The following is a 72,089-nucleotide window of genomic DNA, read 5'->3' on the forward strand; positions in this document are numbered from 1 at the left end:
ACAAGTTTGTAGTCAATATTATTTGAAAATCAGCGTATGGTTATTTGGCAAATAACTTTCAAATATTGGGTTTATTTTATTTCGGTATCCAATATGAACTACCAAACCGAAGAGGATTACTGTACAAAAAGTAAGCTGCATGGCAGATAGAGCTATGTATCTAACTGTGAGGATAGTAGGCATTCTAAAAGGAGAAAACAGAACAGAATGACACCAAAACAAATCTGTCTAAAGCCTATTTGCCTGATCCATAAGACAAAATTGAGTCTTTAAAATAGAAGGGTATATTACATCAAGGTTAGTATGAACAAGAATAATATTTATAGATCACTTGTTAAAATTCCTATAATCAATGAATAAATGAAAAATTATGCAAGATTTCTAGTTATAAAAAACACATTGCTTAGAGAGTATGAAAGAGCTTACCAAACCAATAACTCCTCTCAAGATTAATATATTAAATATGCTATCACACTTTTTTTTTTCTTAGAGATATTCCTTTACAGCAACCCATTTGCCTCCTCTTATCAGGATTTATTTGCCAAGTTGATTGCACAGGTATAATTTGGAGTTTTCCTTTTCCATGATTCTAAGCATACATTTTGCCTTCTGCGTTAAATCACACAGTTCACGAGGTCTCTTTCTTGTTTTCTTTTATTTTGTTAGAAGTCCCAGTACCTCTCTGACAATAATAACCAATAGAAAGCAATATATTTTAAAGTTTAATTGTGTTATATTCAAAAATAAAATACTTTCATGTTACTGCAAGTAGGGCTAAGGGGAAAATACTGCAAATAAAACCAACCAGAAGGTCCTTGATGACTTTCCCATGAACAGTATTTGTCTCTTACAATTCCAGCTAAGAAGAATCCCTTATAATTTATTGGTTTTTTTTGCATTTATTTTATTTTGTTTTGTAACTCTTGAAAAATGTTGTTGAAGACATTATTTTATTTGACTTTATTTTAATAAGACTATGTTAGATTACATATTGCTGTAGACAGAATGTCTGTGCCCTCCCAAATTTTTATGTTCAAATCTTTATTCCCAATGTGATGGCATTGGGAGGTGGAGCCTTTGGTAGGTGATCACCATAAGTCATGAGTGCGTAACCCGCTTGGGAAAGAGCAATACCTTTATTAAAGAAGCCTGGAAAAGCTCCCTCATCCTATCCATGGCTTGAGGGTACAGCAAAAAGCTGTCAGAAACCCAATTCTCACTAGACACCAAATCTGCTAGTATTTTGATCTAGATTTCACTACCTCCAAAACAGTAAGAAATCCATTGATTTTGTTTATAAGCCACCTAGTTTATGGTTTTCTGTTTCAGCAGCCTCAACAGACAAAGTAAGGCACATTAGTAGTGAAAAATAGTAACTGGGTCTTCCTGAACCCCATGACAGGAATGCATTTACTACTAGCTGAACTTGGGTTCAGCCATGTTACTGCTTGGGCCAATGGGATGTGAGCAGATGCAACATTAACGGCGTGTTTAATGTGTCTGTGTGCTCATGTGTGTCATTTTGCACATCTGCCATCCCTAGAAGAGCTGTGACAAAGAACTCTTGCTTGCCAGCCCTGGCCCCAGGAGAAACACTTGGGGCAGAGACTTCTAAGCTAAACTGCACAGGAATGGAAAAAGTAAATATCTGTTGCTGGAAGCTACAACATTTATTCACTTACTTAATTTTTGCCTGTCTTTTCTTATGTAATAAAAGCTGATATAAAAACTGGCCATGGAAATAGGACTGGTGTTTGCAAACCAACCTAGAATATATGGCTGCCGATTTTAGACCCAGTGTCTAAAGTGGAGAAATTGATAGCTAAGCTAGGAAAACTGGATGGTTATTTTCTTCAGTGCCAAAATATTGGTGACATTTTGCTTATAATATTCTGAAAGGCAGAAAATGTTCTTAATGTATTTTCAACATAGGGCTGGGAGACCTTGAGGCAAAATGTTGAAATAGTAAAAAAAAAATGTTGAAATAGTGAGCTGATTGCTACTAGCTATATTTCATAATTTACTATCATAGAGAGAAGGTCACAAAAGTATTTTTCAATTTGTAAATGGAGTTTTGAGCAAATATAGAAAAACCATACCTTACTGGTTTCAAAAACAAAACTGCTTTCATCAAATAAAACATAACTATTATTGTATATAATAAGAAAACAACCCAAATTCAGTGTGTTGCTTCATTTTACTTACCATTACTGAAAGAAACTAGTTCATGTCAAATAGATCTTTTAAGCTGGATAAAAGGATTCAAGTAAAAAAAAAATGTGGTCTCACAGAAGCTTGATTTGTTCAAAGGACCTATAATTTGGTCCAGAGGGAGGAATGTCCTGACAATATTTGAGAGGATGACTCTTAGTATGTGGAAGTGACTGAAATTTAAGGCTTTTAAAACTAAAAGTTTGTGAACATGAAATTATTCAAGATAAAAAAAAAGTTTTTTAGTCCCTAACATCCAAAGACAAGAATCAGGGTGAGAGAGCTTCTCAGAATACCAAAGGGCATATTCTCTATTTCTTTCATTTTTAATCAATTTTTTAGACCTAGCTATGGGAGGGTGATATAGAATGAAAGAATTTCCAGAGGCCAGAGCCAAGAGCAGCAGTAACAAAGTCTGGGTGTAATGAAGGTAACTGTTCCTTTCCTCCAGAGTAGGGATGCCTAATAACATTGGTCTACAGTTGTTAGGACTGGGGACCTTTATCTGACCAGGAGGCTAAGAACTCCCTGTTCCACACATTAATGGTGAGTATGAGGAAGGTAAGAACTTGGCTTTTTGGTTCAGAAGACTCTAGAAAAAAAAGAACTGCCTCAGGATTTCATGGAGATCTCAAGAACCTGGACTTCAAACCCGATTCCATGATTTTGACAAAACATTTGGGAATCTTCTATTTCGAATGTCACAGAAACTTAAGTAGGCAAATTATGATAGGTTAAATATTATTTAAAAAATTATTGCTCCCTTTACTTCCATGGGAAGAATACACTTCTTAAATTTGTCTTTGGCTTGATTGTGAAACTTGCTTTGACCGATGAACACATTAATAGGTGTTAAACAGGGACTTGAATCACCTTGCATGACATGCTGTCTTAGGTTTCTGCTATCATGTCACAAAAAGAGATTTTTCTGTATCTGCCTTTGTTATTTCAACAGTAGAATGTACACATATACAGAATAACTATTTTACAGGACCTGTAAAACCAAACTCTGAAATATAGCTACTAGGACCAGAAGCTGAATGATTGAGCAAATTCTGCAATCAGTGATGAACAAATAAAAATTATTGTCATTTTAATCACGGTGTTCATATGTAGGAAAATGAACTATGTATTGTAGATCTTAAAATTAACTATTTGGTTGAAAACATTACTGAGCACCTGTTTTCTCTTACTTTCTTTGTGAATCTGTAGTTCAGAATCCAATCATCTAATATTGTATTTCTATGAATATAGTTAACAATTTGGATGGTTTGCTGAACTTCTTAAAAATATATCAGTCATTTTAAAGTTCAAAATAATTATCATTGTAACTAAGTGAGTGTGATATTGGCAAAAGGAATAGGCACATCAATCAACTGAAGAGAGTAGAATTCAGACTAGAATTTCAACAGAAGAGAGTAGAATTTACCCACACAAATTAGTCGGTTGATTCCTAACAGACTTCAGCAATGTAAGGGTGGGAGTTCTAAAACTGTGGCAGTTATTGTATGTAAATCTGCATCCCCCCTCTCGGTATTTGTCCTCTTGAACTGTTTCTTTTTCTATAGTGCTGTCATGATCTTTATTTAACTGTGGGCTAATTTCAAGTTGCTCTCCCAAAGACACCAAATGTAAGTTTGTATGGATAAACTTCTTTAAAAATATTTATATTATTCATATATTTGCTTATAATATTTCTGCATATAAACTAAGGATCTCATAAACTATAGTAAGGAAAATTCACAGAGGAGATAGTTCAGCAGTGGTTTTTCAAAGTGGTCTGAAGATGTATTTGGTGTTTGTGAGTTCCCTCCTGTGTAATCTGTTCAACTTTCTATGCCAGTACTGATATAAGTTTTCTACCTCTTGGTGCACCCCAAATCTTCATTCCTGGGGGATACAAACTGTTACATTGGTGTCATTAATTAACAAGAGTTGTCACTGTTAAAACATTTCATGTTACGTGACTGAATCACTTGAGCTTTCTGCTCATGCAACTTACTTCTCCCTTCATAAAGTATTCTGAATACAGTATTTTTTTTGGGGGGGGGCAATGGTTTGTTCTATGTAATAGTGAATCAGATAATTAAGGGCATTGGGACACATTGTCACTTGGAGTTCTAGGATTAGACATTTAGTTTCTGTCTAGGCCTTTTGTATGTTAAAAGATGTTTGTCAAAAGTGGAATATCTTTGATGTTTTTGCTTATCAAAAACTAAGAAGCTTCTTGTTTATTCTCTCTATTGGGGTGGCAAAGTGTCCTTGAAGTATCCTGAGTCACCACGAGCATTTTAATCATCTTAGAATCCATTGCTTCTTAAAGTCGGGTGACAGAACTGCCTAGTATCCATTTTGGATCCTTCACAAGCCTCTCTGGGGGAAAAATAAAAGCATCTCAGTAACTCAGAAAATGGCCAGCACGGTACATCCAGTTGTGAATTGCTGGTTCTAAAATGAAAAAGCGGCTTTGTTTACATTGACCTTTTCTTATTTCTGAATAGAAGATAGAAGGTATAACAACTTATTTTTTATTTTGAGGGTATATCTCATTGTATTCAAATCAGTGGACCTCAAAAAATATTCACTGAGTAAAGAAACCATTTATTTTTATAGAAATACAGAGTTTCGTGGGTCGAGATGCTTTCCGGATTTCTTTTATGTTCATTATTTGGTAGACAAGTGTGATATCCTCTGAGACAGTACAAAGATCAATAACTCTAAAAATAAAATGTGTTCTAAATTTATAAGCACGGTGGAGGTGTATTGCTCTCCTGCGATGTGGAAGCAAACTACTTCTGAGTATTAGAAGGGGGAACATGAGGAGAGAGAAAGAAAGAGATTGAACTTCCAGATCAATTTTTTAAAAACTAGTCATACAACCAGTTACAGAACAAATGCTTGGGACCTGGTTGGTGTGGCTCAGTGGATTGCATGCTGGTGTACAAACCAAAAGGTCACAAGTTTGATTCCCAGTCAGAGCACATGCCTGGGTTGTGGGCCAGATCCCCAGTAGGGGCATGTGAGAGGCAACCACACATTGATGTTTCCTTCCTCTCTCTCACTTCCTTCCCCTCTCTCTAAAAATAAATAAATAAAATCTTCTTTTAAATGCTTGGAATTTGACTTGTGTTCAATTTGGATGAATAACTGAATAACTAAATGAATAACTGAAATTAAAGTTAATTCCTGCCTAAACATAATCCATTTTTTATATTATATAATCATTCTCTCTTGAGTTATAGATGAATATGTGAAAAACCAAAATGGGGATGGCAATCACAAGTGACAGCTGTTGACCCAATAATGCCGCATAACAAGATGCAGAGTATTTGACTGGTTTAAAGCAACAACCCTATTCTTTCTTGTGACTCTGTTTCACTGTGTGGTTTTGCTGACCTGATTGTTGTGTACTAACTTCACTCACACATTTGTGATAAGAGAACAGGGTGGTACTGGATGGTCTCAGAGGGGATAACTCAGCATTCCACCAGTGCTCCTCCACACATTTTGTCTTCTTGCAGGCTCCAGGGCATGCTTTGATGGTTAATTAGAAGAGCAAAATGGGCTGAAGAGCAAGCCCTGTTGTTCAATTGCTTCTCCAGCCTCAGCTTGCATCCCGTTTGCTAACACAGCATTTGCAAAGCAAGTCACATGTCGTGGAGCAGAGCGCCCCACCCCAGCAGTACCCCGATGAAACTCATCAGTTCTCTGCCACTCCTGCCTCGTTTGTAAATTCATCACATGTCTCGTATCTTAGGCTCTACCGCAGATATGCTTTTTGGTTTTGGTTTATGAATTTGATAGACTTTGGGAAATATAAAAACTTCCTATTTCTCTGCTAATAACCCTATACTCTGCTTCAGGGAGTCAATAGAACAATAAGATAAATAAGTGTATAGATCTTAATGATAGCTCAAGAACTCAGGAAATGGCATGGGTATAAATTTGTTATCCCACTGTATGCATTGAATGGTAGGATCAGGTAAAAATGCCACTTTCCAACTCAATTCCATAAGCCTTCACCCTAAGAGGTAGATCACAGTTACCTTCCGACTTCCCAGGAAGCAGTTCAGAGTCAGTGTTTAATAATTCCTAATATGTTAAACAGTTTCTGTTTCCAAGTTCACAGTTACCATTTTCTCTGTTCCAAATGCTAGAGAGAAGATACTGTATAGATGTGTGCTTTTATTGTGGAGTCTTCACTCAAGTGTACCGACATTCTTTAATTCCAAGGGCTCAGGGTAAACAATTGAGAATTCAGTAAAAGCTCCAGATGTTTTATTGCTGTAAGCCAAATTAGCCATTGGTTTACCAGATTTTTGTGTGTGTGATTATATAGATCAGGCAAGAACTTACTTATCAAGGTTGCCATCTATTTGATTGTTAGTCAATGATTATGGATCCGTTATCACCAAAGATTTCTGTAGATTAGGCTGTTTTTATCACTATTTCAGTTTTTCTGCTTATTTAATTACTATGTGAACCCTTCCTTCAGAAGCAAAAACTAAAGACTGGGCCTATGACTGCAGAATCACATCACTCTTATTGAAATCAGGCAACCTGTTTTAATAGCAGCTTCTCCTACCTTCACCTTCAGCCTATAGAAGACAATCATACACCACTGTCCCCTGGTGCTGTTTCTCATCACCAACATGTTTATGTCAAAGCCATGACAAAGGGGACACCATAGCAATCCCTCCGTATGTTTATCACTACATACTCTTTCCTTCTGTACCACTGTCGCTGTATCACTGTCGCTGTGTCTCTATTGCAGTCTCGACATCTCTTGCATTTCTATTGCCAGATTTTGATTTCTCCCCTCATTTCAGCCCTTCAGATTTATATATTCACCTCTTCACTCCACAATTTGACTTAGATGCCCCATGTGTGCCTTAAACCACTGCAGAATGTCAATTTTCAATTACCTGGCCCATTAAAAAGTGAATACAGATATAATGCCATTGAATTCCACCTTCACTGGACAGTTAGGTGTAAGCCAGATATATTGCATGAATCCTATATTTTATGTAATGAAAATCTTGGGCTAATTTATAACACTATAATGATATTCTATTTTCAAAATGGAATGCTTTCCCCCACATATTTATTATGAATATCTTCATACATACAAAAGGTTGAAATAAAAGTATAATAAACATCACAAAATGAGCTCTTGTTATTTTCTCTTTTCCAATCCACTATAACACTCTCATTGAGTAAATGAAACCACTGGTCAATTTTCAGTTCAAAACATAGGATTCATACCTGACTCCTCTCTCTCCTTATATTTGGTATCTAATCTTTATATGAATCCTCTTGGCTTTATTCTCCAAATATAGCTCTGGCCCACTTAAACCTCAAGAACTCTGCAGCTAGCCTTAACCACAATAATCTGTTACCTGGATTATTGAACCCTCCTCTTACAATCTCTCACACTAAGAAGTCAGGGATGGTTTTGACAGAGAAATATAAAGCACCATTATTTGAAACACTTTCATTTTTGACACTATATGCCTGGAACAAATGTAAACTCTTTCTTATCCTTACTAAGTGTAATCTAAACCCTGTCTACATAACTGACCTCATCTGCACCCACTTTACACTCATCCCTTCCATTCCAGGACAATGACCTGAATTTAGAGAAAGGAATCAAAAACTCCTTAGCTCAGTTCCCTAATTAATTGTGTAAATGAGTATATTGTTCAATTTTTTTAATGGGGCATCTGTTTGTTTTATAGAATAAAGTTCTTTAGCAAGTTATTGCTAAGATCTATGATGAATATTTTTAATTAATCAGGGTAACCTTTTAAAATAAGATTATATAGATTTCAAATGTACAATTTCAATACATCAGTGGCATGTTTCATTGTGGGCATAACACCCAAAGTCAAATCATCTATCATTGGAAGATTTGAATCCCTTCACCCTCTCCAATGCCCCTGGCCTTTGGTAGCCACCATAATGTTGTCAGCGTTTACGAGTTTTTAGGTGTTTGTTTTCTTGTTTCTTTGTTGCTCCCAGTTTTATGTCCTACATATGAGTGAAATAATATGGCTCTTAACTTTTTCTGTCTGACTTATTTTGCTTAGCATGATAGTCTCAGGAACCATCCATACTGTTGCAAGTGGCAGTGTTTCATCTTTTATATGACTGAATAGTATTCCATTGTGTATATACACCACATCTTCTTTATGCAATCATCCATTGAAGGATACTCTGGCTGTTTCCATGTCTTGGCTACTGTAAATAACATGCTTTCAGGGATCATTTCTACAGTTTTTTAAAAACCTATAATGCTGGGGCCTATCAAGAAAGACAGCAAATTTTGAAGACACAGGTAACAAATTTGGGGGGGGTTCTTTTTTTGTAGCACCCACTACCTTTCAGTAATCCATCAGGAAGCAAAATAAATGATCTTCCACTGGGCCAAGGGTTCTATCCATGTATTATATCACATCTATATGTACTATGCATCTGTGTCCACATATATGTGTATTATTCTCTTTAGATGGCAGATAGGTGCACAGTTAGAATGAGATGACCACAAAAGTGAATCCATGGGGAATAGAGATTTTTAACTAGGCATGGCATCTTAATGAAAATTTTCACAACGTTGAGATATCTAGAGGTATTTCCTTTTATTCAGTTTTGCCCTCCAATATCTTCTTTTCCTATCTTCTTTTCATTTTATGGCCTTTCATTTCATTTTCTAATTATGTTCTTGAATCCATTCACGTATGACTTCCACCCTACATTGGTTACTTTAACATATAACAGCTGTAGCCTTTAGCAACAGCCAAAGGTACTCAGTGCCTCCAGTTGCTGTTTTCGTTTGGGCTTCTTAATGACATTTTTATTCTTTCTTTTACTTTTTGTTGTTGTTGTCGTCACAATGTTTACTTGAGGATTTGGCTTTCAGTTAAACCTCCTGATTAGCTCATCATGCTGATTAGGGATAATCTCTTTCCAATATTCTCTGGTGTAAACACAGAAAAATAGTTCTCTTTTCTAATTTATTTCTTGAGATAAGTTCCCTGTTCTTATTTCTTATTATGTGATTGAATTAGTTAACTCTTCAAACAGAAGTTGCATTTTAGCTTATTTCACATTTGGTAAAACTGTCTATCAAGGTGACTCACACAATGAGTACATTTCTACTCTTTACTACTCATTACTACTTCTAGATGAGTACATTTCTTTTAATTTTTGTTTAGCGTATCACTTTTGTGCAGTTTTCTCAGGGAAAGGGAAATTATATTTAAAAGGTAAACAAAAAAGTTATTACTTTTCCATGACAATATTTCAAGTCCTACATATATGGCTATGGAAAAAGTTATAGAAATTCAGTTTTAAAAAGGAAGAGCAATCAGTGGGCCTATGGTCATAGGAACAAGGTCATTTTGAAAAGCAAGCCACATAACCACACACATTAACTGGGGTTATTCAGCTGCTTTGTCCTATTTGCCTCAGCAAGGACTACTAGATACCCACTGAAAGCAAGTATACCTTTCTGAAAGGCACGTAGCTAGACTATGTTGCCCATCTTCCTTTGCTTTTAAATGTATAACCAGCTACATGATTTTCAGGGCCCACAAAATAATTAAATTGTGAGGTCTTTGGTCAAAATTATAAAAAATGTCAAGATGGCGATGGGAAAGAATTAAAACAAACACAGGATTCTTCTAACAAAGGGTTCCTTAGCAAGTGCACAGGTCATAGGACAGTAAAACAAGCCGTGGTGAAGGGTGGCCAGCTGTGACCACATTCCCGACAAAAGGATATAAGCCAAAGTGGTTCGTGCATTGTATGGTTTTGGGCTTCAACACCTGGGCACATATCTTCCATGCTTTTCTGTAATCTGACATTACAATCTAATAGTCTATCTGTTTTTGAACAAAGAACATTCGATCTTCTGTCTTTGTGCAGCCTTTTTCATGTAATTCCTTTTGCACTGAGTGTCAGCTCCCCTTTCTTCTTATGTTGAACTTCTGTTCTTACTTTCAGGCCTTTTTTAAGTGTCACGTCCTGTGAAAACCTCAGTTCATCAGGCAGTTTCTCACTGTCCTCTTGGTCCACAGCATGACATGCATGCCTCCAGTCTAATGCTGCTCACTTGAGATTAGAGCTGCATTTGTCTTCTGAGCTATGAGTTCTCAGGAGGCTAAGTACCATTTTTATTAACCTTTGTATCCCCAGGTCCTGTCACATAGGTATAAAACGTTCAATGACTGTATATTGAATTATTAAAAATCTGTAAGTCTGTTAATAGGTACTAAGTACACAGTTTTTTGACATTATCTTTCAATCTCAAAAATATCTCCTCTCTGCCACAATGTCCATTTATGGCATGTTAGGATGATTTAGCAGGTTTAGTCCTCTAAATGACTATAATTTCTAGTGTTCCTTAAATCAAATACTGAGAAGACAATTACATATTTTTTTAAGTTCAGGTTGAGGAATAAAAAGAATGAGATTAAGTTCCATTCAAGTTTAATAATTTGGGTACAAACTAAATATAGCAGCCGATTGTCAAAGAGGAAGTTCACTCACTGCTTTGACATTTTGTTCACACACACAATGAACACGAGTGATTAAAAAGAGTTGACTGTGTGAGTAGAGTTTGTGAGAGCATTCAGTTAAGCTGTGTAGAGTAACAGTACCTGTTACATTCAGTTTCTGGCAGAAATATTTTTTAATGAGCAATTAAAAATAACTGTAAAAATATTTATGTCACAAAATAAACTTACCACTCACTGGTCTTTTACATTTTATCTGTTAAACTGTGCAACCTGATGTACCTTTTTTTGGCATTAACTTTTATTGTTCAAAGTAAGATAACATCCATATCATGAGATAATGTGAAGTAATAGAAAGAACAAAATTGGAGGGCTATAGATACAGTGTTTGCTTTTCTCTGCTAATTTGTAGTTGGCTTATCGATTAGTCTTTACTTAAAAAATGATCACTTTCTTACCTATAACATAAGTAGGTTGTGTGATACAATTTCCAGGGCAGAATTTTTAAACCCATAAAATTGTATTCCAAAAAATAAGAATAAATTTCAGAGTAAATGCATACATAAGCTTGTTTTTCTCTTAGGAAGATATTCATGAATTTCAGAATATTCTAAAAGAAATAATTCAGCCATACACAAACAGTAGGTTGTATTCTTTCACATCGTTTAGAGACTCTATTTTTTTATAATTTCATAAATAGTTTACTATCAAAATTTCTTCCTTTTAAAGAGATTCTAAATACATGCAAAAAGAGTCAAGTTATTAACATCCCTTAAAGTCATGCATATTCAAATGTAACCCAAAAAAGGCATTAGGTTTTGACAAAATCTATATCGCTTTCCTTCTGAACTCAGAGCTAGGCTCCAGTTCTCAGTCTCCCTTGCAGTTACAGGGGGTGATGTAACAGAGCCATAGCTAATGACCAGAGCCAAGATTTGCCCAACAACTTCCGGAATGACTGCTAAAAACCTTTCTTTCCAATTGCCAGCTAGTAATGGTGAGGGAGATGTGGGCGGTACTAACTTGAAGATGACAGAATTTGTTAGCCTCAATCCACACTTCCACTTTATAGTATTACTGAAATATTAAGTTTTATTAGTTACAACAGCCCTCAAATAACAGAGATCAACTTGAAAGAACAACTTGCAGATACATGCATTTATGATTGTCAAAGTTGTGTCCTCTTTCATATTTTTCAAGAGCTGACTGAACTATGAGAGTGTAAGTTTGAGCTGGATGAGAATATGTGTGTGTATATATGTATGCACGTATGCATGTGTACATATGTGTATATGCATATATGTGTATACATATAAGTATTCACACATGTATACACAGAGGACACACACACACTATATCCCTGGAAGAGAGCATGCTACTTGACACAGACTAAACTCAATAAATACAAAGAAGATGAATGCATGAATAAGTGAATCAAAAGGTGAATGTAATGTTGCTGAAGTGATCACCAGCACAGAATACAATGTAATGTTTCTTCCAGTTAGGAAATGGTAGTTCCTCACGATGTAGACTGAGAGCGATAGCTTATTTAGAGGCGTAACACAGATCACACTTCAAGCATGCATGCATAACACAGTGTGAATTTACTTTTACATAATTTTTCAAAGCTTTGTTCCCATTTTTAATAAAGAAATTTAGTTTTTGTAAAAAAACGCTCTTTTAAAAACTTCTATTACATTTTTCTTTTCCAATTTTCACTTGAATTTTCATTCTCATTGAAATCATTTTACAAGTTTATCCTGACTTTTTAGTAGTTTGTGGATTAGGTTTTGTTGTGGTTAAATCTGAACTTCCAGAAATCCTTAGGGTCAACCAGGTAGTATGTGATATGCCTTAGTGATATGTCCCAGATAGTATGTGATATGCCTTTATCCTTCTAATAGTTAGTGAAATTAATTTAATTTTGAGGAGTCCAAAGTAAAATCTTATAAATATTTAATTTAAAATTTTATCAATTCAATGGGTTTGCATTATTTCAATTTAAAGAAAGCTCTCATTAACTGTATGAATTCTAATGAAAAGTGTACATTAATCTGTGATTTGTATAGTTAAGAAAATATTTATGAATGTGAATTCTGATAAATAAAAAAATTAGGTCCTGCCCTAGCTGGTGTGGCTCAGTGGATTGAGCGCGGGCCTTCGAACCAGAGTATCGTGGTTCGATTCCCAGTCGGGGCACATGCCCAGTCGGGCCTGGCTGGGTTGCAGGCCAGTTCCCAGCAGGGGATGCATGAGAGGCAACCATACATTAATATTTCTCTCCCTCTCTCCTTCCCTTCCCCTCTAAAGATAAATAAATAAAATCTTTAAAAAAAAATTAGGTCCTGACCAGTGTGGCTCTGTAGATTGGTCATTGTCATGAAAAAAGAAAGGGCACCAGTTCGATTAAAGGTCAGGACACATGCCTGGGTCGTGGGTTCGGTCCCCGGTTGGGGTGTGTATAAGAGACAACTGGTGGATATTCCTCTTTCATATCAACGTTTCTCTCCCTCTCCTTCTCCCTCCCTTCCCCCTTCTCTAAAGATAAATAAAATCTTTAAAAATGTTAAAAATCTTCATTCCACAAGATTAAAAAACGGTAAAATATATCTTTAAATGAATATTGATTTGAAACTGAAATAGTTTTAAATCAACTTTAGTCAATATCTTAGAGACTGGTTTTATAATCCACTATGAATAATTCTATCTAAATACAATCCTTCAACAAATCCTGTAATACCACCTTAAATTACATTTAAAGTCCAAACATTTCTTACCATCTCCATAGCTAAAGTCTAATGCAAATGATGTCCAATAGAGAGAAAACTTGCATAAATGGGATATTTATCTCCTTCACCAGCTTACTACAGTCTATTCTCAATTCAGCAACCAAATGTATGTTTTTAATCAGTCAAATTTTGGTCTTCTCTGCCTAAATCGTTTGTGGTTTTCAAATTACTCATAATAAAATATATAACCCTTAGTAAGGCCTTCAGAGTCCTATAGGATCTACCACTCATTACGTTTGTAACCTTAATCTTGAAATATCTTTAATTTGCTTAACTGTGTATTTAGTGGCTTCTTTGAAGTTTAAGAAGCCATCTCCTGCCTCAGAGACTTTGCAAATGTTAATCACATTATCTTGAAAATTCTTCCTTCAGTTACAAAGTAATTAGCTCTCTTGTGCCCTTTAGTTTACTCCCAAAGTAAACTTTGGAAGAAAAGCCCTCTCTCTGCACCCTATCCAGAGCAGCAATCTCCCCTAGAACACATTAACTCACTTCCCTACGCTGTTTTCACAGCACTTACTGCATTCCTGCACAGCATGCCTTAGCTGATTGACGTCTTTACTGTTTGTCTTTCTAAACAAGAATGCAACTTCTGTGAGGGCAGGGCCTGGGTTTTACCCATTCTTATCTCCAAGGCATAGAGAAACAGAGCATGACAAAGAGAAGAGATGATTTACTGAAAAAACGCATGATTTAATATATGAAGCTTCACCACGATTAGCTAGTGGCTTCTCAACATCGTTTTCTTTAACTTCCACAATGGTACATAACATTTTTTAATAACATGTCTGTCATCTCAAATACGAGCTGAAGTATGTTTGAACTGTGTTTATTATCAATACATAAATATTATTATTTTATCTTCTGTAGTTTTATATTCTCCACAAGACACTTTTCTCAGTTATACATAGATCTTTCAATTTTCACATAACCACCAATAACTAAAATTTCTATCATAAGTGAGATTTCTTTATGAATTCTAAAAACATATTTATAACTGTCCATTCATTTCTATTTGCAAATTAATGAAGTTACTTCAAAACCAACAATACAAGCAAAATATATAATTTCACGTTCTCCAATCTTATTTCAGCAAAATATTCTCAGAATACCATCCCCCAAACACCTAGTGTAACTCAGAGATTTTTGTTATATATTCTCATTTTTTAAAAAAAAGTTTATTTCTTTAAATGGATTTACATTGTTTATACTAATATGTATAATATTTTGTTTACTGTATATTTTGTTGTCATAGTATTAAACAAGCAGACACACATGACTTTTTCTTCAATGTAGGGAGAGTCTAAGAGAAGGAAAATCACAAAGACATTAGCAATAATTTCTTTGTGATAACAATATTTTATTAAAAAAACAAACTCTTTTTAGTAGTTCATATATTATTAAAGACTCAAAGGTTATACTTTCGTGTACCATAATGTTCACATTTAATGAAGTTAGATTCAAAAATGTATAATCTAATATTAAATAAATTGCTCTAAATAGGAAACAGAAAATTTAAACATGCTAATGAGGAAATAAGTGTTGCTAAAGAATTCTATCATATATTAAACCGTAATCAAGCACAAAAGTGTAAGGAGATGCATAATTTGAAGTTCTTTATTTCTAATTATTTCTCAGTACTTAACTGCAATAAATATCTTTTATTATAACAAACTTTATTCTAAAGTATTTAACATTAAAATACCAATGTGCTTGTAAAATTTTAAGATATTTCACTTAACTAACAGTGATGTTTAAATGATAAAATATTCTGTTTTAATAAACAATTCAAAAAAGAACTATAGACATTTTCTCTAATTGATAAAATACCCTAAAAATCATTTTACCAATAGTAGCATCATTGGTATATTGTAAAGGAATATTCCTGTATTTTAAATTAACTATTTAATATAAAAAAAGGTGATGTTTAGTAAACAATACATTACATAATTTCTGACTTCTAACTATTTTAATTCTATTGTTTCATTTTCATAGCTAGGCTTTTAAAAATTATACAAAACATATCAATAAAAAGTATAGTGTCCTTCCTCAAATTCATTAATGACCTTTATAAATCTAGTTACATGTATGTAAGTATATTTAGTTTATTATACAGAAAGCATTAATAGCATTTACATTTATAATTTCAACTAAAAGGTATTTTTCCAGTTTTATTGAGATATAATTGACCTATGATACTATGTAATTAATGACTAATACGTGCATATATTTTGAAATGATTGCCACAATATATTTAGCTAACATCCATCACCTCACACACTTAAAAACATTTTTCTTGTCTGAGAGATTTTAGAAGCTACTCCCTTTGCAACTTTCAAATATACAACATGTCATTGTTTACGACAGTCACCGTGCTGAACGTTTCATCCTCAGAACTGTTTTTCTGTAACTGGAAGCTCGTGCTCTCCCACTACCTTCATCCATTTCCCCTCCCCACACTCCCGACCTCTTGCAACTCATCAATCTGTTTTCACTTCCTATGGTTTTGTTTTCTTTTAGATTTTACATATAAGTAATACCAAACAGCTTTTGCATTTTTTCTATAAATTATTTCACTTGGTTGCCCTGGATGGTGTGGCTAAGTGGTTTGAGTGCCCACCTGCGACCTGAAAGGTGGACTGCAAGTTCCATTCCCAGTCAGGACACGTGCCTGGGTTGTGGGCCAGGTCCCTGCTGGGAGGCTGCAAGAGGCAACTGATGGATTTTTCTCTTGCATATCGATGTTTCTCTCCAACTCTTTCTCCTTCCTTTCGTCTCTCTAAAAACAAATTAATACAATCTTTAAAAAAAAATAATTTCACTTGGCAAAATTATCTCATTGTTCTCCCCTGTTTTTTGAAAAAAAAAAACACTGGAATTTCTTTGTTACTAATTTTGGGCTTATTTTAATCTTTTTAAAATTCCTTAAGTGGTAAAGTTAGGTTGTTTATTTTAAATCTATTTTAAAATATATATCACTATTACATGGTCACATAATTTTTTTTGTCATTTAGTGACTCTAAAAAAAAGCTATCTTTCTGATAAAAAGCAAATTGCATCACCCATGACTGCATCACACAAAACTTATGTTTTATTTTGTGAATTAATCCATATATATATATATGTGTGTGTGTGTGTATATATATGTGTATATATATGTGTGTATATATATATATATATATATGGGTTTTCTATGTTCTTATGAATTGCTCAGAAGTATTGTATATACTGCTTAAAACTGATTAAGGGATAAATTTTAGAGTACATAAATAAAAAAACTACACACAGGCATGCACATATAAACTATTTAGAAAACACTGGTTCTCAGGAAGTATTTATTAAAAAAATGAATAAATAAACTTATATCAACCCTAAAACTAAGCATTAATTATAGTAAAATAAAATTGACTATATAATTCATAAATTGAGATTAACATGCAATAAACCACAAAATTAAAAGGAAGCTTGGCAATATTTGTGTTTCTGTTTTCCCCTATTAATTTAGTTGGCCAATCTGGCCAGAATATTGTATTCCATTTATGTAATGGTAAAATAAAATTTAGCCCTGGCTGGTGTGGCTGAGTTGAACACTGGCCTGCAAACCAAAAGGTTATCGGTGTGATTCCTGCTCAGGGCACACGCCCGTGTTGTGGTTCCCAGACAGGTTCCCAGGTTCCTGGGACCAGGTTCCCAGGTGAGGATGTCTGCAACCAATTGAGCAGTCCATGTTCTCTCACACATCAATGTTCCTTTCCCTCTTTCTCTTACCCTTCTTCTGTCTCTAAAAAATAAAGAAAATCTTAAAAAATATGAAATTATAAAATTACTAAAAAGTAGACCTATTATATTCGAAGATTATATCTTTCATCCACCAAATGTGTGTGTTGCAGCTATAGTATGCATTTAAAGATTTCACTGTTTAGTTATGTGAAATCTGTTTAGTTAGTTATTAGTTAATTGTACAGGTGAAGAATTAATTGTATTACGGTTATAAACAAATTCTAAGATAAATATAATTTTAAATAAATTAAATACACTAATATCATCTATAGCAATGTTATTTTAAATATAAAGAAATTGAGTATAAATGTAAAATGACTGAAAGATTAATTTTTAGATACGAACGTAAAAGAATGTCTTGAAATTAAATGTTATGTAATGCCAAAAAGCTGGTGGTAGCAATTGTTACAGTATGGTGTTATTTATTTATTTTTTATTTGTCCATGCTGTTGTGTGTTTGACAGTGTTTGTGCAAACATTCCAAACAACACTGATGGTTATCTAGGTTGTCTCTAGATTTTAACTATTATAAACCAAGTAATTAGAATTATTTTTTCATCTTTGGTGTACATACAAATTTTTTCTTTTGGATAAAAATATAATGGTGGAACTAGTGGATCACTGGGTAAGAATATGTTTACTTTATAAAGAAATGGCGTATCTGAGATTTTCTTGCCAGATATACCGGTCAGAATGGCCATCATAAACAAAGCAACAAACAACAAGCATTGGAGAGGTTGTGGAGAAGAGGGGACCCTAATCCATTGTTGGTGGGATTGCAGACTGGTACAACCACCATGGAAAACAGTATGGAATTTTCTCAGAAAACTAAAAATGGAACTGCCTTTTAACTCAGCAATTCCACTGCTGGGATTATGTCCTAAGAACCCTAAGATACCAATCCAAAAGAACCTATGCACCCTAATGTTCATAGCAGCACAATTTACAATAGCCAAGAGCTGGAAGCAACCTAGGTGCCCATCAGTAAATAAATGGATCAAAAAATTATGGTATATATACACAATGGAATTCTATGCAGCAGAGAGAAAGAAGGAGCTACTACCCTTTGCAACAACATGGATGGAACTGGAAAGCATTATGCTGAGTGAAATAGGCCAGGTGTTGAAAGACAAATACCATATGATCTCACCTTTAACAGTAAGCTAAACAACAAAACAAACAAGCAAGCAGAATAAAAACAAAGACACTGAAATAGAGGACAAGGGGACAGTGACCAGAGGGGAGGGGGGAGGGAATTTCAGGGGAAAAGGGGAAGGACATACAGAAACTAGTATAAAGGACACATGGACAACAACTAAGGGGGGTGGAAATGGGAGGGAGATGGGGAGCACTGGGGGTTGGGCTGGGATAGAAGTAAAAGACAGAAAACTACTTGAACAATAATTAAATTTTTTTTAAAGCTGTATACATTTACACTGTAGAATACTGCTCTGCTGTAAAAAAAGAAGTAATTCTTAACATTTTTGACAGCATGAATGGGCCTGGAGATTATTAAGTGAAATATGCTAATCAGAGATAGTGAAATACCATATTATCTCACTTATATTTGGAATCTACCAAAATAAACTTGTGAACAAAATAGAAAAAAATGGTATAGTTTCCCAAAATTTTTATCATCAATTCGTTAGAGTTCCAGTGCCAGTTGGTCCAGATTGTGCCATTAGTCATTTTTTTAAGCTCTACTAATATTTTTGTTTGTTTTTTTGACTACCCAGTGACTGAGAAAACAATAGTTAATTTGGTAGGGAAAAAACCATAAAACACAATGTGATTTATAGCCAAATTCTTGTTGACAGTAACCACAGTACAATGTGTTTTCACGTTTACACCTTGATTGCAAGTCATTCTATCAAACTGTATTATTAAAATGTGAGGAATAATGTTATTCTTGCCATGCACATTATGATAACAATTTCATCCTCCGTTATGTGTGGTTATATTATTTTCTGGAATTTTACTGTCCAATTTGCAAATGGGAAAAATCTGCTAAAATGCCTTCTTGAAATAAAGTTACTACTGTCAATTTTGACAGCACGCCTTTGTGACCGGTGGCTGCCAGCTTTCCTGCAGTGTAAATGCTCACCTCCATGGAACACTAAATGGACCAGTAGTAAGATGTCTGAGAATCTGAGTTTTAATAACGGTGTCATATTCATTTTGTTGCAAGCTGTAGTAAGATTAAGCCATCCTGGAGATTAGTTCTAATTGAGTAAAATCTACCCTCATAGCTTAATTTTTAAGTGCTCTCCTGTGCAATAAAATAACAAACATGTAGCAAAACCTCCCAAAAGAGCAAACACTTCAGCTTTTCCAGTTACAGAGTCACACAGAGATGATTAGCCACACTGGGTATTGAGAGGCTCCTGTGGCATTATCTCCCGCACACTGTCACCCAGGTAAATTAAGACTATTTAGAAAAGTACCCCTGAGGGTCATATATGCTGTTTAACTCCCAAACCCAGATGAACCCACTTGATATATATAAAAAAGGAATAAGACAAAGTGTTAATAACCCAGTACAACTAATCGATGACTGAAGAAAATTACTTTAAATTGTGAATTCAGAAATTATCATTAAATAAAACTCACCACTAGTTACACAAATACTCTGGATTTAATAATATATGATACAAATAATTTATTGTATATTCTTGAATGATATTAAAGTTCAAATGATTCAAACATGCTTCAAAGAATAAGTGTCTATAAAAAGTGGTGTCAAATTTATGGATAAAACATGGATCAGTTTTCATATGATCAACTGGCAAATCACTATAACAAATCTATTCAAAAATCTTTAAATGACTTATAAAAATAATAATTTGCCAGATCTTATATATTATGTATATTTGTATTAATATTTTAATATGTAAACACTATATACTTATATATAACTTTATATAAACATAAATAGGTAAAAAAGTAAATTAAGTGACTTTATTACTCATTTGAAAATCATTCATAATTTTAAAATTAAAATAAAAACCATGAAAACCTAGATCTTATTTGGCAAAGAAAAAGTATAAAAAGTTCAAAAAATGTTGTAAAAATATAAACATTACCATAAATTCCTAGTGGCAATTAAAAGTATTAAGGCATATTTGGAGAAAATTTTGGTATATCTACTGAAAAAAATGCTTATGCCATTTAAAATTTTATTTTACCTATAAAGTTGCAAATATCACAAAATATATTTTAAAAGATTATCAGATCAATATTTGAAAAAGGTATACTAAGACTACTTAACTGTATTACAGTACCCATGTAAAGTTATACAGAAGACTAGTTACATATATTAAACTGCTTCATATACAGCTATACTGATCTACAGTTTTATAAAATGGAGGCTTTGTCAATAAATCATAACCAACTAAAAGAAGTAGTAGTTAAAGTAAAGCAAGGGAAAAAACAGGAGGAATAGTATTTAGCACATCACCGGCTTCACAACCATCCATTCTTGCTTCCACACACAGTCCTATAAAACTGCCAGATGATCTCTGGGAAATTCAGAAGAAAATATTAAATACCTTTCTCTGGGGTCAGAAATTGCATACCTAATGGATACTGGTAATATTTTCCTTTTTCCCCTTGAAAGAGAGACAGAGTGTGTGTGTATAACAGGAGATGAGTATTAGTTTTTGCAAAAAGAATTAGAAAAGCTATAGCTGTATATTTTGTGTATTATCAGTGTTCTTTTTTTTTATGAAATGACACTCAGTTTAATTCTTTTGCCTTAGATATAATAAATTGTTTTGATATTTTGTATACAATATGAATATTTTTAAAATAAGCCAACAATTTAAATGTATCAGTAGAAGTGACATTTTTCATTTTCATTCTTTTGAAAATTACATATTATTTTTATTGTATTTTGTGCCATTACCATTTATCCTCCTTATTCTCCTTCCCCCGGAATCACCACGCTGGCATCCATGTCCATGAGTCTTTTTTTCCCTTTTGCCCAATCCCTCCACCCCCTAACCCCTGCCCCATAGCTTTCATCCTACTTTCTAAGAGTTTATTTCTATTTTGCTTGTTATTTCAGTTTGTTCACTAGATTCCATTTATGAGTGAAATCATATGGTATTTGTCTTTCTTTGACTGGATTATTTCACTTAACATAATGTTCTCCAGGTCCATCCATGCTTTAAAACGGGTATTTTTTTATGGCCAGGTAGTAGTAGTCTATTGATTAAATGTCCCATAGTTGTTTTATTCACTCATCTAGTGATGGACACTTGGGCTGTCTCCACATCTTGGCCATTGTAAATAAGGCTGCAATGAACACGGGGATGCTTATGTTCTTTAGAATTAGTGTTTTGGGTTCTTTCGAATTAGTGTTTTACGTTTTTTCGGATATAGTCCAAGAAGTAAGATCCCTGAATTAAAATGCAGACCCATTTTTATTTTTTTTTAAGTATCTCCTACTGCTTTCCACAATGGCTGCACCTGTCTGCATTCCCACCAACAGTGCAACAAAAGGGTTCCCCTTTCTCCACATCTTCACCAGCACTTGTCTGTTGAGTTACTGATGAGAGCCATTCTGACAGGAGTGAGGTGATGTATCATTGTGGTTTTAATTTGCATTCCTCTGATAATTAGTAATGCCGAGCCCAGGGTAAGTGACTGCAAATGAAATATCACATGTTTGTCCTTTAAGAGGCTTTGTGCATCTCTAGCCATCTCTCCTTGGTGGGCTGAATCCTCACTGCTTTTCACAGCCAGATGTTATTTCTACTCCTTTCATGGTTCTGGTGCTCTATGCTGGGGATCCCAGCATGAAGTTTGGAGTCCACACTCCTCAGAAAGAACCTCCCAGCCACTGAAACATCCCGTCCGAACTTACAGCTGCTGACCACGGGAGCCCAGCCAACTCTCTCTTGCCTCCACGCTCCCTCCCAGTCTCACTGTGATGAAATGGTTCCTTCCGTCTGTCCTTGGTTGTAAAACAGCTCTCCAGATAGTGTTCAGATGGATATTTAGGGTGCTTTTTCTTTCATTTATTTGCAATTCCAGTTTAGAGCTGGAAGGAAATTAGTGTCGCTTCCACTTACACCTCCACCATCTTGGGTCACTCTCAAAATGACATTTTGAGATACATGCTAACCATTTTTGGATACTTGCTAAGCAATTACAAAAACTATTATGATACTTAAAATTAAAATACATAAAAATGCATAAAATTTTTATAGAACTCTAAATTGTATTTCGACATAACAGTATATAAATGTAACTTAAATATGTTAACTATTTAGTTAACTTCTGATATATAATCTAATCTTCCAGTTACTTATCCTGTTGTCTAAATAAAATAGTAAAAAGTTAATGCACTTATTAATTACTATTAGAACATGACCTTAATTACTAACAGCATTGGATTATATGGGTATAAGAATCAGTAAATCTATTATTTTTAAAAAGACAACACAGGATGGCAAGTCACCTGAGTGACATATTTAAAATGTTCAAAGTGGAAGAACTTAATTACTTCTAAATTTTACTAGTTACTCTCACTCTGAAAATATGAATTAGTTGTAGGAAAGAAAAACTGCACAGTAGAATCAAGTGTGTAGGCAACATACAGATGCTATATCACAGAATTGTACTTTTGAAATGTATATAATTTTGTTAAGCAATCTCATCCCAATAAATTTAAATAAAAAAATAAAAATAAATATATAAGTCAAAGATACGTACAATAAAATATAATAAATAATTGGAAAAAGAATAGTTGTTTTTAAAACATGTGCAACTGACAAATATTTGAAAATGTTATTTACCTAGGAAAAATATATTAATAAAAAATATGTTCTAAATACAAATAGGTATTAATGTACCAGAACATCATGTACTATAGACTATGTATTATATGTGTTAATAAATTTGAAAATTTGGGTGAAATATACAGAATTACAACACACAAACATGTATGTATTATATGAGTCATGTATAAATGAATTTTTTCACAGCATTATTTACCTTAATAAAATAATTGATACAACCTAATTATCCAATAATAAGTATAAGCAAACTGTAGTTTGGTACATACTTAAATGAGAAAAATAAAAAAGACTAAGAGCAATGATAAAATCATTTGCATAAGTCTTAGTAACATTTTAATAGAAAAGTTATGATATCAGTAGTGCCATTTGACTAAGAGATAAATACAAACATATCTAGTGCATTTTAAAATTTGATTCAATATATAACAAAAATAACTACAAGACATGATGTTAGAATATATATTTAATTAATTTATTTATTTATGTATTCATTTCCCTCTAGAGCACTTTCTTCACACAACGGTTGTAAGAATTAAATGAGATCAGTATATGAAGCATTCACTTGCCCATCAGTGACCTGAACTGAATAAAAGAGCCACTGCAAAGGTGACACTTCTTTATATTAACCAATTCTTGGTAAGTAGTTTAGAGATATTTTGATTTTAATTTTGTAATGTAGGTTATACATTAGCATGGCTCAAAATTCAAAAAACACTAAATGAAAGTATTCCACTCCTGCCCCTGTTTATCTCACTGGAGGAAACTACATATTTCCAGATTTTTTAAATATCCTTAAAGAATATCCTATGTTTATAAAAACAAGGAGATTGTGCGTGTGCATTTGTGTGTATTCCCCCATTTGAAGTTCACAAAGACTCTTTTTGTATTTTATTTAAATTTTATTGTATTTTTCCATTACCCTTTAGTGCCCTTATAACACTCTCCCCCAAGCAATCACCATCCTGCTGTCCATGTCCATGAGTCCTTTTTCCTTTGTGCTCAGTCCCACCACCCGCTAACTTCCCCCCCCACACTTACTAGCTGTCACCTGTTCTCCATCTATGAGTCTGTCCCAATTTTCCTTGGTAGTTCAGTTTGTTCATTAGATTGCTGCACATATGAGTGAAATCGTATGGTATTTGTCTTTCTCTGACTTGTTTACTTCACTTAGAATAATGCTCACTTAGCATCCCTGGTTGGGGCACTTTTGAGAGGTGGGGCACGATTGATGTTCTCTCTCACATCAATGTTTTTTCCTTTTCTTTCTCTCTAGAGAGCCACAGCAGGGGTGGGGTGGGGAGAGTCTTCAAGTGAGGATTAAAAAAACTGTACTGAAATATCACTTCACACACATTAAAATGGCAAAAAGAAAAAGATAGAAAATAACAAATGTTGGTGAGAATAGAAATTTAAATCCTCCATGCACTGAAAGTGAAAATGTGAAATGGTGTAACCAAATCTTTGAAAATAATTTGACAGTTCCTCAAAAACATTAAAAATAGTTATTAGATGGCCTAGCAATTTTACTGCTCAGTACATACCCTGGAGAGCTATAAACTTATATCTGTACGAAAACTTGTCTCAAAATGTCACAGTAGTAGTATCCATAATAACCAAATCACAGAAGTAGTCTAAATGCCCATTGACTAATGGATAATTAAAACATAGTATACCTATTAAATGAAATATTGTTCAGCAATATAAAAATGAATATTGATACATTTTTCAACATGGATGCAACTGGAAATGATTGAGCTAATTGAAATGTCAGTCACCAAAGGTATTTATTATGTGGCATTTATTTTTTAAATGCCCATAATCTGCAAACCTATAGAGACAGATGGTATGTTAGTGGCTTTTAGAAACTGGAGGGGAAGGAAATGGGAATGTCTGCCAATGAGAATGTAATTTCTCTTCGGAGATACAGAATTGTCCTCAACGTAGACCATGGCACTGGCCACAGAGATTTATAAATATACTAAAACCATTTCATTGCACATTTTTAAATAAATGAATTTTATATTTTGATATTTATACCTCAATACATTTGTTTACATTTTTGTCAGTAATTTTTAATTGAACATAATTATTTGTATCTACCTTACCTAATAGCTAAAAATCAAAGAAAATATTAGTGCATAAAGGTGCAAGCTGGTTTTTAATGTATACAGTAACCTCAAAACCATATGATCCGAAAAGAGGCCATAATGGGAACTTTTTAAAAACTAATTTCACACATACAATCCATAAACTTAAACATTAAAGGAAAAATAATTTTGTTTATCTAATGAAAGAATTCAACTCATAAAGATAAATAAAACCAACTGAACTCAGAAAGTATCTCTTTAATGCATGAACAACTGCATTTGATGAGAAAATATAAAGTAAGACAGTCCGAATGAATAAAATAAATGAGAATTCTTGTGAAAAATTCTATGGCTTTAAAATGGCTACCACATTAAAAATGAGTACATAAAATGCTAGAAAGTATTAAAATAAAATTATGTTACTGTAATGTATAAATATATGTTATAATGGGAAATAAACTATAAAATAGTGTGCACATAATGAATTACATTTAATTACTTGTGAACAGTGTCTATCTAGGTATTGTAATGTAAAAGCTACATATTGATTCCACAAAATTTATAGTGCAATTTTATTGGAAAGCTAGAGCAGATCTATAAGCACATGGTTCAGGGTTGATATGAGTTATAGATCTAAAACCTTTTCCCCAAATGCAAATTTTTGAAAATAGCCTAAAACTGAAAGATAAAGAAATAAACATATTATTTAGAGACATGAAGGTCAATATCAAATTAAACAGCTAAAATAATCAAAAGTGCTTGTCTCTGTGTTGCAGAAGACATAGCTGAAAAGAAGCATTTGTCCTTAATAAGTTTGCATGTATAATTTTGATTAAAATAAAGATAGTAGTTAGTAACTAATCCTATCTAACTCATATAAGTGAGATTATATAGCGTTTGTCTTTCTCTGTTTTATAGTACCTAACATAATAATCTCTGTGCTGTCACAAGAGGTAAAATTTCTTTTCTTGTTACTGCCACATAGTAAACCCACTTTTTATCCACTCACCTGTTGATGGAACTTGGGCTGTTTACAGATCTCGACTATTGTGAATGATGCTGTGATGAGCTTAGGGGCACACATATTCTTCTGAACCAGTGTTCCAGGGTTCTTAGAATATATTCCCTGAAGTGGGCTCTCGAGGTCAAAGGCGGTTCCATTTTTAATTATCTGAGAAAACCCCACACTGTTTTCCACAGTGGCAGCACCAACTTACATTCCCACCAACAGTGCACTAGGGATCCCTTTACTCCAATGCCTCACCAGCACTTGTTTTTTCAACAAAAAACAACTAGTTTTTTGTTTATGATGGCCATTCTGACAGTGTGAGGTGATACCTCATTGTGGTTTTAATTTGCAACTCTCTGATGATTAGTGACATTGAGCATTTTTCCATGGGCCATCCATATGTCCTTTTTTGGAGTAGTGTCTATTCAGATTTTTTTGCCCATTTTTAATTGGATTGTTTGTCTTCCTGGTTTTGAGTTGTATAAGTTCTTTATATGTTCGGGAAATTAACCCCTTATCAGCTGCATCATTGAATGATAAGTTCTCCCTGAAAGGGTTAGCCAAAGAACATATATGTACAACCCATAAGCAGGGACAACCGTGTGGTGACAGCCAGAGGGAAGGGGAGGAGGGGCTGGGTGGAATGGGCAAAGGGGGGTGGGTTGGGAACATCTATAATAGTGTCAAAAGTAAAAATGAAATAAGAAAGTAAAAGTTATATCAGATTCAATGTCTTTCAAAATTAATATGAGAAATCAGTTTTTTACTCTTCTGAACACTTGAAATATATCATACTTTTATAAGGGTGTTTTTATAATACTTTTATAAAGTGAGCACTCCTCTTTATCTGTCCACTCCTTTTCATGTGTAATTAAAAATACATGAATGGATGGATTACCTAGTAAAATAGAGGAGAGTTTTCCCATGCTCTTTGCCAAATTTGTAATTTCAAAGGCCATTTGGCCTTTTGAAGTAGTACTAAAAATTCATTTCTAATGAACTCACTTGTTTTTGTTTCCTTGGAGTATATAGATAACCTTTTTCACCCTCTGATGTCATGTTCAAAGAATATTTAAAAAACAAGCTTTGTACTGTTAATTACTATGTACGTAGTCAACAAATATTAGAAGTTGCTTGTACTATTTTGAACCTAGATAAATAATATTTTGTTTGTGTTTTGAATGTATATTTATTTAATAATAAACTCAATTTAATTTCTTTCACAATCATATTAGTAGAAATGAAATCATAATGTCTGTTAGTTCTTATTCAGTTTCCACGTATCTTCAGGGTCTCTAAACTCTGAATAAAATTTTGAAAGAAATGACTCTGTTCAGTAGCTTCCAAATAATTATAAAGCAAATGTCTAAATCTGTTTATCCTGCATTTTGATATCCATATCACTTGGTGGCCTAGATCTCAGCTTGATGTTACAAAGATTATTTTAGTTTAGAATTTTTAAATTTTTGCCAAGTCTGTTAAGGTTGACTGAAAAAGTGTCCTATTTTTTTAAAATTTGATTGTTATAGTTAAGATGCAATAAAGTTTTCATGGTGTGCTTACTGCATTCACGTGTGAGGGTACATTAAAAGCAGCTCATTTGTATATTATCAGTTTTGCAAAATCAGTTGGAAGTATTATACTATATTTCTTTGCACAACTTTCTCATCAGTAAAAGAAACAAAAGGTATCACATTTGTCTTTTCTCTTTAAAAGGAAAAAAATCAATTGTAAAACAAAGCAGATGGTATAGCAGGCTACGCTAACAGTCAGCCAAGATCTTTAATCCTAATATCAATATCCATTAAAGATTTATATCGCCTACCTACAGTGTAATTACTAGCGTACATCATATGTGACCTCTCTTTTTTCTTCCTGATGATCAGCAAATACAGTTCCTTCTTCTTGTAATGAGGGCAACAGAAATTATCTAAATGAGTGCATCTCAGGCCAAAAAAATAAATAAAGTACAAAGGGAAATTGATTTTAATGTGTTAACTAAAAATTTACTGAACAAGTACCTCATCCCCCTCCACTCTGCTTCTGCTATGGCTCTGTTCCATTGATTATAATGTCCTTGACAATAAAGGTCACGCTAATTTCATCACATCCAAGGATTCTAGGTGAAATATGTGGCACATGTGCAGGCTGCATGCTCATTTGTCACATTATTACTTGCTGTCACTTTTGAAGGTAGGTGTCTTTTTGAAGAATGTGCCACAGCTAGAGGGTCATGTCATTTGCATAAAGCTCTGAAAGCTGTCTTTCCAGAGCGAACGGCTGGGATGTTGCTTCATTTCTGTTTACGAAGAGCACATAGCGGACAGCTGTCAGGAGCTGATGCTGACTTTCTTGTACATGGATAGTTCTAAAAAATGCTTAAGAACCTATTAATGAATTTTAACTAAAGATTCCATTCATTGGTCTGCATGTTAATATGACCATTCAGAATACAGTTCTAGTTGTCTGTCAGCAGATATTTCTGCTTAAAATGTCAAAAGATGCCTTTAACTTGAAGTGATTTATAGAAGCGTCATTGCTTTTGGTTGATAACCACATAATTTCCTCCCTTTACAAAATTAAAGGAAGAAGGGTAGAGGTCTATTCCTGAAGCTATTACAATGATTTCACTAATGATCTTAGGCAGGTATTCAAAATGATGCAAAAATAAGTATAGTTACTGAGGGAAAAAATACATTGTGTACATTTGTAGAGGAACTTACTTTAAATAAGAAGATATTTCTTTAAAATGAATAATTTGATGGGTGGGTAAATATATTTTGAAATAATGTATAAGATTAAGTTTAAATAAAACTTATGATTTAAAAAAGGATGTAGCAGTGAAATTACTCTAACCTACAGCAACAAATTTGAAAAGCTTTATCTTATATCATCTATGTAATGAGGATATTTAGCATAAATAATAAAAGCAAATAATTTGTTATATAGTTATATATATATTTATATATGTATATATACATATGCTCAGATTCATTTGATTTAAAACAAGACAAATATATCCAATCAAAATATAGGATTGTTGTTTAAACACATTGCTTCAAATGCACTACCCAGCTTATTGTTGATTTTGGTGCATTAAAGCTAAATACACATTTTTAATATAACATACATCAAAAGATGCATCTTCCCCTCCCTGTGAATCTGGAAAGACACTGAGACTGCTTTTGCAAAACTGCGTGGCAGAGGTATTGTCCTTGCAATTTCTAGGCCTCGACCTTCGGAGCATGTGGATATTCAACTTTCTCCCTCACAGAATATCTCCTGAACTTCTAGTCATTCACACTAATGTGCCAAACATGCAAGTAAAGCCTTTGTAGATGCTCTAACCCAAGCCAGCTGCCCAGTGAATTCCATCAAGCACCTTAATAAAGCACATGGAACACACGAAGCAGAAAAATTGACTACGTGAACTCTGCCTGAATCCCTGTCCACAGATCATGAGTGTGATAAAATGATTGCTGTCTTATGTCTCAGATTTTGGAGTGACATGTTACCAGCAACTGATAACTAAAAAAAAGGTGTATGTGTGTTTTAAATTAGAGGCATTGATAACGCTGAAGCAATTTTTAGGCACAGCTTCTCAAAGCAAGGCCCGACATGATTGGAAAAGTTAAACACAGTACTCTCCATAATGTCCACAATCCAGTGAAAACATGCTGATCGCTGTGAAAAGAGATTTACTTCTCTTTTATTTACTTCTCTCTTATTTACTTCTCTCTTATTAAGTAACACAGTCCAGTAATTTTATTCTCTGAGTCAAAGTAAATTATGAATAAAACTAGTTTCTAACTGAAGTTCTTTTGTGCATACTAAATGCTATAATTAATATAAATTTATTACTGCTGTGTCTGGGAAACAAATGACCAAACTAGCTATCAATGACAGTTTAAAAGAATTTGACTATATCCTTTCATTTTATGCATTTAAAAAATATTTTCTACTTTTATTATTGTCAGACCAATCATCTCCTTAGCTTTTGATAAGCAGTTGCCCAAACCTCTGCACAGAAGCCAGGAAGTCTCCTTATGGAATGAAAACAAATTCCTAACTTTGTCTTTGAACTCTAAAGGTGATAGAGCATCAGCTGGAATGAAAGAAAATGGGGTCCAGAAGAGATCCTTATCACTGAGGACGGTGTACGCACTAGTCACTTGGGCTTAGTACTTAGATCTGATGGTGCTAGAGTCGGGCTAGCTCCAGGCAGAGGGAGCACATTTTCTGCTTCTCTAGATTCCTTGTACCAGTACAGCAATATATTTTGGATGCACAGATAATTTACAGCACCATCTTCAATCTGAAGTAGGAAAAAATCAGTTCCAACTTGCTTTTCTTGTGTCTCTTTACACAGGCATAGCGCCCACACATGTGTGCACATGCACACAAACACACAGCTCATTTTGATCTATCAAGCCAAGAAACAAAATGTGCTGAAGAGCATATTCTTTCCTATAAAGTTATTGGATGTTATGGGAACTTCATCCTTTGGTAGATTGGTTAGTCTGCGCTCTGTTGATTTGTGTGATCCAGTGTCCAGGTGTCTGGACGTGGTGTTTATTCTCTCCTGGGGAAGAGCAGATGAGTGCAGTTGCATGTAGGGCAACTCACCATAAAAATATTTCCCTGGAAGGCTTGCTGCAACAGGGCGAAAATAAAACTTACTTACTTAGAATATATAAACATCAATGTGTTAGACTGAGAGGTCAGGCAGCAGATGGTGTGGCTTCAAACTTACCTCAAGGAAACCAAAAGCCTGCTTTTCAGAAGCAAATTTCTACAGAAGAGAAGTTTAAAATTTGCAAATATTTTGAAAGCATAAACGAGAAGAGGGAACTGGTGAAGGGAACTATTTGGAAGCTGCTTTTGCATTAAATTTTACTTAAAGTGTGAAAATTTTAATTCTGCATTACATTTTACTTAAAGTGTGAACAATTCAATTGTTAATATCAGAAGATGGGAGATTAATGATGGGGGGAATCTCGGAGGATCCAAGATCCTAGCAGGAGGATCTTGGACTAGAACCTGTCCCCACCCCCTGCAAAAATAAACAAACAAACAAACAAACAAACAAATAAATAAATAAACCCTTTCAATATCACTGATGTTGAGAAAGTGAGATAGTGGATTTTCTTTTTTTCTTTACTCAGATCTCCATATCTCACCATTTACAGTCATGACCCTTCACACTTCTCTGACCCAAAAGACAGCATGGCTTTCACCCACCTTACAACTTCTTTATATTCAATGCTTCAAAGCTTGTGGCTCCTGAAGTGGGGAAAAAGCCCCCCCCCAATACTATTAAAGTAGGGCTAGTGCCAGGTTGATAATTTTAACAAAGCTTCTGGCAATTTCAAAAGTGAGTAAAGAAGTATTTGTCAGCTCAGATGAAATCAAGTAACCCAGTAGAAATAAACAGAAGGAAGGCTTCCTTGCCCATAATGATTAAAGGAAACCCATGGAGAGTAATTTATGGTAAGGATGCCTTAAAATTTTAGCACTTTTTATATTTCCTTTCAGATATTGTGATAAAAAAAAATGTATATCTCATCATATTCAACACAGATGTATCTGGAGATAAAGATAACTAATCATTTATATTTTAGACATATATACATGCAAATAAAACATTATTATTTATGTTTATGTACTATTGATGTGAAAATGGCACTTTTTGAGAACACTTCCTAGCCTTTAAATAATATTGAATTTATCAAATTATTAATATTTTCTAGGTACTAATATTTTTCTTGGGTACTAATATTTTTCTAGGTAGAAAATTATCTACATTGTCCACCATAACACATAATTTCAGACTGTTTGCACTGAAATAGTTCAGGAATAATGTGGGGATGTTCAATGAGATTATTCTTAAGGTTAAGCCATATAGCATGTCAAACCATGTAATATGCTGAATGATGATTCCAAAAGCAACTCTCTACGTAAAGTATTGAGATCAGCATAAATAATGCTTTGGCATTAAAAAATATTAAATTATAAATTAAAGAGTTTGAGTTCTAAATAGCTGTGAAAATTGTAGCATATACATGGAAAGTAACTTCAAATGACATTTACAAAATATTTTCTCTTTTCTACTTCAATTTCTAAAAACAGTGCACTTGGTGAGAATGGCCATCATAAACAAAGCAACAAACTACAAGTATTGGAGAGGTTGTAGAGAAAAGGGAACCCTACTGCACTGCTGATGGGATTGCAGACTGGTTCCACCACTATGGAAAACAGTACTCTCCATAGAAAACTAAAAATGAAACTGCCTTTTGACCCAGCAATTCCACTGCTAGGATTGTATCCTAAGAATCCTGAAACACCAATCCAAAAGAACCTCTGCACCCAATGTTCATAGCAGCACAATTTACAATAGCCAAGTGCTGGAAACAACCTAAGTGCCCATCAGTAAATTAATGGATCAGAAAACTATGGAACATTTACACAACGGAATACCGTGCAGCAGAAAGAAAGAAGGAGCTCCTACCCTTTATGATAGTATGGATGAAACTGAAGAACTTTATGCTAAGTGAAATAAGCCAGGTGGTGAAGGACAAATACCATATGATCTCACCTTTAACAGGAACATAACCAACAAAATGAACAAGCAAGCAAAATATAATCAAAGACATTGAAATTGACAACAGGCTGACAGTGACCAGAGGGGAGAGGAGAGGGAATTATAAGGGTAAAGGCTGAAGGGTTTGCAGGAACGATTATAAAGGACATATGGACAATAACAAGGGTAGGGTGGAAACAGGGGAGGGAGGTGCAAAGGCCTGGGGTGGTGGGGAGGGATGCAGAGAAAAGGCAGAAAACTTATTTGAACAATAAAAAATGTTTAAAAAAGAAGAAAATTATTGGAATTAATTTATATAAACTACAACTAATTCATCAAAAATTTCATTATAATTTTCTTAATAATTTAGATACCATAATAAAATTTATAATGCTCAAAAATAAATCTCAAGAGAGTTTGAATATTTTCTACAGTAAGCTATAATACATGCCTCATAATTCATGAGTTTAAATATTGGATGACATAATACTAGAATAAAACCCAAAAGTTTTTGTTTTTTATCAGTTTAAAACAAAAGATACTTATCCTTTAAAGTAATACCAATACTATTTACCTATATTAGTACACATAACCTTATATTTTAATTACTATACAGGATTGGTCAAAAGTAGGCTTAAAGTTGTGAGTACATAAGGGATTTTTTCAAAATTATTTTTATTGTATTTTTTCATGACCAGTTATCCCCGTATGCCCTCTCTCACCACCACCCGCCTGCCCCCCACCATAGTCACCACACTCTTGGCCCTATCCATCTGTTCCTCTTTTTTTTATCTTTTTTGCTCTATCCCTCCACCCCCAAACCTCCACAGAGCTGTCAGCCTGCTATCTGTGAGTCAGTTTATACTTTGGTTGTTAGTTCAGTTTGTTCATTAGATTCCGCATATGAGTAAAGTCATATGGCCATTGTCTTTATCTAACTGGCTTATTTCACTTACATAATGTTCTCCAAGTCCATCTATGCTGTTGCAAAGGTAAAAATTTCTTCTTTTTTATGGCTGAGTGCTATTCCATTGTGTGAATATACCATAACTGTTTTATTCACTCATCTACTGGAGGACATGTGAGCTGCTTCCAAACCCTACAGTGTTATTATAAATAACACTGTAATGAACATAGTGGTGCATATAATTTTTTTTAATTAGTGTTCTGGGTTTCCTGACATAAATTCTCAAAAGTGAAATCACTGGGTCGTAAAGCAGTTGATTTTAAATTTTCTGAAGTAAGTCCATACTGTTTTACCCAGTGCCTGTACCAATCACTATTCCCCATGACAGTGCACAAGGGTTTCCCTTTCTCCACACCCTCACCAACATTTGTTGTTTGTTGATTTATTGACAAGAGCCATTCTGAGAAGTGTGAGGTGACATCTCATTGTGGTTTTAATTTGCATTTCTCTGATGATTAGCAACATTTAGCTTCTTTTTCAAATGTCTATTGATTATTTATAATCCTATTTGAGAAGTGTCTACTCTGGTTCTTTGTCCATTTTTTAAATTGGATTGTTTAGTTTTTTTTGGTGTTGAGGTTTAAAATATACAAATATACTATTTGTGTATTGTGGATATTAACCCCTTTATCAGATGTACTAATGAATATATTCCCCCATTCACTGGGTTGTCTTTTCATTTTGTTGATTATTCCCTTTGCTGTGCAAAAACATTTTTAGTCTGATGTAATCCCAACTCTTCTTGTTGTTGCTTCCCTTTCTCAAAGAAATATGTCAAAAAATATTGCTACAGAAATGCCTGAGATCTTACTGTCTATATTTTCTTCTATAATTTTTATGGTTTTAAGTCTAACATTTAAGTTGGCTGTGGATTTATCATATATGACCTTTAATATTGAGGTATGTTCTTTCTACTCCCACTTTGCTGAGTGTTTTTATCATAAATGTGTGCTGGTATTTTTCAGATGTTTTTTCTGCATCTATTGATATTATCATGTAGTTTTTACCCTTCATTTTGTTTATGTGGTGTATTATGTTTAATGATTTGCAGATATTGTACCTACCTTGCATTCCCAGAATAATTCTCAATTGATCACGGTGTATGATTTTTCTGTTTTTAATGTTTTGCTGTATTTACTTTGCTAATATTTTGTTGAGGATTTTATCATTGATCTTCATTAGGGATCTTGATCTAAAGTTTTCTTTATAGTGTTTTATCTGGTTTTGGAATTAGGATAATGCTGGACTCATCAAATGAGCTTAGGAGTCTTCCCTTCTCTTGAACTTTTGGAATAGTTTCAAAAAAAGAGGTACTAGATCTTCTCCAAATGTTTGGTAAGATGCACATATGAAACCATTCAGTTCAAGAATTTTGTTTTTTGGAGGTTTTTTTATTACTATTTTAATTTCACTAGGCATAATATGTCTATTCAGATTCTCTGGTTTGTCCTGATTTAGTTCTGGAAGATTGTATGTTTCTAGGAATTTATCCATTTCATCCAGGTTGTCCAATTTGTTGGCATATAGTTGTTCATAGCATTTTCTTACAATCCTTTTTATATTTTTGGTGTCCGTTGTTATTTCTCTTCTTTCATTTCTGATTTTATTTATTGGGTTCTCTCTCTCTCTCTCTTATTTTTTCCTGATGAGTCTGGTTAAAGATTTGCTCTGATCTCTATTATTTCCTTACTTTTAATTACTTTGGGCTTTGTTGTTCTTTCCCATTTCTTTTTAAGTCTACAGTTATATTGTATATTTGAGTTTCTTCTTGTTTCTTGAGATAGGGCAATAATGCTATGAATTTCCCCCTTAGGACTATTTTCTCTGTGTCCCAAAAATTTGGGGTTGTTTTGTTTTTATTTGCATTTCTTTAAAAGCATTGTTTGATTTCTCTTTTGATCTCATTGTTAACCCATTTGTTGTTTAGTAACATATTGTTTAGCTTCCATGTCCTTCTGTGTTTTCAATTTTGTTTCTGTGATTTATTTCTAGTATCATAACAATATGGTCAGAGAAGATTCTTGATAGGATTTCAACCTTCTTAAATTTATTGAGATATATTTTGTGTCCTACATGTGGTCTGTTGTAGAAAACATTCCATGTGCCCTTGAAAAAAATGCAGATACTGGTGCTTTGGGGTGAAATGCTCTGAAGAGCCTGGCTAGTGCAGCTCAGTGCACTGAGCAGTGTGGCCTGTGAACCAAAGGATCGTGTTCAATTCCCAGTCAGGTCACATGCCTGGGTTGCAGGCCAGTTCCTAGCAGGAGACGCACGATAGGCAACCATACATTGATATTTCTCTCTTTCCCTTCCCCTCTAAAGATAAATAAATACAATGTTTTAAAAAAAGAAATGCTCTGAAGATATAATTTAAATCCATTTTAATGGTCCATTGTTTCATTTAAGGTCATCATCTCCTTGATTTCTGTCTGGAAGATCTATCCATTGACATCAATGAGGTGTTAAAATCCCTTATTATAACTGTATTTCTGTTACTCCCTTTATGTCCATCAAGATTTGCTTTACATATTTAGGTGTTCCTATGTTGGGTGTGTAAATGTTTACTAGGGTTGTATCCTCTTGTTGGATTATTCCTTTATCACTATGTAGTGTCTTTCTTTTTCTCTTACTATCACCTTGGTTTTAAGGTCCATTTTGTCAGATATAAGTATTGCTCCCCCAGCATTTTTCCCTGTCCATTTGCATTAAATATTTTTATCCATTTACTTTTGGTTTGTGTGTATCTTTTGATATGAGGTAGTCTTTCAAAGAAAGCATATATATCAGTCTTGTTTTCTTATCCATTCATCTGCCTCACATCTTTTGATTGGATCATTGAAGCCATTTACATTTAAAGTGATTATCGATAGATATGTATTTATTGCCATTTTATTTTTTAACTATGTCTTTTTCTTATTTTTCTTTTTCTTCTTCTTACAGCAAACCTTTTAATATTTGTTTTAATGCTAGTTTGATAGTAATGTACACCTTTATATTTTTCTTATCTGGAAAGCTCTTTATTTCTCCTTCAATTTAAAAAAAATTTAGAATTTATTTTATTTATTTATCTTTAGATGGGAAAGGAAGAAGAGAGGGAGAGAAATATTAATGTATGGTTGCCTCTTGTGTGTCCCCTGCTGGGAACTGGCCTGCAACCAAGGCATGTGCCCTGACTGGCAATTGAACCGCGATCCTCTGGTTCTCAGGCTCGTGCTCAGTTCACTGAGCTACCCCAGCCAGGGCTATTTCTCCTTCAATTTTAAAAAATAGTCCTGCTGGGTAAAGTGACCTTGGTTTTAGGTTCTTGCTTTTCATCACTTTGAATATGTCATGCCAGTCCCTCTGGTCTGAAGTGTTTCAGTTTAGAAATCAAATGACAGTCTTATGGGAGCTCACTTGTAGGTAACTAACTGCCTTTCTTGTGGATTTTAAAATTCTCTCCTTGTCTTTAAGTTTTGCCTTTTCAATTATGACATGTCATGGTCTGGGCCTCTTGGGTCCATCTTGTTGGGCATATTCTGTGCTTACTGTACTTATATGTGTTATTTCTTCACAAAGTTAAGGAAATTTTTGGTCATTACTTCTTCAAATATATCATCAATCCCTTTTTTTCTCTTTTCTCTTTCTGTTACCCTTACAATGTGGATTTTGTTATGCTTCATGTTTTCCCAGACTTTCCTTAAACCATTCTCATTTTTTAATTTATTACACTTTTTTTTCCTGCTATGCTTGGGTGGTTTTTTCTACCTTGTCTTCCAAATCACTAATTCGATCCTCTACTTCACATAACTTTCTGTTTATTCCTCCCAGTGTATTATGTATTTCAGGTATTACATTCTTCTTTTTTAAATATTTTATTTATTTATTTTTAGAAAGAGGGGAAGAGAAAGTAAAAAAGGGAGAGGAGCATCAATGTATGGTTGCCTCTCATGCACCCCCTACTGGGGACCTGGTCCACAACTCAGGCACGTGCTCTGACTGGGAATCAAACCCATAACCCTTTGGTTACCAGTCCACTGAGCCACACCAGCCAGAGCAAGCTGTTACTTTATTTATTTATGACTGATCCTTTTATATGGTTTCTATGTGCTTTTTTCATGCTGTTGAGCATCCTTATAATCATTACATAGAACTCTATACCTGATAGATTGCTTGCCTTCATTTTATTTAACTCTTCTTCTGGAGAATTCTCTTATTCTCTGATTTGGGTGCTGTGTCTTTGTCTTCCTATCTTGGCTTCCTCTTTGTGTCTGTTTCTACGTATTAGATAAATCTGCAAAGACTCTGATGTAGACCTATGTCAGATGCTGCTTGTGACTGGACCTGGGCAACCTGTTTGGAGCTATCAGTGATCCATAGCATGTGGCTTCTTCTGCTGGACCTGAGTACAAATGGAAACAACCAAGCTGTGTACCCAGACTGGTGGTTACCAGCCCTGGTCCAAGGAGCAGGTAAGCAAATTTCACAGCACCCAAAGATCTGTCTCTACCTACAGGTTACCCGTTTTGCTAATTCACTTAAAGAGCCTCTAGCTATTCTCCTCACAAGGGCTTAAGCTCTGCAGTGTGGGGAACGAGAGTGTACTGTGGGTGGGGTTATTGCTTTAACCCATGCTAATGCTCCCTGAAAAGGAGTGTTCTGTTGGGAAGAGATGGCTTATGCAGTATTGGGGGGGTGACTGAGCACAGGGATCCTGGAATTTGACCCTTAGACTCTCTCCCTAGTGCTACCAACCCCAGACTTTCCTCACACAGCTCTAGTATGCTCTGCCCATCTTCCTCTTGAGCACAGGGTAGGTGGTTTCAAACAAAATCTTGTTCATTGGCCCTTTATGAAGGTTGCTGAATCTCCAGCCATCTTTCCCGGGCAGACAAAAACCTCACTGCTTTTCACAGTCCAGTGTTATGTGGACACTTCTTCTGGTTTTGTGCTCTAAGCTATGGAGCCTGGCTTGTGGATTAGAAACCACACTTTCCAGAGGGAACACTCCCACAGCTGAGATATGCCTATAGTACCTCACGTGCCACACCCTGGAGCCATTAGCCCTCATTTGTTTGCACTTCCTGCCAGTCTCAATGTGTCTTTTTATGTAAAGACACATCGTTTGTTATAAGGCTTCTTTCCAGCTAATCTTCAGCTGGTTATTCAGAAATATTTTATAATTTAGTTGTAATTTCAGTTTAGCCCCAGGAGGAGGTTAACATAACTTTTACCTAATCTGCCACTATCTTGGATCCTGAGATTTTTATTCTTGTATTATTATTTATTAATTATTGTATTATTTTCCACACAAACACTGTAAACCTACTTTACCTTATTCAAGTATTGTACAGTGCTGAACTTTTCCATAATTGTGTTCAACTAGTAGTTTTTTATAACATTAATGTTGTACAAATTTTTACATGTAAAATTATTCTGTTTAAAGTTAATATTAGAGAGCCCATGAGCATAGCCAGCCATGTAGAAGTCGCCTTCCAAACAGTTTAATAATAAGGTCCTGAGGGCTCATAATAATACCAACAGCAGCATGGCCTTCCCCCACTGAAGTCCGGCAGGAAACTCCATCAGGAGACTAAACAGTTTTCAGAGGCCCTGGCCAGCACAAGGATCCTCAAATACAACCTGGAGTCCATCACAGCCAGTGTGAAAGAACCTGGCCTGGGCATCCTATGATCAGAGAGGAAAGGAGGTCGCTGGTAGATGGCACAGTGAAATTAGGAAGTACATCTTCCAGCAGCCTGGTTTCAACTCTGGGACTGACATGTCGTGGCCATGGTACTGACGAATACAAAGATGGGAGTGGGGAAGGCATCTGCAAGAAAAGGCTCCTCTTTCCTGGTGGCTAGGTATTTCCCAGCCGGGAGTGTCATCCACCAACGCTTCTTTGAAGAAAATGTCCTGCCTCCAAAGAAGTAACTTGCCAAATGCAATGAGCAGGTGGAGGGCAGACTTAAGAATGAGGATATGAAGTGTCTAGAACAACAAAAATCTCAGCTGTGTGTCTGCCTTCACAGGTGTATATGCTTGGGTGTGAGATGCATGTGCATGTCCTTTACACACACACTTGGATGTACAGTTTTGCATTAACTCATTCCTAACAAAGAAATGAGTCAAAGAACCTTTTCCTCTGATGGTTAGACCACACTTTTTTGTACTTTTTGGGGAAAAATCAATATTTAAACTTTGTTATTTTAAAGCAAACTTCTTTTTTACCCATCTTACTTATAATATTCATCCCCAGACTTTTATATTACAGATATTTGGGATGCTGAGAGGTGCAGTTCATTTCCTGCATTCTTCATGCATTTTAATCTACTTGTGCTAGATATTTAAGAATATTAAACTTTCATTTAAATGTGATGTAAAACACAGATCTAAACATAAATATAAAGCAGTTTCCATCGGAAACATGGTACAGACCATGGTTCACAGAACAATTGAGATTTCTCAGTTGCAAGATGTGACATCATCTTCATGCCTCCTGCCATTCTCTAATAGGACCAGCAAAGAACAAATGGAGAAAAAATTTAAATAAAACTAAGTATTTTAAAATTAGTGAGGTGGGTTTTTACATTAAGATGTAATATTGAGAAATGACAAAAATGTAATTGCTTAAGTGGTGAGCTTTGTTATAAATAAAATTTCTTTAGTTAAAAGTGGTTAATCTTTAACAAAATTCTTTCAAAAGTTTTTAGAGTCTTGAATTGGTGTAGAAAGTCATTTTCACATTTTTTCAATTTTCTTTTAAATTTCACATTCCAAGCATAACAGCTAGAAGGGAAGGATAAATGGAATACCAGATTAGAGTATTTTCTGACTCTAAATATAAAAGTGGAAGGTGAATGAATATTAAAAAACTTTTCCATAAATTCACATGGCAATAGAATGCTATATCTTTAGAACTAGAATGTGAATTTGTGTTAGGAGGAGTCCTAACATTTGCAAACATAATTAGTACTTTTATGCCTTAAATTACATAAATAAGTTCTGGACACTAGCATTGGTTCCATAAAAACACTTTAATTGTCTTTCACTAACCAGTTTTGAAATATTGGAGAATTTAGTTACATTTTCTGGACCTCAAATTCTTCCTTTGAATAATTTGGGGCTTGCTGGGCACACTCTGAAATACAGTCCAGTTCTTAAATGCTTGTTAGCAATAAATTTATGAGAGCAATAACTAGTTCTACTATTTTCAAGGGAAATAATCACTAACAAAAAAATTAAACTTTTGCCGAGACTCAGCCTCCCCAAGGTCCTGATATATGGCATTCCTCTCTATGTTTTGGCATTACTCTGAGGAGCTTAGGCCAAGGTCATTGTGCATTTAGCAAAAATGATTCCTGACTGCTGTTGTCACTTTGGTTTTTCTGGTCAGAGTTCACGGTCTCTAAAAAGTTATTTTTCTTAATTGTACATAACGCTAAAACAAGTTGTCAGTGGGAAAGTAAGTGAATGCCCTTTGTGGAATAGCTATGTAAAATTTTCTAAGTAGTGATTTACACAAATGTGCATGCAAATTTATACAGTACCAACTAGATCAAATAATAACCAGCATGTAGAATAGAATATTATTAATATATTAGGGCATTCCCTGAAGAATGCTATAAAATAAAATGTGGAGGCACTGGATTCCTACCTTGAATACATATTGTCTAGGCAGCCTTGAATTTGGTTTTATGCTTCCAAGTTTTCAATCTGTAATTAGTAAATAATACAGGGGAAGCTCTTAACAATTTCTGATAATCCATATAATGGCCCCTCCCTACAGTTATTTCATGTTTTTATCTGTTCGATAATCTAATTTTTGTATCCATAATATTCTTCTGTGTGTGTGTTATGAAGAGAAAGAGAAAAAATGAGAGATGTGGAGACGCTTTTCTCTTTAAATGTTCCTGTGTCACTAGGAACTCTTGTGTGTAGAATCTTGTCCTATTTATGGACGCATCTATGGTATAAATCTTAGATACATGTGTATATATGTACAAAATATTTATGTATAAGTATGTATAGGTCTCCAAAATATTTACCAATGGAGTGTGGTGAACATGTGTTTATATTTATAGAAATATTTTTCTAAATTATTGAAGTGCTTTTTATTCACTTCACAGTGTTTTGTAAGATATATCCATATTCTAGTATTGAACTCAAACATAATTATATGTGATGTATATGTGCATATGTGTATATGTTTTTCTGTATATATGTATACATATGCACATATTTTGCACATACATACATATATGATATTTGAATCAATATTTTAAAAGTCAAATGTATTAGGTTTTCAGGTAAGCCTCAAAAATATCTGTAGAGTATATACTTTGACCATAAATCTGACTAAATTACAAATTAATGACATTTATTTCAAAATATACATCTTAATTTGAAAAAGTAATGAGGAAAAACATCCCTAATTTGATGAGAGAAAAAGTCACACAAATCCAGGAAACACAGAGAGTGATAATCAAGAGGAACCCAAAGAGGCCCACTTCAAAACACATCATAATAAAAATGGTAAAATTCCAAGACAAAGAGAGAATCTTAAAGGCAGCAAGGGAGAAAAAAGAAAATAACATACAAGGGAGCCCCGATAAGGTTAGCAGCTGACTTCTCAATGGAAACACTGCAAGCCAGAAGAGAATGGCAAGAAATATTCTAAGTATTGAGAACCAGAGGCCTACAACCAAGGCTACTTTACCCAGCAAGTCTCTCGATCAAGATAGAAAGCCAAATAAAGAGCTTTCCAGTCAAAAGAATTCTAAAAAAATACACCTCCACCAAATCAGCTCTGTAAAACATGCTGAAGGGACTGCTTTAAGGAAAAGAGATAGAGAGAGAGAGGAACACAGTTACAAAAATGACAATGAATAAGTACCTAGCAATAATAACCTTAAATGTAAATGGATTAAATGTTCCAATCAAACAACACAGAATAGCTGAATGGATAAGAAAGCATGACCCACACATATGCTGCCTACAAGAGACCCAACTCAGGGAAAAAAGATCTACACAGACTGAAAGTAAAGGGCTGGAATCAAATTTCCCAAGCAAATGTACAGGAAAATAAAAGCCAGGGAAGCAATACTCATATTAGACAAAATAGACTTCAAAAAAAGGGTCATAAAGAGAGACCCAGAAGATCACTTCATAATACTCAAGGGAAGAATCCACCAAGAAGACATTAACATTGTAAATATATGTGCACCCAACATAGGAGCACGCAAATATATAAGGAAAATCTTAGAGGACTGCAAGAAAGATATTGACAGCAACACAATTATAGTAGGGTTTTTTTTAACACCACACTGTCAAAAATGGATAGATCTTACAAATGAAAAATCAACAAAGATATTGTGGCATTGGACAATGCCCCAGATAAAAAGGACTTAACTGATATATAGAGAGCCCTTCACCCCAAAGAAGGTAAATACACATTCTTTTTAAATGCACATGGAACATTTTCAAAGATACACCACATGAGAGGACACAAAACAAGCCTCAACAAATTCAAGAAAATTAAAGTCATATCGAGCATTTTCTCTGACCACAAGGGACTGAAACTAGAAACCAACACCAAGGGGAAAAAAAACCAAAACACTCAAAATCATGGAGATTGAACAGCATACTATTAAACAATAAAAGGGTCAAGAATGAAATTAGAGAAGAAATCAAAAACTTTCTAGAAACAAATGAAAATGAACTCACAACAACCTAAAACTTATAGGACACAGCGAAGGCAGTCCTGAGAGGGAATTTCATAGCAATACAGGCCTACATAAAAAAGATAAAAACATTCAAACAAACAACCTAACCCCATGCCTATAAGAACTCGAGGAATAACAACAAAGACAGACCAGAGCAAGTAGAAGAAAGGAAACAACCAAGATCAGAGCAGAAATAAATGACATAGAGATGAAAAGCACAATTCTAAGGATCAATGGATCCAGGAGCTGATTCTTTGAAAAAATAAACAAAATCGACGAGCCTTTAAGTAGGCTTATCAAGAAAAAAAGAGAGAGGACCCAAATAAACACAATCAGAAATGAAAGAGGAGAGATTACAAGTGATACTACAGAAATACAAAGGGTCGTAAGAAATTACTATGAAGAACTGTATGCAAAGAAATTTGAAAAGGTAGGTTAAATGGACAAATTTCTAGAAAAATATAACCTTTCAAAACTGAATGAAGAAGCAGAAAGCCTGAACAAACCAATAACAGCAGATGAAATTGAAGCAGTAATCAAAAATCTCCCAACACACAAAACCCCTGGACCAGATGGTTTCACAGGAGAATTCTACAAAACATTTAAGGAGGAGCTAACCCCTATCCTTCACAGACTATTCCAAAAAATTCAAAACAATGAAAGACTCCCAAATACTTTTTATGAAGCCAAAACCATCCTAATCCCAAAACCAGATAAAGGCACAACAAAGAAAGAAAACTTCAGGCTAATATCACTGATGAACATAGATGCTAAAATCCTCAACAAAATACTGGCAAACCACATCCAACAATACATTAAAAAGATCATACACCATGACCAGGTGGGATTCATCCCAGGGATGCAAGGATGGTTCAACATTCACAAATCAGTAAATGTAATTCATCACATAAACAAAAGCAAAGACAAAAACCACATGATCATATCAATAGACATGTCTTATCAAATAGACATTTCAATTTTTCCTATGGCTACTATTCCATTTATGATTTATCCTATCTTCTATCAGCGGACACTTTGTCCCCATGTCTTGGCCAACATTAATAATGATACAGTGAACATAGGGTGCATATATCTTTGCAAATAAATGCTTTTAAGTTTTTCTGGTAGATACCCTGAAGAAGGATTGCCGGGTCATATGGTAACTCTATTCTTAATTTTTTGAGGAAACTTCATACTGTTTTTCATGGTGGCTGTATCAGTTTATATTTCCACCAGCAGTGAATGAAGAGTTCCTTTTTCTCCACAACCTCTCCAACACTTGTCTTGTTGATAAAAGCCATTCTAATAGATGTGAGGTAGTATCTTTTTATACTTTTAATATTAATTTCCCTAATAGCTAGCAAAGCTGAACATCTTTTTATATATCAGTTGGCCATTTGAATGGCTCCTTGGGAGAGGTGTCCATTTTTTTCTATTTGCCCATTTTTTAATTGGATAACTTTTCTTTGGTTTTGAGTTACAGGTGTTCTTTTCATATTTTGAATATTAACCTCTTGTCAAAGCTATTGTTTGCAAATACCACCTCCCATTTGGTTGGTTGCTTTTTTGTTTTGTTGGTGATTCCTTTTGCTATGCAGAAGCTTTTTAGTTTGATATAGCTTCATTCATTTATTTTTATTCTGTACTTCCCTTGACTTCAGGGTCAAATTCATAAAATGTCCTCTAAAGCCAAAGTCCACAAATTTAGTACCTATGCTTTTCTCTATGTGTTTTACTGTTTTAGATCTTATATTTAGGTGTTTGGTCAACTTTGAATTAATTTTTGTTCATGGAGACGCACTATAATCTAGTTTCATTCTTTTGCGTGTGGCTTTCCAATTTATTAAATAACTGTTTTTCTTCTTTTCTGTGTTCTTGGCTTTCTCGTCAAACATAACTTGCCCATATACATGTGATTTTATTTCTGGGATCTCAGTGTTTTCCATTGGTCAGTGTGTCTGCATTCCTGCCAATACCATGCTGTTTATAGTAGCTACATAGTATTATTTGAAGCCAGGCAATGTAATACCTCTGTCTTTGTTCCTTTTTCTCAGAATTGTTTTATGTATTTAGATCTCTTGTGGTTAATAGGAATCTGGTGATTTTTGTTCTATTTATTTAAAAAATGACACTGAGATTTGATGGGGATTCTAATAAGTCTGTATATTGCAGTGAGTAATATGGACATTTTAACTATCTTGAGTATTTCAGTTCATGACCATGGGATATATTTCCATTTATTTTGGAATTTCTGAAACTCCGTTAGTAATGCTTTGTAGTTTCCAATATGTAGGTCCTTTACATCCTTTCTACATTTATTCTTAGGCATATTATTTTTATTGTAATTATTTTTATCTTTTCCTTTTCTGAAGTTTTATTGTTTGTATATAGGAAAGCAATACATTTTGGTACATTGATTTTGTATATGACAAATCTACTTTATTTACTTATTGCTTCTAATAGTTTTCGGTGGAGTCTTTAGGGTTTTCTGAATAAAGAATCATGACATCTGAAAAGAGAGACACTTCTTTCCAAATTTGCATGCCATTTATTTATTTATTTATTTATTTATTTATTTATTCCTAATTGCTCCAGCTAGGATTTCCAGAACTATGTTAATGGTAAGAATGGGCAACCATATTTTGTTTCTGATTTCACAGGCAAAGCTTTCAGTTTTCACCACTGAGTAGGATATTGCCTGAGAGATTATTATATATGGCCTTTACTATGTTGATTTCCTCTTACACCTATTTTTGTGATTTAATCATAACTGGATATTGTATCTTATCAAATACTTTTTTGCATCTACTGATAATATCATGTCATTTGTATCATTTGGTTTTGTTAATGTGGTATATTACATTGATTTGTGTGTGTTGAACCAACCTTGTGCTCCTAGAATGAACCCCACTTGATCATGATGTATTTTATTTATGCTGTATTTGATTTACTAGTGTTTTGTTTAGAATTTTTGCATCTATATTAATCAGAAATATTGGTCTGTAGTTTTTTTTCCTGTGTTATTCTTGCCAGGTTTTGGTATCAGGGTTATGGTGCCATCATACAATGTGTTAGGGAGTATTGCTTTTTCTTCACCTTTTTAGAATTGTTTGAGAAGGACTGGTACCAAATCTTTTTTGAATATTTGGTAGAATTCACTAGTAAAGTTACCTGGTTCTAATTTTTACCTTTGGAGAGGGTTTTGATGGTTGCTTTAATTTCCACACTGTTGATTAGTCTGTTTAGATTTCCCAGTTCTTCATAATTTATTCAAAGAAGTTACCATATTTTCCAGACTATAAGACATACTTCACCCCCCAAATTTGGGAGAAAAATGGGGGTGCATCTTATAGTCTGAATGCAGCTTTCCTGGTTCATTGTGAGGGGGCAGTGGAGCGGGGTCGCAGGTTATTAAATATTTTACCACATTTTTTGCTTCAAAATTTTTTTCTATTTTCTCCTCTAAAACCTAGGTGTATCTTATGGTCCAGTGCATCTTATACTCCTAAAAATATGGTATATATTTATAGGAATTTATCAATTTCTTCTAGATGATTGAATTTTGTGGTATATAGTTTCTAAGTATTCTAGTGTGGTCTTTCATATAGCTGTGATGTCTGCGATAACATTTCTTTCATTTCTGATATTGATAATATGAGACTTTCCTCTCTTTTCTCTGAGTCCAGCCAGGGGTTTGTCAATTTTCCTAATCATTACAAAAAACAGATCTTTATTGTATTAGTTTCTGCAGTCTTTTTTTTTCTCTCTTTCATTCAGTTCTCTAATTTTTGTTATTTCCTTTCTTCTGTGGACTTTGGGTTGCTTCTGTTTTCTTTGCAGTTTTTTAAGAGGTAATGTTAGGCTGTTACTTGGTATTTCTCATTTCTTGAGATAGTCCTGTAATGATATAAATTACCCTCTTATCATGGCTTTTGCTGTATCCCAGAAAGTTTTTATATGTCATATTGTCATTCTCATTTTTCTCTTTGTATGTTTTAATCTCCTCTTTTGTTTTTCTTTGACCCAGTCATTTTTTCACAACATATTGTTTAAACTCCACATATTTGTAGGTTTCTTTCCATTCTTTGTTGTTTAGCCCTTTCAGTAATGGCTAACTTGGGCATCCATGGCGTCCCCCAAGTGCCCCAACTCTGAGGCCAGTCAGAGAATACACCATTTTCTCTGGGAGAAAAGTAGTATCAGTAGTCAGGTTTGTAGATAATATGCTGTGCAACCTGACACCAAGGGCAAAAGCAGGAACGATCTGGGAAGCCACAGGTAGCAGGACTCCATGGCTGCGTTTCTCAGTTTGAAATGTTAACTGCTCAACACCCTGGCCACACCCCTGTGGAGTGTCCTGGCCATGACTCTGGGCTCAGCCACAGCTCATATTGCCAAGTCCTGCAGGAATGCCCAACAAATCTCTTTGCTCCTCCTGCTGAGGGGAGTCCCAGCCACAACCAGATTGTTTTGCTCTCTAGTTTGAGCCTCCCCATGAGCTTCCAGCTCCAGGGCTGTATGGTTGGCTTGGCCCAGCATCTTTTCTTTTTTTTTTAATCCCTGGATGTCTCCCACAGGTGCATCTTATCTGTTTCAATGTGTGGATCTCTTAGGTGTGTTGTTATGTTGATTAAGGAACTGTTTGTTGAGTTAGAACTGTCCAAATTGTTGAAACTTCAAGAGGAGGGGCCGAGAGGGGCTGTCATTCCTCTGACAGTAAATATATTTTAAAAGAAAATATATAAAAAGAAAAAAAACAGCCCTGGAGGATATGGCTCAATGAATTGAATGCCAGATTATGAATCAAAGGGTTTCAGGATCCATTCCCAATCAGGGCACATGCCTGGGTTGCAGGCTGGGTCCCCAGTGGGGGGGGGGGGGGCATGCAAGAGGCAACCACACATTAATCTTGCTCTCCCTCTCTCTTTCCCTTCTCCTCTCTCTAAAAATAAATAAATAAAATATTTTTAAAAGAAAAAAACAACTAGAATTACAGTCAATATTTTAAAATATTAAAAATGGAATATTTTATTTTTAAAATAAAATATTTACAGTCATATGCCAAAAATTATAAATGATATATTTTTGAAAAATTAAAGTGGAAATAGTAAAGCAAGAGAAAATAAAAACTGTAAATTATCCCAAAATAAAGAAATTAAGTTAAAATGAAACCCAAAATCTTCCACACACAGCCAAAATTTCTTCAGGCTTTTTTCCTTTCACATCTGCATCTTTGGCTACACTTGATCGCTGCCATTTTCTAATTTATTTCCAAATTTCATATTATAACTGGTTAATTCATTTTTCTTATTTATGAAGTAATGAAAAGAATTTCCATTTCCATGATTAAAGCTTGTTAAAAATGCATACTATAGGCACGAAGTTTTCAGTAACATAATTTTCCCATACTCTACAGACTATCTTCCACTTGGTTTTTAATATTTACTAGCTCTTTACAAAGAAAATACTGTAACTGTTAAAGGCAAGGACTCACTACTCTCTTCGTCTCAGATGAATGAACTTTAGACCTTTGAGTTAGTTGAGAAAATATTTGAACATTAATATTTTGTACAGAAAAACGAGTTAGCAAAGAGAGTAAATTAGAAATTGAACTGTAATTTAATAAAGGGCACTTGCATTGATTTATTCAGTGCTATTTGGCTACTGTTTAGAAAAGATAAAAATAACATATGCAAATTAATTGTAACTGGGATGAAAGGAATTGAACAAAGGTAGGTTAAAGAACCCAGTTTCGTTTTGGTGTTTGGCAAAAGGGATTCGTGCCACCAAAGAAGACAGAAGAGGTAATGTAAACTGATTATTCCTGTACCTCCTAGAAACCATCAAGATTAACGCAATTAAGCCTTACCTCTATTTACCTCAGTTCCCATATAAAATTAAAGATTTAAACTGCTCTCATCTTTATACATTTTTGCGCACCTCTAAATTTGGCCCAATGTCACATTCTTCAGAGTTACACAGTGCCATACACACACAGGTGATGTATCGTAGAATTTTATGCTTGAAATCTATATAATCTTATTAACCGATATTACCCCAATTTTTTTAAATCAATTAATTTAAAAGTCAGTCGATAATCCTCTCATCTCTGTCAGTAGAAAATTTTTAAAATATTCTCTACACATTTTCTTATGTTCTTGTCACTTTATTTCTCTACCCAAAACTGGTAGTCATTAACATTAGCATGTCCTGTGAGACCTCCATAAGTGATCTGCTGTGTTTCTTTTTCTCCCATAGTTTACATATAATAGAGCATGGAAATAGATTAAAAGTCCCCCTTACTCCTTAGTAAGTAATTTTGGCAGAGAACAATTCTTTATCTGCATCACAGGGCATTCCTTCCTTGGAACACAGTGGCTCAGATATGTAAATCCATATAGTTTGCAGACCCTCCTGTGGCATAAAGGTTGAATGGCTTGTTGAGCTCTTGGAGTCATGTATTCCAATTCTTGGAATAACAGCTTTCCACATGCATTAATCACTTAAGCCTCTCTATACTATAGTACAGCCTATACTATAAGTACAGCTAAAATCTTTAACTCTTCAGTTCTCCTAGCAGTACCATGTATTAACTTTCCAATTCACTCACTACAGGATCCCAATTTAAGAATTTTGAATTCTACCAGAAACTTAAATTTATTGTCCTTATAGTTCCTGTCCTGCCCTTCTCTCTACCACTCTCCACTCTCTACCTCCACAAACTTCACCCCATTTGTTTTCTTGGCTCCCTTTACAAACATCATTCTAACTATTCATGTAAATAAGTAAGTAACTATCTTATCCTTTGGTCTCTGCCAAACTTATTGGGCAAAACAGCAACGATAATTCAAATTCAAATTCCCACTTCTTCTTTATCTTCTGCCAGATAATGCTAGTGAAAAATACACAACCATGTACATTCATTACACAATCTAAATTTACATCTCAATGCTGATTGCCAATCACTTTACCTGTCCTTAGTCTTTAAACTCTCTCACAGTCCAATATTTAATACATTTTACATTCTACTAAATCTTCTCTAGTACACATTTTCAGTTGCTTGTTTTTTTCCCAATTTCCTGAAGAAACAGAGGCAATCAGAAGATAACTGCTCTTGTAGATGTTCCCAAACAACTGGATATTATTTTTTCATCTTGACATCTCAAGTGCAGGCTTAGTCCTCAGATTTTGTCTCTCATCTATCTATACCTACTTTCCAGTTGATGTTATTTATACTGAGATCTTTTTTTAAAAAAATAAAAGCAAGTTTCCTTTTATTGCGTAGTTCTTATAGGAGAATTAATAGTTAGGATCTCAGATAATCAGCTTCTTTTTTCTTCTTCTTTTTTTCAAATAAATTACTTTATTTTTGTTCAATTACAGTTGTCTGCATTTTCTCCCTACACTCCCCCCACCCCAGCCAAACCCACCTCCCTTCATTGCTTCCCCTCTCCTCTTCGTTTTTCTCCATGTGTTCTTTATAGTAGTTCCTGAAAACCCTTCTTCCCTTCCCTCTTTCCTCTGACTATTGCTAGATTGTTCTTAATTTCAAAGTCTCTGGTTCTATTTTGCTTGCTTTTTTTCGTTTGTTGATCATGTTCCAGTTAAAGGTGAGATCATATGGTATTTGTCCCTCACCACCTGGCTTATTTCATTTAGCATAGTGCTCTCCAATTCTGAAATCTCTACATAGCATTTATGTGGCGATGACCACAAAATTCATATCTGCAGCTTTAACCATTTTCCTAAATTCCAGATATATATAGCCAACTGCCTACTAAACATTTCCTTTTAGATGTCTAATAAAATCAACATATTCAAAGACAACTTCTATTTTTTCCACATATCTGCTTTTCCCAACCTATTATCCAATTTCTCCATCTCAATTATTTTCAATTGCATTCATCCTCTTCTCAGGCCCCAAACCATACTGTTATTCTTTACTTTCTCACACACCCATCATTAATCCATGAGGGAATTCTATTGCCTTTTTTGATAATATCCAGATTCTGACCGTTTCTCATTCCACCTTTACCACATCCACCTTAGTTCCCAAAACTATCAACTCCCTTTTGAATAATATAATCTTATCTGCCTTTCTTGTATCCATTCTTGCTTTCTAGTCTCTCCTACTCATGTAGAAACCAGAGTTATCTTTTAAGTGTGTATTTACTCAAATTTTTCCAATAGTGCCATTTCATAATAGTATCTAGTATCTTTATCATGATTCAAACATTAACACCTAAGCTGACCCTAGTTATCTCTGACTTGCCCACTTACTCACTTTGTTTTTTAACAGTTCCTAGGAAAATTCAAGCAGGTGCCTTGCTCAGTTAGCACTGAGACTTCAAATTACTGCTTCTTCTCACGGAATACCCTTGCCCCAGATATTTACATACCCTCACTGAGATATCTGATTATAGATACTTTATTTCACCAAAAATAATAAATTATATCTAAAATATTTTAAGTGTGGCATGATAGACTAAGCTTCACAATCTTTATGCTAAAAGATATATACTTAAAAATTACATATACATTTCATAAAGATTTTATCAAGCTTATTAATTAACCTCAATGACTATTTTATTTTCCTCAGAACTTGTCCTCAAACTTTCCACAATCATTGGGAAAGAAATTAGAAGTACTCATTAAAATAAAACCATGCTTAAACTCATTTATTTTGGAGGGATAATTGATTATGTCAGCAAATGCCAGTGATATAGGTAAATAAAGGGAAAAAAGACATTCAGAGCATTACTCAGAATAATATTGTTATCAATAAGCAATTGAACAGGGCTATATATAGAGAGAATTATTTGAAAGTGTTTTTCTTTTTTATCTTCAAGAGATTTAAATAATGGTTCTGCATATCTTTTGGAAACCCCTTTCATCACCTAATAAAGCATCCTGGTATAGAATAGTTTTCCAATAAGACCTCTTAAATTTTCCTTCACTCTATTTTCACCAGTTTATCTATAATTCTTGCTCATTAATGCAGTCAACACATTATGTTTCCATTAATAATCATTCAGTATTTTAATTTTGATGATGTTTGCATATCTGCTAAAAATCTCCCATCCACTTCCTTTTCCTGTAAGTAGAACATACAGTTCACTGAATTTGTTGTAATTGGCTGTTTGCAGTTAGAATTTTCTTCTCCCCAGAGGCCAATCTCCTTTGTATACAAGCAAGAACAAATACAAATACACACATTTATACAACACCATAGTGTTTTTAATAAACACTCTCATTCATATATAATAGCTACTGATTGAGATGTTATTAACATCTTTGAGTATTGGCAAATATTTAACAACCTCAGAGAAAAATATAATTATTAATTTGTTTAGAAAAATTAAGTGTGCTTGAATTAATGATTTATATTCAACAGAAATTTTATTTTTCTTAAAATTAAAAAAAGAAATTTGAATTTATTGTGACTATGTTTCTGATGGTTCAATTTTACCCTTATGAAATAAATAAGAGAAACCTTAAATAAAAAACACTTGTGAAGGACTGTCAAGAGAAATAAATCAGCTGATAAGGAAGAATTAAATGTAACTCATTTCGAAAATGGCTGTTTAACTGTAGCTGAGGTGGAAACATTTAGATTAAGTTTGGGCTATTCATTTTTTTAATTATATTTTATTGTTTACGCTATTACAGTCATCTCCCCTTTTTGCTTCTTTGCCCACCTCACCCTACACACACACTCCCTTGAGGATCCTCATCCCGTTGACCATGTCCATGGGTAATAAACATGCTTTTTGGCCAATTCCTTCCCCTTCTTTCATCTAGTCCCTCCCTGCCCAAGCCCTGCAATAGCTGCCATTTTGTTCCATGTACCTATGCCTCTATTTCTATTTAGTTCTTTAGTTTATTTTGTTCATTAGATTCCACATATAAGTGAGATCGTATGGTATTTGTCTTTCTTTCACTGGCTCATTTCACTTAGCATAATAGTTTCCAGGTCCATCCATGCTGTCGCTAAAGGTTAGAGTTGTTTGTTTTCCTTTTTAAAGAGATCTCAATACACTTTTCTAGAATGATACAAGAGATACTCCAGAATCTTCCAGTTTTTTCAATTGACCGAGAGGATGTATATTATTAGGTAGAGCACTTGGCTATCAGGGAGGTTGAGTAGGTGGTTGATGATGAAGATAATGAAGCACAGTCAGGGGTGTTTTTGAAATAGAAAGAATACCTGACCTAATTTATCATTATCTACCATTAATTCATAGCTGTTACTAATTTGTTCTATTAAATGGAAGGTAGTGGAACAAAGTTAGGTTTTTGACTAATTTATAGTATTTGTTGCTGTAATAAAGAGCTCTCAAATCTCATTGGCTTCACAGTATAATATTTTCCTCGCCCACGTTATATTTCAGTGTTTTTGAGAAATTCAATTTGGCAAATACCTTCCAAGCTCTGACTTAGGGATTCATTGCCTACCAACTTTTGAAACTTCCCTAACAGAGAGCTGGCTGAAAATATACTTGAAGAGTGTTTTATTACAACCACATTGCACTGTACAGAACCTAGTTGCTAAGCCCCAAAGTAAGTGCATGGGAGGCTATGAAGATATGTGTCCCATGTGCTAAACAGAAGAAATGAGATAAATAATCTAGGATTGTCCAAGGGGCAAAAAAAAAAAAGTAATTAATGCTATTCTTATTAGTAACAGCATTAATAGCAATTAATGCTATTCTTATTTAAACTCTTATCTAACTCTTTTGAACAGATAAATTCTAAGTTATTTTATTTGGAAAATAATTTCTATGTTATTATTCCAGTCTAGATGAAGGCAGAAGAGAGGAAACTAAAGAAATCACCCATAGCAAACACAGTAGAGGATTCGAGAAAACAAAGTGTATTTGTGTCTTGTTCACGTGCAATTTTTTGGAACCATAAAGAAATGCTGAATTCACCAAATACCATTTTAAATTAAGAACTACAATACTGATTGTAATTTATTGGTATCTCATTTTATCCCAATATTTTTGGACTATTCTGTTATGAAAATGTTAAAAATAATAGTTCAGTTACAGAATACTGATAGTGTAGCCACTAGGAGATTTTTACATGAACAGTTCATTTGTTGCAGGTTACAAGATAATGCTCATGGATTCAGGATACAAACCATAGTGATTTATATCTCCATCTTTGGGACTGGACTGTATGAGTCAAAGCAGCAATTCAACTGCTTACTAGATATATCAGACAAGGCCCCAGAAGGACATAAAAAAGGGATAAATGCTAAAAATTGAAAAAGGGGGCTTACAAGAAACATCTCCACAAACACTCTTTTATAAGAGCACTAAAAAATACTGTTAAAATGATTAAATGGCAAACATTTCTTGGAAATTAGAGATTATGTATTGTTCCGTAGGTTTTTAAATATTGATCTCTCACAGAACCTCTTGCCCATTATAAGGAGGCTTTCACTGCTCTCTCAGATTATTGTTTTTATTCCAGAGTAAAGGTTTCTCTCCTGCAGGGAGATTAGGCTGATATGCCAATCATGAAAGGAAAATCAGAGTCTCATAATTTCAGGATTGCTTTCCTGTGGTACAATCCCACTGCATCAGTGGATGAATGTTTGGGTCTTACTATGTCATTGATGTAAAATTGGGGGATAGGAAATTGCATCCAATATATGTGAGTAATAAACAGTCTAATTCAAAGATTTCATGTTTTCTGTCAGGACTATTTCTAAAGATGTGAAAAATTATTAAGGATTTAGGACATGGTTACAACCACAGGAAACTCACCATTGGTCTGTAGAGGCAGAAAGAGGGAGTGTCATTGCAAAACAGGGTGAATAGAGGCTAACAAGGAGGGGAGGGTTTTAAAAAGTCAATTAATCTTTCTATAACACTTCCCCCTCTTCATTCAGGTCTCTCATATACCTCCATTTGATCAAATCCAAGTGGAAGCCAGACAATAAACGAATCCACTGATGCATCTCATGACGTTTAGCTTCCTGAGCCACACGATATGGTAGAGAGTCAATCTGAAGAGCAAATGGAATAAATCACACTTTTTATCCTTAAAGATTGCACGTTTTATTTTTAAAACACTTTTTTTTAACACAGAAACTTTTTTAAACACACCAACTACAAAATATAGCTGAATTTCACCCTCTGAAATTCCCTGAACTAGACATTCTGTTAAAAACTCATTCAGATCCTGAGTATAATCGAACTGTCATATCAATCTATTTGTTTATCTTACTGTTTAAAAAAACATAGTTGCTTTCAACAAATCAAAACTTTTTCATGATCATCCTGCATTACCCGCCCTAGAGTGAGTCTCAGTGGGTCACGTCAATGAATTAGGATGAACCCTATGAATTGCACCTAATGAATAGAATAGAATGTTATTTCCTTGATCAGTTTACATTAGAAAGGGCTTAGTATTTGCATACTGGGCACTTCCTTGCTGGTTCTGAAGTAGTATAGTGTTATACTGTGAAAGGGTCTACAAGAGGACCATATGACAAGGAACCATGGTGGCCTCTGGGAGTTAAGTCCAGGCCTATAACCAGCAAGAAAATCCTGCTATAGCTGCACAAGGATAAATTCTCCCAAATACTTGAATAATATCGGAAGCAGATTCATGCAGTCGGGCCTCCAGATAGAAACAACCCAGCCAACATCTTGATAGAAGCTTTGTGAAGTCATAAGCAGAAGACCACATTGAGCTGTGCCTAGACTTTTGTAAAGTTACTGATGGATAATAAATATGGACTGGTTTAAGCCTACCAATATGTGGTAATTTGTTACAGAGAAGAGAAAACTAATATTATTTGTAGTAATACTATTTTTTCAAAGATATAGCATTTTAAAAAAGGCAGATAGCACATGGTGTCAAAGTTGTTTTTTATGATTACTAGTCTCTCATTACCTTCATGTCATGTCTGCTGAAATTCATTATCTTTTATTGGAAAATCTCAACATTAGGGAACATGGAGATAAATATATTTGCTTAAAAGCAGAAGGCCTTTCATATTGTCAGTTTTATGAAAATGATTCCCTCTCTGATGCGGACACTAGTCAAATGGAGGAGAGAACAAAGAAAAGGAGTAAAAATGTACAGCCTTCAGGCTCAGAAGTTAGGTGTTGCCAAGCACAAAGGTTTTCATCACCAAAACAAACATGCATTAACTATTAATAAACTAATAATTATCAGGTTACATTGCTTATTTATTTTACACTGTCAATTTACAAAATGTATAAATTCAACAATCTCCACCCCACACACATGCACACACACCCAGGTATAGCTGGAGGATGATTGTATGTATGGATTCACTGGTCTCTCTTTAAATGTAATTGTATCAGCGCAAACTCCCCACTATCTTTTCTAGGCTCTGGCTGCTGTTGTGACAGCCCGTGTTGGCCCTAATCTTATTGTTAATGTCAAAGACCAACCGTGACAGCCCCAGACAAGATAGGCTCCAGTGAATGACAGAGTAATCAGTCTGGAAAAGGACTGGCTCATCCATAAAGGCTCAGATGCGGGACAGTCACTATCAGCATGTTCACACGTTTGCTTCTTTTCTCATTCTGATGACAGCTGGATCATTTAACATCGTATCCTCGTGTCAAAGATTATTTGAAATTCATGTTATTCGAACACTCTCAACCAAAAGGTATAAAAACATCATATGTGTCAGTATTATCAACATATGAAATTCAAGATATCTGAGCATTCTGTAAAGATAATTTTAAAATATGGGGCTTTACAAATAGCTGCAATACATGTCCCTTCACCGCCCCACAATCAATTTTCTAAAATGCAATATTGAACAGCCTCTGCTCAGGTTATAAAGGTTATAACTTTATCTTTGTGATTCCTATTTCATTTGGTAATGATGTGTATTTGAAGCAATTAAGTTAATTTATATTTGGTGCTCAGAGACAGGTATACATTGGTAACCTTTGTATATTATATATGTCTAGTAGCTTTTACAAACATGAAGAAAAATCTCTGTACTAATATCCCATTTCTGAGCAATCTTTTACTGTATATCTTTTTTAAAAAGAAAAACATTTAAATCTCTAAAGAAAACATATTATAAATGACATTGCAGTGTTAATATTGTGTGTTTCTAAGTTTCGTATAAAATAATTTTTGAAAAGTACACTGTATCGGATTTTTAAGACTTTTCGCTATGTGTAAATATAAAACAACGAACTTTGCAAAACAACACTTTGTGATATAGAGCTTAACATCCGTTTACCTGAACAAGAATAATGTGAGTGCTTTTGCAGTTATTGAAGAGCAAATTAAAATCTTAAGGATAATATAAATGCATTATTAATATCTCACTTTAGAAGACATGCGGGATTTTTTAAATTTATAATAGATTACCAGAATAACTGAGGAGTGTGTTTAGTTTTGGAGAGTAAAGGGTAAGTAAAAAACTAAAATCAAAACAAAGCAAACAAGAAATGGCTGTCATTTTAATGTTAAGATAATAGTTAAAATTACTGCTTTTGATAACTTACATTGTGATGTCCTATTAATAATCAAACCAGAATTTTTAAAAGTGTAAATTACCCGTGACTGCATGATGAGTCAGTGGAGTAATGCAATATGATTTTATATTAAAATGTATTTGATGTAATATTTTATAAATATACATTTGCATATATTTTAATACTTATATAATTGTGTTTCTCAAAATAAGCATCTGTCCTAGCAATGTTGCTCTTAAAAATGCAAATTTAACTTTAAATATTATTTCACAGCTATTTACTATAATTAATGAATAATAACTGTTTCAGCCAATGAATCTACAAGATTTAAGTTTTCATTATCTTGAAAGAAGTTGTTTAACTGAAGGAGAAAAGCATACCTGTTGAGTGTTAAAATCAATGGAGGTTAAGTAAAGGAGTCAATAAGTAAAGAAAAATTTTTAATTATAATTCTGTCAATGATAGCAAGAAAGCAAACAAGAGTTAGAATTGGGTATAGCTTCAGGGATAACTATTGGATTTAATAATTTTTCTTTAAGGCGGGGCATCTAGCATGTTGAATGTTGCTGGAAATGATTCATGTGGGAGAGAGAAACTGATAATGCAAAAAAAATAAAACAAGAGCAGTTGGATTTCCAGATGCTAATCAATTCATTTTCATTTGAAAGAGGCAAGAATATATTCCTCATTTATTTTAAAAAATGAGAAAATAGGAGTCCCAAAATAGGGCAGTTTATATATCAACCTTCAGAAGCCAACTGTCCATTTAATGGATTTCATTTTTTTTCTAAATTAAAAGGTAAAAATATCAGCTGAGATTATGAGCAGGAGGAGAATCTGTTAGAGGATATTTGTTTGTTTGTTTGTTTTCCAGTGAAAGGAAAAAAGATAAAATAGTTAATCAAGAAAATGGTAAAGCTAAATAAAAGTGAAAAACTATATGAGAAGGTTCAGTGTCATTATTATAAAAAGAGAAGTATCAGGAATACTGTGTTATTCCCCAAATCACCATTTAATTCCTTAGTTTCAGACTGAGAAGATGTGATGTTTTTAACCTGTTTTTTTTAACCTGGATGTGTTATAACTGGCTGAGTACAATAAGGAGAAGTGAATATAGGGGCATTTAAAAATGAAATGAAGTAAGCAAATCAAAGATAGACCATTAAAATTTTTGAATACGTAAAGGTGTCATGCAATAATAATAGGGTTAATATATTAGATTAATCAATATCTTAAAGAATTATTGAAACGAATAAAATCACAACATGTGCACTGGTAATATAAGTGGTACCACCTGAGCAAGGATCTCTGAATTTAATGTATTGAAATTGGAGCTGAACAAAGTGTATGCCATGGAAATGAGTATCTGGGGGAAGAGAGAAAATTATCACAACAGTAATAATAGTAACCAAAGTCAAGATATAAAAGAGGACATTGAACTACATACTAAATTCATCTGTGAATAGGAAATTGTATTCTGGACTTGCATAGACATTAAATATAAAGGGAGAGAGTAAATGTCATAATTTCTTAGTAAGAAATAGATTTCTTAGCACTGAAATAGAGTTGTTGGTTTTTTTTACAAGTAAAAGCAGTGCAGCTCTGGCCAGTGAAGCTAAGTTGGTTGAATATCACCAAAAAAGTTGCGGGTTTGATTTTGGTCAGGGCACATACCTAGGCGGGGGGTTCCATCCCCAGTTTGGGAGCATATGGTCCCTGGTCCTGGCACATACGAGAGGCAGCCAATGATCCTTCCCTCTTGCATCAATGTTTCTCTCTCTCTCCCTTTCTCTCTTTCTAAAAGCAATAAAACAATGTCCTCGGGTGAGCATTAAAAAAACTGTAAATGACTAAAAATCACACACCTCCATGCGTTTCAGTCTGCATGACACGTGCACAGTTGCAAAGGGATGACAGTGATTAATGGACAGGTAGGCAGGGGAGTGGTCATTTTTTGTTCCCTCTGCCATCTTCCCTCAATTCCCTCTGACACCAACAATAACTATGATGGACTGTTTTGTGCAGGAAAACAGAATCTAACCTCAGATATCCTTCATGAGTCTAATCTTTCTGCTTTTCTTCCTTAGGACTTTCCTTGATTTGGGGGACAAGTAATGCTTACGGCAATAGCCTTCAACTAATGGAGGGTGGAAGGTGCTACGCAAGTGCTGGGAAGACAAATGGCGGAGCCCCTGGTCCTTCAGCTAGGGCCATATATTGGCTTAGAGGGCTCAGGTGAGTTCAGTCCCAGTAGCTCGCAGCAGTAACTTTATGAGCAAAACATCTTCCTGTGGCTGTTCCATATCCGACGTCTCATACTCCTTATCTCCACGGCTTCTGCTTCCTCGGACCACTTCCAAAGAATCCAACTATTTTTCACAGACTTTACTTTCAGACACTGAGATTTACACATGGAAAGTTACTTATTTTTTAAAAAAATAATTAAATTATATGAGAAATTAACCGTGAAGAGGCCATTATAAGATTTTAAGATATAATTCTTATGGTTATAGTAGCAAGTTCTCTAAGTCCCCAAAACTGGACTCTAGTATTTGTTACCACTGGATAAGGGTGAGAAATTCGTTCTGTTCTCTAGGGACCTTTGTTTTACATTTCCAATGTGTTTTAATACACTTTACCAAAACTTCTTGTCCACCTTGTCTCCTTGTCCACCGTGCTCCAAGTACCAGAAAACAAAACAAAACAAAAACAAGAAATAAAAACAAATGAAAAAAATGCTTAGCTTCCTGAGAGTTTATTGGGATGTTGAATTAAAAGCCATTTTGCCAGGGGCACCATCTCCACTCAAAGCCATCCCCTTTTTGAAAAGGCAGGAAGTTTAATCCCACCCTGCTATAAGAAGTAGGCTTCCCTTCAGAAGAGATTGAAAGGTAGAGATTACTATGCTAGACAGGTTGTAATCTCAGAGGAAAGCCAGAATTTAATAAGTGTAAGAAAGGAAAGAGCAATATTAAAGTGCACAGTGGAAACACATAGAAGAATGAAAAAAGTGAGTGTTATATATGGAGATACAAAACACAGTATGAGAAAATCAGTCTGCATTGTATAAAATAGGCTCTGGGAGTTCTGTTGGTGATTGTGGGGGACGGATGTCTAGAGTTTATGAAATTAGTCCTGAAAGTCTTTTTAGAGGATAATAATTACTGTTCAAGTTATACGAATTAGCAGAAGAAGGTGTAAATTCTCACATCACATTCTTTCTTGTAGAAGTTTCATGCTCCTTGTACCCTAAGGGCTACAAGGGCTCCTTGTACCCTTGTGCGAGTTAGTGGTCCCTGGCTTCTCCTAATCATTAGGTCATTGACTGTGGTAACCTGAGTGCATGGTGTGATGGTTTCTGTGGGGTGTTCGGTTGTGTCAGAATTACAGGGCACTGTGAGTCCCACCTTGGAGCAGGCATGGATTTCTGAAAGTCTGGTTTCTTATGGTCCTTAAAGAGGTGGTAGCTGTGCATTGGCAAGAGTTCAAGGTGCTGCTATAGCTTTCTTAGTGTCCTCTCCCCTGTGATTTCAAGCAATGAAGAAGTAAATAGTAAAAATAGTGCAAACAGTGCATATTACCAATTGTAGTCTTTGCCAGTTTCAATTTAAAAAACTGTATTACAGGTTCTTCCTCCATAATAGAGTGGACATGTAGGAAAAATACACATGTATCTATAAAATGGGGAATAAAATTTTTAAAAAACATTTAAGTCAATTAAAGTCAGTAAAGACCATTTATATAATTTAAAGTAAGTTGCTTAAGTGGCATAAGAAATACATGAGATAATATTGAGAATTTGCCTGTAATTGGGACTTGAACCACCTCTTATCTGGGATGTCTCTTGCATAATTTCAGAGTTTGTGACCATAGGGGAGTAAAATTTGTAACCACAAAATGCATCTCTGACATGAGGATTAATCTAGGCCAATTGTTTTAAAGAAAAACAGGTAATTCAGGAAGCTTTTCTTGTTACTACTCCCAAACTTTCTAAAATAATTTGAGGTAAAGACCTGTTCCTAAAAGAACTACCAACCACAGTATATTTTGAGCTAGGCACAGAGGACAGAGAGGAAGCTACTCTGACCCAATGTCCCTAGACAGTCCAGCAAATATTGTTTACTAAACATCAACTTTTCATTTCCTTGTTGCCCTACTTTTCTTTGAAGTTCCAGTCCCTTACTTCTTTTTTCTTAGTCTGGAAAGACATATGAAGTCTGTCCAGAAGGTATCTAGCCATGTCATATGAAGAAGAGAGATATTTATTGAAGAAGATACAAGATACAAGAAACATTGTACACAGGGCAATGACACCTCAGTCCCCTTCAAAGTAGGCGCCTTGGGACCTCACAGGATTCACCCAATAGACATTAGCTTCCATGTTGTATTTTTCTGAATCTCATGAAAGGTGCTTTTAGTTTTGGGAAAAGTCAGAAGCCGCAGGGCACCATATCGGCTGTGGGGGGGCTGAGTCATCTGGGTAATTTGACATTTCACCCCAAAACTCTGCATGGGACATGACCCATGAGCAGGAGCGTTGCTGCAATGAAGCTGCCAATCACCAGTTGCCCATAGCTGTGGCCTTCTGAATCATCTGAATAGCTTCCGCAGAGGAAAGCTCGAGTTTAATGCAAAATTTGATGCAGATTTGTTGCTCTTCTCACTCCGTCATTTTGAATGTAACAGCCACACAGTGCACATGCTCACTCAATGGCATCTATTGCCCCCACTGACTAGGGCAGTGAATGTGTCATTGTTCACGCATGCATATTCCAGTCCATTCTCCTTGGCTGCCGGGTTACATCAGTGTTGCCCAAACCATTATCATATTAATAATGGCTAGAATTTTTCCAGATAGACCTCATATACCTCGTTTTGCATTACTGTCTTTGGATCTTTTCATGCTTACGTGAATTCATTATAAGTACCTATTGAACTTGATTTTCTCCTGTTCCTCTACTTCATGTCATTTTAATTTTTGACCAGCCACAGGAACCAACAACAGTAAAGGGGAATTTTTCCCTTCCCCACACCATCCGTAAGGCAGTATTAAAATGGTGTCCCCATTACATTTTTTCCATGAACAAAATCAGCGATAGTTCAGAACATCCTCATCTGAATATGAAGCATTGAGGGCACACTGGAAGGCTCTTCATTCATAGCTTCATCTGATTGTAGACTGAATACTCCAGGAAAAAAACATGGCATTGTTGCTGACGTGCATGATGGAGTTAGGCCTATGCTGGTTGTGTCTGTACTCAACATGTACAGACTTTTTCTCATCATTATTCCCTAAACAATACAGTGTAACAACTATTTACATAGCTTTTACATTGCATGAAGTATTTTAGGTAATCCAGAGATTATTTAAAGTATGTAAGAATAGGTGGCTGAATTTCATGTAAATACTGAGGTATTGTATATAAGAGACTTAAACATTCACAGACTTTCATATCCAAGGAGTGTGGGTCCTAGAGCCAAACCCAGGACAATACTGAGGGGTGACTATAGATCAAAAATCATGTCTTCTCTCTTGTGGCAGGCTGCCTACCTCTTGCTGTGTCCTCAAGTGGCCAAAGGGGTGAGAGATGAATCTGGGACCTTTTTCATAAGGGCACCAGTCCCATTCATGAGGGTTTCACCCTCACGACCTGATCACCCTCTAGTGGCCTCACATCCTAATACCATTACATTGGGTATTAGGTTTTCAAAATGAATTTTAGAAGGACACAAACATTCAGCTTGTAGTGGTGGTTTTTAATTTCACTTGCTGGATATGAAAACCATCATTTATTAATAGTTATATTTAAAAATCTAATCTGGTACCAATCTCAAGTCTGACCACCAACTACGATTATGCTCATCAATTCCAATGCGTGAAGGGTTTTTCCCCATACCGATAAGCAATTCTGGGAACACGGATTGAGCGTCCTATAATTCAGCTCCATTCTGGCACAGTCTACCTGGAAGCAGCATCTCACGGGGCAATGTGGACCCCAAGAAGACAGATTCACCTGATGTGAACCCTGAGAAGGAATTTATCTCCTGAGGTGGGCTCTGCTCGGTCAAAGGAGGGCCCAAATTTTATAAGTAGCAACAGCCTTGTGGTCATTCCCTGACAGGAGCTCCTCATGTTCTCCATGTCCCGGGAAGCACCTCAGACTAAACTCAGCTCCCTGCACCGTGCCCTGCTTGTTTAGGGCATCTGAGTCAACCCCTGCAGGGAAACCCTGCCTTCATCTCTCTACCAATGAACTGAGACCTGCTCCTGCCAGTCAGAACTGCATTAATTGTATCTTCATTTGTATCTATACTGAACAGTTAGAGTTGCGTGGTTTGGACTGCACAATTTTGAAGACACATTTGCATAAAACTGGAAATTTTTGGCAGGAACTATTTTTTGTAAAGGAGGCCTCCCCTTTCTCTCAGTGGAGCACAATTTAAGCTGCTACCTGAATCTGTGGGTCCCAGTCTGTAGCATCTTTCACTCAAATACATCCTTTTTATTCTCTAGAGTCTAAAATGAATTTTGGTTTATGGCAAGGTACAGGGAAAGGGTGTGGAGCTCCTGTCCCATCTAAACACACCTCTCTCCCTAAACCCCCACACATGCTCCAACCCGGACATTCTCTGAGCTCTGTCCTTCTGGGTTTCCCTGGAGGCTTCAATACATAGAAATGACTCATTCATTCTCTACTAGCCATCCCTCTCCTAGAGGTCAGGGGTAGGGTATAAGACTGAAAATTCTAACCCTCTAATCACGTTTGGGACTTCTGACAACCAGCTCTGATCTAGTAGTGGGATTTCATTAACCTAACAAAAGACACCTTTATTTTTCCATCATTTAGGAAATTCCAAGGCTTTTAGGATTACTCTGCCATAAATGAGACAAAAACCAAATACAGTTAACTCTTGAACAAAGTGGAGGTTACAGCCCCCAAACCCCATGTAGTCAAAAATTTCCACGTAACTTTTGACTCCCCGAAATTTAACCACTAATACCCTACTGTTGACTGGAGCCTTGCCAATAAAATAAATAGTCAATTCACCCATACTTTGTATAATATGTGTGCTCTACACTGTATTCTATAAAGTAGGCTAGAGAAAAGAAAATGTTATTAAAAAATTCATATGGAAGTCAAAATACATTTGCAACATTTATTGAAAAAAATTCATGTAGAAATAAACCTCTGCAGTTAATACCCATGTGCTTCCAGTGTCAATTGTATATTATTCTTATTATAAATCACAATATCATAAAATCACACACAAGTGGTATAACAGGAATTTAAGAAATGCTTTAGCACACTACATGCTATCTCTGGTATTTGGTTTTGAGTCCATTTTCTTCTATTTCTTAAAATTACAGCTTTTGTGTATTATACATTGACTGGCAGAGAGACAATAATGGTATTTAAAGAAAAATCACAACATACTTTAAAATAAACAGTATTACTTGAACATACTGCCAAGTATGCATTGCCAGTTCTACCGACCTAAGTTAGTATTTTCCAATTTAATAGAAATAATGTGCAAAGAAATAATTAATGGGCTAAATGTAAAGTAAAACTTTTAATTTAAGCTCCCCATTATATGTACCATTCTTGCCAGGTTTGATGTGCTTTATCTGCTATTTTTGTTACCAGACTAAAAAGGTTTACTTGCCTGTGTGAATCCAATGCCAATGTAGCACAAACAGGAGTTTGCAGAATGAAAGTGACAGTTTGTTTTCAGGAAGTGGTCCAGGCCCGGAGACACAGGTGACTGATGCTCAAAGACCTGGCTCTCCTGTGGCCTTTAGAAGATGGGTCACATGGAGGGAAAATCATTAACCATGGTGACTGAGGGAGTCAGAGTCTGGTCAGGGCCGTGATCCTGTTATGAGGGGTCCTGCTGCCAACTATCAGGATGCAAAGTTTTGGCGATAAAGGAAAGAAGACCTTATTCAAAAGCTACACAGTTTTGGAATAACAGCTTTTCAGTGCATTAGTCTCTTAAGCTTATCAATTAAGGCTAAACTATTTAACTCTTTAGTTATAGCTATAATCACTTAAGCTTTTCCATTAAGGCTAAATTCTTTAACTATTTAATTTACCACTTTAATCACCTAAGCCTATCAATTTGGCTAAACTCTTTAACACCTGTGTTCTATCATTTTCCCCTGTTAGTTTTAAATGATCTTCTTTAGGATTAGTTTACAAACTAAAACAACATAAAATACAAAAGCTACACAATTTTGAAAGAATGGCAGGCTTCTGCCTCAGGACCTGTCTCCTCTACAACACCCAGAGAAGAATAACCCTGCCACCCTCTGCCAGGCCGGCCCAATCCTGCTGCATCTGGGTTTCTTCTCCTATCCAAAGTCCACCCAAAAACTGTCCTTTGGGATATCCAGGCAGCTGCAGCATGAATCATCCAGGTGCCCTCGAGGAAGAAGAGCCCAAGAGCCAGTCTGCACCCCTTTTATTTTAAATCTTCTGGCCCATAATTCCACGCACTCTGGAGTCATTCTGCTTCTCAGTCAATCCCGTCCTAAACTGTTTAATGTAGCCTCAGGCAACCTCCTCCCCTCCCTTCTCCTCCTCAGTGATCTGACCTGATCTCTCGGTATCAGTCCCTACGGAGGGTCTAGGATAGGAAGTAGCTGATCCATAGGGTCCAGAGGTCAGCCACCACACCACTACATCCGGTTTTGCAAATCTGATGGGCCTGGAGCTAAAATACAACTAGATGTTATCTCTAGTTTGACTGCAACTCTGTTTCTGGGGTCAATGGGTCTGTTCCTAAGACTTTGTTCCTAAGATTTTTTGATGCTGATCAGAACCTCTTTGTCCTGAGGGCTTGATGCTTAAAGGAGTGTTTGTGCAAGGTGAGGCGGGGTGCTGGATGAGACTAGTTTTAATCAAATAGAATGAAGGGAAAAGCAGTCATATGAAAGAAATAAAGTTCCTACACTTACATTTTAGTGGCAGAACAGGGACAAAGGGATGAATTATTGGAAAAGGTATCGTGCACAGACAGTTGAACCTTGCAAAAAAGGCTTTTTGGTTACAAAATAGTGTCTGGAACATTTCCTTACATGAAGATAAGGAGACTGTGCTAAGCGAATTGCCTTATTTGGTAATATAGCCTTCTGTTCTGTATTTGATGCAGACTTCTTTGTTCTGCGCACTCCTTCCTTCAAGGAGAAGAAATGGATCCTTTGCCTGAGCAAGGGTGCGTGTCTACCAGTCTCTCAGCAGCAGCTTCGCTGCGGGAGAGCTCTGGACATGGGGAATCAATGCTCACTGTTGAAGCTGGTCTTACTCTGTCTCTTCTTTCTGGGAGTAAAGCCCAGCTCCATCCACTACCTGCATCAGTTGTGTCTTTCCTGGTCTGAGGCCTGCTACCTATGCAGTAGTTTGTCATCCTGGGACCGCTGCTCCGTCGTGGCAGGCATTGAGATGCTCTTTGCTATACTCCTTGTAATGGGACTCCTACCCTAGAGGTGGTAATGGTGTCATTTGCTTGAGAATTTACAATTATTACTTATTTTAAATTATCATATGTGTATTTTATTACTAAGTTTGATAATAATCTTGTTTTACTTGATGTTCCACACATATGCTAAAATCAATTAGGAAGTATATTGATGCAAATTGCTTGAAAGATGAATATTTCCCAAGAGTAAAATTAGGTATATAACACTTGACATAGTTAATAATACTTATTTAAAGGGGATAATGACATTGTTCTGATTATCAGCTCATTCATATTCCCCTTGGGGTAGAACTTTTCTTGTTCTTACATTGATTTAATATATGACCCTATTAGGAAATAACTATTCTTTAAAGTTTCTTAACTCCATGTAGCTATGTTGCCATAATTTCTGAGCCAATTTGAAATTGAATTTTAAGAAGACAACAGTCTAAGGATGTGGGAGGGACTCTGTCCAGCAGCATGCTCCTCCCAGCCTCCGCGGATGAGAAATAAATCATTCCTGACACAACCTTGTTGCTCAGCGGGGAAAGAGGGCGGCAATTCCCTCTAGTGGGGAATGAGCCTCTCTCCCAAATGACTTTTATTGGAAATGGTATGTGTAGGAGTATACATGCATAGCTCATCAGTCAATGTCAAAAGGTTGTAGTCATACAAAAACAGGTATTATCTACAGATAACAATTGAAAGAGCACAGAGATTTGTCATAGGTCAGGGTCTGTGAGTCATGCTACACCAGAGGTGTTCCTTTAAAATGTGTTCCTTTTGCCTTGAACTTAATACCCCATTTATATCACCAGGGCTATACAAAACAAAGCAGAGCAAGCTTCAAAGGATCAATGCATTTATCAGGCCTGATTCCTATGGGAACCCTTGGTGTTAGAGTGGGGTCATGTCTGCCACTTGTGTTTTTACCTGGTTTTCCAAGGAGACTTACTAGCCCCTTTCAGGCTTTGCTCTCGAAGGGCTACAGTCTCAGGAACCACACAGAGCAGTCCCCAACATAAGAAATCTTTTCTAGTCTGGTTTTGTTTCTAAGAAAAGTTGAAATCCCTTAAAAGCTTAAAAAACGTATTCCTTCTCTTTGATTCTTCTTTTCCTGTTCCAGCACATGCATGAAGATTATTCAAATTCCTATTTCTGCTACAGTTTTAAAGAAGAATCTCACATGTTTAACAGAGTTGTGAGAAGCTTTGTTATTCACTATCCTGTTAACCAAATTCTTCTCTGGAGTCCTCAAATGTGAAAATGCCCTTTATCTTTTATTAATTTTAGAATTTATTACATATTATTCACAATGTTCTTGGCTTGATTATTCTCTTTATTCATTATAACACATAGAGTAGTATGTTGCATTCATGATATGCCCAAATTTCGTTAAAACTCATATAATTAAAATTATTGATTCAGAAGCAAGTCTTCTCAAATCACATCACATAAACTAAAAATTAAAAAAAACAATAAATAAAATAATCTGATAAATATAGCTGATTTCTGGACAGATATAGTTTTTATGCCAATATGTTGGCAATATATTAAAGGAATATGTTTCTAGGACCCTTTAGCACCACAAACAGGCATTGTTATATTGATTACTCTCACTTTTTAATAGAAAAAAAGCTTGAATCATAAAAGTATTTTTCACAACTCACTACGTACAAATAAAAATAAATAAAACATATGTAACTGGACATTTGGGGAGAGGATGCTGGCTGCTTAACAAAATATGAGGTTTTCTTCTGCCTGAACTCCCTTGTCTCTCTTCCAAGTCCCCTTACATGCCATGGGCTTACATGCCGTGGGCTTAAATGCCATGCATGGGCTTACAAGAGAGATGGGCTTACATAAGGAGAGATGCAGTGCATCCTGGTCAGGTGACTCAGTTGTTTGGAGCAATGTCCTAGGCACCAAAAGTTTGCAGGTTCCCTCCTCCATCAATATTTCCCTCTCAGGTCAATCTCTCTCTCTCTCTCTCTCTCTCTCTCTCCCCTCTCCCCACACCTCCCAAATCAAACATATCCTCAGATGAGGATTTAAAAGAAGAGAAAGAGATGCAGGGTGCCACACCCATCTTGCTTTGTGGACTTGACTCAAAATCTCTCTTCTATGAAAGGTCACCTTCTGAGGGTTACATCGCTCTTCCCAGGGCAACTATGGTGCACTAATGGTTTACTAAACCAAACTCTCTCAGCCTTCGAGAGGAAAATATTACTGGTTTAATACAATGTTTAGAATAAGACTCTATTTGTATTAAGCCATAGAAATGCAGGTGTTAATTTATTATAGCAGATAACACAACCTTAAATTAATGCTTTATACCCATGTAATGTTAGGCAATAGTGAACTTCAATATAGAATTTCATATTTATATTTTTCATGGATTAATCTGGATAAAACTTATAATTTAAGATAGTCAATTACACAACTACAACATTTGACAACACTTCGTTGCATTTTTTTAAGTTGATTGGTGACCACAGGAACTTAAAAATAGCACCATAACCAACATGACATTTTATCTTCATACAGTGAATACACCTTACAGAATATTGGTAATGCTTAAGTCTGCCCCCCCTTTTTACAGCTTAAGTCATTCATAATAAACCCCTTCCTCTAAAATAATATTTTTCATGTTTCTTAATTTTTCTTCCCATTTAGCATAAGAAAATCATCTATAATATATGACAGGGAAGACTGGAAAAGTAGAAAAAATAATATAATGAAGAGAGACAGAATAAATAAGCTTGTCAGTACAAATTTATAGCCAGTTTTTAATGGAGGTTTTGTGCCTTCCAGAGGTGACTTATGAGCACGTAACCCACAAATTCAGAAAGGTGCATTTTTCTACCACTTTAATCGTGGATCCCTTCCTCTTACCCAGACAAATACCAATGTATCTTATATATATAAAATGTGACCCAAAAGTATTGTAAAAAGAGTAAGAGAGAGAACACCTTACTGCAGTGTGGCTTCTTTTAACAGACATTCAGTCCACGGAGCAGCTGGGTCTGCAGACTTCTTGTGCTCAGGTGTGACAGCATCCTGGACAGCTTCTATCCCAAGTCTTGGCACCTGTAAAATCCTAACAATTTAAAACATATATACCAATAAAAGCAAAAGTCACTGAAATGAATCATTGTATTCTGAGAATGACATTAATGTAATTCATGTTAAGAGACAGATGTATTTTTGTGGGCTGACATACATTTGCTCTGCCGGAATTCCTGTGTTGGCATTTTAGCTCCTAAACTTATGACATTGACTTACTTGATTTCTCCAAAGTAGGTTTCCTCATCAAAAAACAGGTGTAAAATATTTTAGCTGACATGTTTACAGTGAGGATTGAATGAGACAGAACAATTCTTGGCACAAAGAAATTGCCTGGTAAATGTGATTTGTTATTCACACTTTGATTATTAATAAGAGTGGTGGAGATGTTGCTGATAGTGTGGGTGACAGAGTAGGTATAATAATTGTTTTTGGTTCTTTTCATTTTTTGCTTGGTCATATAAGTATCTAATATTTCTCTTATGTATAATTACCAAATTCTTGTTTCATATTAAATCAGACCCCCACAGTGTTTTAGAAATTTCAAATAAAAATAGTCTTTTTATTTAGCACTTGTGAAAATAGTTTTTGGTGTACTGATTCTTATCTGTTAGTTCAGAAAAGCAGATTATTAGACAGCGACATTTCATATTTGCCATAAATGGCATCTGAGGACAAGCTGTTTTAATTTTTGACCTCCAAAATATTCCAGGTTGTAACCTTAAGGACTATAGCTAAATATTTTAAGCAACCTCCATAAGACAAAATCAGTTGTCTTACCTTTAATTCAGGTTACATTTTCCATATGTTTCTTTATGATAGAAAAAAGAGCATTTCCAGTACATAAGCCATATATAATACTTTTTTACAATCTTATCACTTAGCATTCATGATGCTAAGTATTGAAGAAAATGTGTCACATAGAAATATTTTTGTAATTTTTCTGGAGATTAAATAAGTTAAACCCTGTAAATTATACAATAACACTTCTTTCAATAATTTAACCTCTATAGAACTCTATTACAAAAAATGCACACTCTGCATATTAAGCAACCTAGTTATCTGCCACATATAATATCCAATGAGGACACACACTAAGGACTGAAGTTTACCAACGGTAACTTTTGTGAGAGGGGAGGAGGGAGAGAGGCTGAGGCAGGAGCGGGACGAGGAGACGAAGGGAGGAAGCGAGGAAAGGAAGGAAGAAGCAAGTGCGCACAGCAGAGACTCTTGTCTGCATAAACTGGCATTGTGGTGTTTCTGTCCTTGTTTTCATCAATTTTTCATAAGATTCAAGGCCCAACTCAGTTAAAAAACTATCGTAAGAAAATATTTCCAACTAATCAAACCTAATCAAACCAATTCCAAAAACTGATCAAACCTTTGGCCTACTTCAGTACACCTATTATTTCCATATTACTGACTTATTATGTATCTCATGGCTTAGTTTGTTAAATGTTAGTTTGATAAAAGAGTTAATGGAATGCTTTAATATTTGATTTGCTGAAGAATGTTTTTGACACAAACCTAGTAAGTTAAATTTATCATTTACTTTGTACTATGGACTGTATATTTTTTCCCCTAACAAGAGTTAGTGTTTGCTTTGACAGAAAACTGGGGAAGTCAAA

The 72,089-nt window shown here is 34.9% G+C and overlaps 1 pseudogene; it reads left to right on the plus strand.

Annotated features, from left to right (window-relative positions):
* Positions 1–39,201: 39,201 nt before the first annotated feature.
* Positions 39,202–39,659, plus strand: LOC119044087 (Golgi-associated plant pathogenesis-related protein 1-like; annotated as a pseudogene).
* Positions 39,660–72,089: the final 32,430 nt, after the last annotated feature.

Source organism: Artibeus jamaicensis, unplaced genomic scaffold (genome assembly GCF_021234435.1).
Source record: "Artibeus jamaicensis isolate MK-2021 breed Jamaican fruit bat unplaced genomic scaffold, CSHL_Jam_final contig_415, whole genome shotgun sequence".
NCBI classification, from domain to species: Eukaryota; Metazoa; Chordata; class Mammalia; order Chiroptera; family Phyllostomidae; genus Artibeus; species Artibeus jamaicensis.